At 33.8% G+C, this 72,089-nt stretch overlaps 5 protein-coding genes across 6 annotated transcripts; 1 reads left to right on the forward strand and 4 right to left on the reverse strand.

Moving 5' to 3' along the window:
• Positions 1-17,055: 17,055 nt before the first annotated feature.
• LOC109813853 (Eukaryotic aspartyl protease family protein) lies at positions 17,056-18,739 on the reverse strand. The gene has a single exon (XM_083066837.1). It carries the CDS (start codon positions 18,606-18,608, stop codon positions 17,313-17,315), a length of 1,296 nt encoding a protein of 431 aa, XP_082922963.1. The 5' UTR covers positions 18,609-18,739; the 3' UTR covers positions 17,056-17,312.
• A 4,659-nt stretch (positions 18,740-23,398) lies between these two features.
• Positions 23,399-26,310, reverse strand: LOC109813862 (uncharacterized). Of its 2 annotated transcripts, XM_020378127.3 has the most exons (3): positions 26,056-26,186; positions 25,349-25,798; positions 23,399-24,323 (listed from the first exon to the last, which is right to left on the reverse strand). In XM_020378127.3, the coding sequence occupies exon 2, from the start codon at positions 25,784-25,786 to the stop codon at positions 25,352-25,354; it is 435 nt and encodes a 144-aa protein (XP_020233716.1). In that variant the 5' UTR covers positions 25,787-25,798; positions 26,056-26,186; the 3' UTR covers positions 23,399-24,323; positions 25,349-25,351. The 2 variants fall into 2 exon arrangements, with proteins under 2 accessions (XP_020233716.1, XP_020233715.1); XM_020378126.3 differs by lacking the exon at positions 23,399-24,323 and having other exon boundaries at positions 25,139-25,798; positions 26,162-26,310.
• Positions 26,311-28,658: 2,348 nt separating this feature from the next.
• On the reverse strand, positions 28,659-32,893 carry LOC109813861 (uncharacterized). Its single transcript, XM_020378125.3, has 7 exons — positions 32,692-32,893; positions 32,037-32,099; positions 31,873-31,952; positions 30,299-30,407; positions 29,752-29,911; positions 29,298-29,461; positions 28,659-29,149 (listed from the first exon to the last, which is right to left on the reverse strand). Exons 1-7 carry the CDS (start codon positions 32,692-32,694, stop codon positions 28,787-28,789), a joined length of 942 nt encoding a protein of 313 aa, XP_020233714.1. The 5' UTR covers positions 32,695-32,893; the 3' UTR covers positions 28,659-28,786.
• A 15,744-nt stretch (positions 32,894-48,637) lies between these two features.
• Positions 48,638-52,030, forward strand: LOC109813843 (ATPase GET3D, chloroplastic). The gene is made up of 7 exons (XM_020378107.3): positions 48,638-48,892; positions 49,824-49,967; positions 50,069-50,143; positions 50,268-50,458; positions 50,540-50,711; positions 50,818-51,237; positions 51,691-52,030. Exons 1-7 carry the CDS (start codon positions 48,707-48,709, stop codon positions 51,820-51,822), a joined length of 1,320 nt encoding a protein of 439 aa, XP_020233696.2. The 5' UTR covers positions 48,638-48,706; the 3' UTR covers positions 51,823-52,030.
• A 176-nt stretch (positions 52,031-52,206) lies between these two features.
• Positions 52,207-58,361, reverse strand: CHUP1 (Hydroxyproline-rich glycoprotein family protein). Its single transcript, XM_020378106.3, has 10 exons — positions 58,221-58,361; positions 57,700-57,902; positions 57,309-57,373; positions 56,466-57,194; positions 54,633-56,000; positions 54,402-54,533; positions 53,983-54,164; positions 53,597-53,708; positions 53,132-53,275; positions 52,207-52,509 (listed from the first exon to the last, which is right to left on the reverse strand). Exons 2-10 carry the CDS (start codon positions 57,782-57,784, stop codon positions 52,408-52,410), a joined length of 2,919 nt encoding a protein of 972 aa, XP_020233695.2. The 5' UTR covers positions 57,785-57,902; positions 58,221-58,361; the 3' UTR covers positions 52,207-52,407.
• Between the last annotated feature and the right edge of the window lie 13,728 nt (positions 58,362-72,089).

Raw genomic sequence — 72,089 nt, forward strand, 5'->3', positions numbered from 1 at the left:
ACTATATTTATTTCTTTTTTAATATCAATTAAATTATATAGTTTTCATGCAAGTAAATCTAATGAGGTAAGTTTTACTTCTTAAATTAGTCAAGTAAATATTCAAAATCATATCATAAAATTAAAAATTATCACTATTTTAAAAGGATTAAATCAACTCAAATTTAAAAAATAAAAAACCAAATAAATCATAAAAATAAGATAAAAGACTTAAAAGTGTAATTTAAATGATGGATAAACTTTTAATTTTGAGCCTTAAATTATACGTATCAGTCATTTTAATTTTATGCAATGTCGTCTTTCACTTTTATTCTTTTTGACACAATAAAGAGAGAAAAAAAAACTAAAATGAATAAGATTTTAAAAATATGAAATTAACGAAAAAAATTTGAGAAGTCACATAACATTTACTATCTCAGAAATTAGAATGAGAAATCAGAAACTAAAAAAATGATTATCTTCCAAAATAGTTGAACACGCTAAAAGTAAAATCATCTCATTGTGATAATGATTCCCTCAATTGGAATACATCAATTCCTCGAAACAAGATAGATACCTATAAAATTTCTACAAGTTGTTAATTAGAACTTTAAAAGAAAAGGAGTAAACCCAATTACTTGTGGTAATTTTGCACTATAAATATTTGTAGTATATAGTGAAAAGTATAAAGTTTCTTAAAGCATGATTGATAATTTCCTCACGAAACACATTTGGTGGAGCTAGCAATGTAGCCCCGCTATTAGCATTGATGTGACAATGGAATGTTGCTCCAAGTGCATAATGCCTATCATCTTCACATAAAAAGATTGAAAACGATCGATGTTATTTCTGAACTTTAAGTCATTATCATCACTATCCAAAGTCATCTTAAATCCTAACTCAAACATGAAAATGTGATGTTTTTTTCTTATTTATTATTTATCAAAATCCAATTTGATATAAATATTTATAACTATTCATGCTAGATTAAGTTAGACCTCCTTGATTGTTGTATTTTTTTTAAATCAAAATATCTTCAATAAAAAATTAAAGATTAATCTCTTATATTTTAATTAGAAAAGGGAAAGAAATCAAAGAGAATGAGAAAATAGATGGAAAATTATTTGATAGAAAATATGCAAAAATATAACAAAAATTATAGTTAGTTGGTTGAAATTAAATTAAAAATAAATAAAAATTGATATCTTGAAATTATATTTTATATAATTAAAATTTTATGTTAAAATACATAATTTACTTGATTACCATTTTATCTTTTACCCTTTTTTAATGTATAGAGTTTGATTTATATTTTCTTTAATATAATTTACTAGCATAAATCAATTATGTTAGTTAGCATAACCGACCATGTTACATTGTATTTAGGACACCTTTGTACTGTAGTTGCGTAATTAACTATGTTAAATCCATAATGAACTATGTGATTTTGGTTCAATTCTAGCTAGTATTATATAGAATAGATTATTCATTGATCATGATTATAATAGTGAACTCTTCTACACAAATAACATGACACATAATTATTAGAATCATATATAATTAAATATAGTGAGAGAAAGAGAGTCATGAGTAAAATGGTTACTTTGTCACAATAGGATTATTTTAGTTAGACCTAAGTACGGGGTGGGTTCGGATAGGTTCGAGTTGAAAATATTTAGCCTAGCACGAACCGACAAAAAAAATCAGTCCATTTTTTATAGTTACAGTGATTCGGGTTTGTCGAGTTCAGATTGGTTGGGTCTCGAATCAGGCAGGTCGGTTTAATTGGGTTGGGCCATATTAGGGCCAACATTTTTTTTTGTTATTTTTTCAAAATCTAAATAACTATTTAATTAACTTGTGTTGGACCTACAATTTTTTTCTACAAGTAAGAACGAATGCGGAAAGACCACGACACTTGATTTACATTCCTATAAAAGATGATCTCTTTAAAGTGCTATCAGAAAAGAAATTGACAAAATGATAACTATGTTGACAAGTAGAGACCCAAGAAAAAAAAATGACTGACCAGAAAATTTTCAAGAGGATACGAAGAAGAAGACGAACGAACCAAATTGTCTTTATGGTAGTAGATGGAGAAGAGAGAACGATTACGGAATGGTACAAGAAAGAATTGAACTAATAATTTTATACATGTCTTTTAATTCTTATACAAATTCTTATACCTCAGTTGGATTCGAGTATCGACAAGTACAAATATTTTAACTTGAATCCGATCGAAAAAATCCATTCCAAACTGAAACAACAAACTCAAAGCCCCAAAAATTCGAGATTGACTCTCCAAAGAAAAAAAAATGCACGCGGTTTCGATCTGTTAGGCCTACTCGAAGGCCAGGTTGAGTTGAAATTTATATAGATGGAACTACTCGAAAAGAATATAAAGATAACACCTACCAGTAACAGAGGAAATCTTATGTGTCCATGCTCGAGATCGAAAAGAATTGATTTCAAGTATTAAGGATAATAATGACGTTCTTGGAGAAATCGAGAAGCTATCGAAGATTACATATGGTTGCACCGAGGTAGTTATTAAAGCGCGAATCAAGGAAATAAAACACATAGGAGGAACGGTTAAAGGAAGTTACTTTCTAAGCCACGTATTTTACGAAGTGGATAGTAGTTACGTGCCCACGACACATGCATACGAAAGATAACTGCTCTCGAGAGTCTCTATAAATAGGGGAAGCATAGCCTTTCACAAAGGTCGAAAATTTCATACTCACACTTCTGTAAGCACTTTCTGGCTGCGCATATGGCTTCCGTGCACGCGTTTGCTGGGTACTAATTTCTTGACCACATTGCTTTTCTCTTTTTAAGATTAGGATTAGTGTAGTCTTCTTTGTTTCTTTTAATTACGTAGTTGTGAACTGTTGGTACTGTAATGCCTGAATGTTAAGCACAGTGAACCATGATTTGTATTGCTAATATATCTATTGTTCATTCTGTTTATTTGAGAATTTATGCGCATGAATATCATTACCTGTTAATCATTGACGAATACTTGGAAACAATCAATCATTGAAACCTTCTACTCCGTCTCTCGTTCTGTATTTCATTTCACAAAAACAAGTCAAATACCTAAATTGAAACACTTCTCGTGTGCTAGTTCGAATAAAAAGAATCCGTAAATTCCACCGTAAACAAATTGGCACGCCCGATGGGACACGTTTAAATCACAAACATAATTGGACTAGTCTAAGGTATGCATTTTGTATGAGACTTAGGAGTGGAAGAACCATGTCTACGTCTAATAATAGGAGAGAAATGAACAGTGATAATCAAGTAGATGTAGAACAAGCAAACCCCAATCCTGATAATGTGACTAACGTGACAAGGGGGCAACATCTTCCCCTGTTGTGCTTGAAAATGTGGCTAGACAAACTAATGCGACTCAGGAACTAGCAAATGTCACTAGGGAATATCCATGGGGTATGCCACCAAATTGGCGAAGTACCCAATCCGTACATGTCGAAATGCCAGTACCTTACTTAGGACCAAATCCACAAATGCACATATTCCCACGGGGATATAATCCTGGACCAAATGGTTTGGGTTTTGTTATGCAAGACCCATATCAACATGTAGGGACAAGTCAGGAAGGTTCCTTGATTCGACAGGGTAGTTATGTACCTACTGGTATTAGTAATCAAGCCATGATGGCTCTTCGGCAACAGATGGACCATAGTAATCATGACATGGTCAATTTGTTGTCAACCCAAATGCATAATATAATGACTCCTTTGTATGAATTAATAAACAAAATAGGAGATAAATTGGGTGATGGACCATCTTCGAGAGCCATGAGTGCAAATCTGAACGAGATGAAAAATCTAGGAGGGAATGGAATTTTTCGTCAAAACGTAATTCGACCTAATAGGAATCCCAATGATAATTTAGATCAAATGGTAGAAAGAATACTAAACAGGTATGGTTTCAAGGTAGGTCGAAATGAACGTCCTTATTTTGTGTCAGCCTTCCCAGATCACGTAACTCAAGTAGAACTGCCTAGGGGAACAAAAGTCCCAAAATTTCCGAAATTCGCATGAGAATTAAATGAGTCTAAGGTCGAACATATAGCTAGGTATCTAGTCGAATGTGGGGATTTAGCGAACAATGAGTATTTAAAAATGAAGTATTTTTCGAGTTCGCTAACTAAGCACGCTTTTACATGGTTCACAACCTTACCTCCTAATTCGATAAATACTTGGGTTCAATTGGAAGGTAGTTTTCATGAACATTTCTTCAGAGAAGAAACGAAAGTTAGTATAGTCGATCTAATGAACGTTAAGAGACAAAGCCATGAAACGTTAGATGACTAATTAAATAGGTTGAGACAATTAAAATCTCGATATTATACTAATATACCTGAGCATGAATTAGTTAAGATTGCAGCAACAGGGTTAAATTTTTCAATACGTAAAAAATTGGTAAATGAACAGTTGAGAGATATGTGAGGATGCTAACTATGAGATTTCAAGTAAAGATTTTGAGGTTAATTTAGCAGAGTTGCGTCCTGGTCCTACTTATCAATGTCAAATGTTAAAATCAGGGGACAATATAGAAGGGAACTCGACTAAGAGATACAATTTCGATGTGACTAAGGCAAATAAGATATTTGATATCTTATTAAAAGACAAACAAATTATACTCCCAGAAAACCATAAAATGCCGCCATTCGAACAAAGAAAAGGAAAGAAGTTTTGCAAATATCATAATATGTATGGCCATTGGACTAATAACTGTGTGCGTTTCAGGGATATGATCGAGAAAGCGATCATTGATGGTCGCCTTGCTTTCGAGGAAAAGGACATGAAAGTGGACACTGATCCATTTGTCGTTCACACTGGATATGTGGAACCCGTCTCGATGGGAATCAATATGGTTGAAGTCAGCATCGAGGATGATGAAAATATTGAGCCTATTTCTGATGAGAAACTCAAAGAATTGATGGATGATTTCACTAAGGAGGAAGAACCTATCTATCCAAAAGAGGGAGATAGTTTGGTTGAGTTTCTGTCGAAGAAAAAGGAGGCTGATAGGGAGGTTATGTTGTGTACTCGATGCAGTGTTGTCTTCCATAGAGCTGCTGCTAAGGCTTTCGAGGAGTCAGAAATCATGAAGAGCTACAAAGCCGAGAAACTTCGAGAGAAGCCTAAGCTTAATACTAGATCGAGTGCTGGGTTAACCATGAGGCAGGTCCATATGCCTCAGTATAATGCTCCTATGGGTAAGATGGAAATGTATAATTCATCGAAATTCGGCAACACTTTTGTGCCGAACGCAAACGTTCCAGTGGGAAAATGGAATGCCCCACCAAGGCCAATGGTTGGCGAAATGGGTCGAGGAAAGCAAGTGATGAATTATGCTGGGCATCCAGTCCAAGGAATTCCCGGGAAATTCTCGAATGTATCTGCAGGTCCTGGTAGATTCTCGACTGGAAGTTATGGGCGTGGTTTTCGACAACCCTTTAATAACTTAACCAAAACTCAGTGGAAGAGGCAACAAAGAATGTGGAAGGCTACCTTTGAAGGTTTTAGAGGGAACCGTTTTTCGATTCCTGTACCCCAAAAGGGGGAATCATCTCAAAAATTCATCAAAGATGATGAGGATCTAATAACTGACTGTTTCGAGAGCGGTTTCGATGATTCCCTGGAGGATATCTGTGGGATAGTATCAATTCTGCCTTCCGAGTATGCTGGAGCCATGGAATCTGTCAACGAACAAGAAGATATCCATCGAGAAGATTTCTTTGATGATCCTAATTATGAGTCCAAGATTGTGTGGGTTAATCAAATTTCAAGGGTTATCCCCAAATTTAATTCAGCTGTATTTGATTCCCCCACTGAAGAGATGAAAGGTCACCTTAAGCCTTTACTGCTAACTTTGATGATCGAAGGGCACGAGGTGAATAAGGTTTTGGTTGACGGAGGTGCAGCTGTGAATATATTGCCAAGGACCATGTTGAAGAGGTTTGGGAAGTCCACGGCTGACTTGAAGCCCCATAACATATTGATCTCAGACTATGCAGGAAAGTCATCACACCCTGAAGGCATGATTTTGCTTGATGTTCAGATCGGAAGCGTGAAGAGAACTACTATGTTTATAGTAACTCCATCAAAGGCAAATTTTAATGTCTTGTTAGGACGTGAATGGATTCATGGTGTAGGAGTTGTCCCTTCAACTATTCATCAAAAGATTTTCTTTTGGAATGATGATGAAGGCTTGGAAGTGCTCGATGCGGACCAAAAGGCATATGAGGTAGGTATGTACTTCGCAGATCAACAATTAACTGCATTTGCGAAGACCAAGCCTTTCGATGCCTACAATGCTGGAGTTATGGACGAAGAAGAGGGGGTTAAGAAAATTTTCTGCTGGGATGTGAATAAAGGTTTTGTGATTCGAGCCGAGAAAGATTCGGCTCTAATTGAAGAATGAAGGATCAAGATCCTTATTCGAGCTTTTTAGCTCGAATGTCAGCCTATATGGCCGATCGAACGGCCAACATGGCCGAGGGTTGTCAAGATAAGGTGGTAAGGTCGAATGAATCTGAAGTTAACGAAAGTGGCACGACCACTTTGGCCGAGGAAAAACAAAAAACAAAGAAAGAGCAAGTGGACCTCAAGGTCGAAAAGAACAAAGAAAAAGAAAACAAAGAAAAATCGAAAGGACCAAGGGGTCGCAAAGAAAAAAGAAAATCAAAAAACAAAAAAGGACAGAATGGACCAAGAGATCGAAACTTCGAAAGAAGATAAAAAACAAGAGTCAGAGTTCAAATTAGATTGTATTTTCGACGATTCGCCATTGGGATTCGAAAGAGCAACCAATGAAGAACATAAGCTAGAATCTCAAGACCCTCTCGAAGAAATTAATTTGGGATCTGTCGAAAATAGGAAAGTTACTTATGATAGCAAGCTCTCGCAAGGGGAACTGAAGGAGGAATTAATTCGAGTTTTGCATGAATATAAAGACTGCTTTGCATGGGATTACGATGAAATGCCGAGATTGGGACGAGGATTGGTAGAGCATAGGCTACCCATGATCCCTGGAAAGAAACCTGTCAAGCAAAGCCCTCGAAGGTTCGCTCCTGAAATAATCGAAAAGATCAAGGAAGAAATCGAGAGATTACTGAAAGCAAAGTTCATCAGGACTTCAAGATATGCTGAGTGGATATCGAATGTCGTGCCTGTTATAAAGAAAAATGGAAAACTCAGGGTATGCATTGATTTTCGAGATCTCAACACAGCAACCCCCAAGGATGAGTATCCTATGCCTATTGCTGAAACTATGATAGATGTTGCTGCAGGTAATGAAATTATGAGTTTACTTGATGGATATTCTGGATATAACCAAATTTATATTGCAGCTAATGACGTATTGAAAACTGCTTTTCGATGTCCAGGTGCTTTAGGCGTCTATGAATGGGTGATGATGCCATTTGGATTGAAAAATGCAGGTGCCACTTATCAGAGGGAAATGAATTTAATATTCCATGATTTAATTGGTAAGTTTGTACAAGTGTATATTGACGATATAATTGTTGGGTCGAAACAAAAGGAGGATCACTTATGCCATTTAAAATTATCTTTCGAGAGAATGAGAAAACATGGTTTAAAAATGAATCCACTAAAATGTGCTTTTGGTATTACAGCGGAAGAGTTTCTAGGATTTGTCATACACCAGAAACTAAAGTGTTTTCTCCTATGTAAGAACTTCAATCTCTCCTATGTAAAGTAAACTTTCTGAGAAGATTTATATTGAACCTGTCTGGCAAAACTAAAGTGTTTTCTCCACTTTTACGTCTGAAAAAGGAGCAAGAATTTCGATGGAATGAAGAGCACCAGAAGGCGTTCGATGAAATCAAAGCTTATTTGGCTCATCTTCCAGTGCTTGCACCACTCTCTAAAGGAAAGCAACTGAAGTTGTACATTTCAGCTAGCGATTCGACTATTGCGGGCATGCTAGCGCAAGATGATGATAATGGCATCGAGAGTCATTTATTATTTAAGTCGAATTTTAGTAGGAGTCGAAACTAGATATACTCCTTTAGAGAAATTATGTTTAAGTCTTTATGTTGCTTGTACAAAGTTGAATATTATCTTAGACCTTGTGATTTTGTAATATTTTCTTGAAGTAATGTGATTAAGTATATGTTGTGTAAACCTGTTTTACATTCTCGAATTGGCAAATGGGCACTTGCGTTAACTGAATATTCATTAACTTTCGAGCCATTAAAAGCAACTAAGGGACAAGTAATTGCAGATTTTCTTGCAGACCACTCGAAAGAAACTGAGGAAGTTGATTACTTGACCACTAAGCCTTGGGAATTATTTTTCGATGGCTCGAAACATGAATTAGGCACTGGGATAGGTTTGTTAATCATTTCTCCTGAAGGAATTCCAACTAAGTTATCATTCAAAACAAATAGAGGATACTCGAATAATGAAACTGAATATCAAGCGCTCATTACTGGACTCGAGATCCTTAAAGAGTTAGGTGCTAAGAATGTGGTGATCCGAGAAGATTCACAACTCGTTATTAAACAACTAACTCAGGAATATAAGTGTTTGAATGAAAAACTAATCGAATTCAAAACTCGAGCTGTACAATTACTAAACGCATTCGATGCAGTCGAATTACAATATGTTTCTCGACATGCGAATACCATCGCAAATGAATTGGCTCAGGTGACATCGGGGTATAAAGTATGTAAGGAATGTCTCGAGTCTCTGATTCATGCAGAAAATGAATTGATATGCCATCTAGAGAGTCTAAGTGTGAGTTCATCGAGTCAACAAGATTGGAGAAAAGAATTGGTCGAATATTTACAAAATCCAAATTTGAAAGTTGAAAGAAGGATCAAACTCCAAGCTCTCAATTATGTTATGCTAAACAACGAGTTATACAAAAAGGGTTTCGATGGGATTTTGTTCAAATGCCTTGGGAATCATGAGAGTTACATAGCTATGGTAGAAGTACATGAAGGTATCTGTGGTGCACATCAAGCAGGTGAAAAAATGAAGTGGACCTTGTCGAGAAAAGGGTTCTATTGGCCAACCATGATTAAAAATTGCATCGAATTTGCAAAAAGTTGTGAGGAATGTCAAAGACATGGGCCAATACAAAGGGTACCTACAAGTGAATTGCATTCAATCATTAAACCCTGGCCATTTCGAGGTTGGGCAATCGACGTAATAGGGCAAATTCATCTACGGAATTCCTCAAACAATTACCACTAATCAAGGCACAGTATTTACTGGTCGAAAGGTTGCTCAATATGTTGAATCTCGAGGAATTAAATTGATAACTTCGACACCATACTATACACAAGCAAATGGACAAGTAGAGGCCACGAACAAAATTATTATCAGTTTGATTAAGAAGCATAGTTCGAGCAAGCCTTGAAATTGGCATGAAACACTTGTTCAAATCTTATGGGCTTATAGAAATTCTCCTAAGAATGCCACAAAGACTACTCCATATAAACTGGTGTATGGGCATGAGGCTATTCTTCCTATAGATATTAATTTACAATCAATTCATATACAGAAACAGAATGATTTGCCCATTGAGGATTATTGGAATTTAATGTATGACGAGTTAATATCTTTGGAGGAAGAAAGGTTGTTGACATTACAAAATATGGCTCAACAAAAAGAAAGAATCGAGAAAACATATAATAAGAAAGTCAAAGCATGTCATTTTCGAGTTGGGGACTTAGTGTTGAAAGTCATTCTTCCCATGGATCAAAAATCTCGACATTTAGGCAAGTGGTCTTTTAATTGGGAAGGACCCTTTATAATCGAACAAGTATATACGAAGAATGCATACGTGATTAAAAAAATGAATTCGAATGTGAGTAAAGTAATTAATGGCAAATATTTAAAACATTTCCACCAAAGATCACAGTTTTGAAACAAATAGCCACAAATATCCAGGATAATATGAAATCTAAACGAGTGTTCAAGAATTTAATTATTACAAAATTTGGATTTAAAAGTCCTATAAGCCTGATAAGCTTCATCTAAGTCCTGCCTTCAAGAAGTACACTGAGTCTCCAGGTGCTTCTTCTGCTCCAAGGTCTTCGCAAGCTTAGAAGATATCACCTTGCCTTCCTCTTTGAGACCTTTCTGACGTTGCATGACTTCATGGCTTTGAGCCTTTAAAACATATTTCTTCGAGCGAATATTATTCAATTCATGTTGCAAAGCCTCGATAGACTTTTCCATATCTCCCTCTTCTTGTTGCAAATTTTTCAAAGCACGAATCATCTCTTCTGTGGCTTTCCTGATAGAGAGCAACTCTTGGCGAAGGTTCTCGAGCTTAGCATGGTCTCCCTCGCTTTCGACCTCAACCTGGGCCACTTCTTGAAATGCAGTGGACCACTTAGCTCGAAGGTCCCAAGCCAGGCTGAAGGGTTTGATAAACTCTTGAAGCTCCAGGTGAATCTCAGGAGGAAGTTCCAAATAAGTTAGCAAATCCTCCACCATCTACTCCACTTCAGTCTTAAATTATGGAATGAGGAAAGCTTGATCAAGGTCTTCCATATACGCCTTCGATCGAAAGGATTCGAGCAAAGGTTGATAAGACGAAGTTGTCTCAAAAACTTGTTCAATAATTTTTTCTTTTTCCTTCTCCGACCCAGAAGGACCACTTGTCCAGTTGTCAAGAACGTCGAAAATACTGTTGATATCCTCGTCCTCTTCATTAAAAAATCTCATCAAGTCCAAATCAGTTGAAGGGATTGAGGAAAGTGTCTGGACAGAAGATTCGACACCACCCTGGGTTGAAGGGGAAGTAGTGAAAGGCCTGGGAGACTCAGTCGAATCTGTAAAAATATAAGACAAACAATATATGTAAGATAGTTTGTAAAGCCGCGAGGGTCATGACAAGAATGCAAAGTTAAAGAGATATACCCTTATTTGGACTGAAAGGAGATTTTAGCTCGAAAGGAAGAGCTTCACCTTGGGAGGATTGGTGAGGAGGTTCCGTGTTCACTGGAGGCTCTGTCGAAGGAATCTTTCCCTCATCAATCTGAGGAGGAATTTCTATCGAAGCCATCACCGAGGCCATCTCGGCGGAAGTCAATGTAGGAGTAGCGAACTGCATGAAATGGTGAATCAGAATGAAAGACAAGGTAAAAGATAAAAAAAAAAGGTAAAGATTGAAGACAATTAAACCTGCTGAGATACCCCAATAACAACAGGAGTATCCTTCGACATTTCTCGAGAGGAGTCGAGTTGAATTATCTCGACATCCTACAATTAAGGAAGAAGCTTTCACTAACCGAAACAGTATGCAAATGGAAGTAAGAGGAAAACCAGGCATAAAAGCTAAAATACATTTGGGACAGATTTCATTGCATCTTTGAGCAGTTTTTCAACAGGGGGCTTCTGAGTTTTCTTGGAAAGAGGAATTACTAATTTCGCCTTCCCTTTATCCTGCTTTTTTGTGGTCGAAACCTACAAATAAAAGAACAATCCTTATGGAGAAGACTCGAAATAGACAAGACTCAAAATAGACAAGAAAATATCAAGGCAACAGGTTACTCACGGTCTTGGTGCTTCCCGAGTCCACTTTTTGTTTTTTTGAGGTTTCAATACTCTAAAAATACAAGAACCAGAAAAAGTAAAATAAACAAATCCAGAAATTTGACCGAAGGGTAGCTCGAAAAGAATTGTACCTTGGAGCGTAAAGAAACCTTGTCAGAAGCGGTCTTTCTTTTTCGACCTTTCAATGATGACCCTTTGGCATCATCATCATCGTCAATCTCCCAGTTGGGAGTTTGTTCAACGTGTTGTGGAACACGTTGAGGAATAGCAGCTTTATAATGCATAAACATAGAATGAGGATGAGATAAGTACGAAGTGGAATTCGACAAAGTTTCTTAGTTAAGAGTCATTTACCAAGGGGAGGATTGGTGTTATCGACCCAACACAATGGCCACCATCTTCTTCGAGGAAAATCGTACAGGGAACATCTCGTATAGGTAACTCGATTCTTTACAGGGACCTCTTTACGCTCAAAGTAAAGTGGGTCAAGAGTCTTCACCCAAGAAGGGCGAGATAAATGTTTAACTAGACCAAAAAAAGCATTTGGAAGAGGGGGTATATGTTTAGGACAAAATTTTTCAAAATCAGTTTTCCCTCGAGGATTAATCACCTTTTTCGAGCGGATGTTCCTTTGTACCATTTTCGATAAAGAGACAGAAGCGTCAAAGATGGTTCGACCAATGTTGTCAGGCCGATAACAAACTTTAAAAAACTGCTCGAATTGATAAATAATAGTTTGGTTCTTGAAAGTACCTGATTGTTTCGGTCCTTGCGAAGAAAGAGGAGAGTTGATCAGCTTCTTCAAAAAAGCATCAAAATCGACAAGTTTATCTACATAATATTCACACCACCATCGAAGATAACATCTTGAGACTAAGAAGGAGGGAGAGAAAGTAGATGGTGTGAGCTTAAGTTCTTTGTCAGGACGGAGAACAAAATCTAGAACTTCTTGGTAATTCCCTTCTTCAACACAAATATCAGCATCGATGCTCTCTTTACGTCGAAGAGGAAGAGGTTTCATTTGACAAAGTCCAAATTGTCAAGCAAAGAGCTGAGGCTGATAAGGGTAAATTCTAACATCCTTTTGTTGCATTCCCGAGATTATGACATCCCAAGAAAGAAAACCAAACCACATCTCGAGAGAATCGTGGGATATTTGCCCTACTTGACTGTTCTATCGAAGCCAAGAAGGGCCCGTTAACGTAGTGCGTATAAAAGGAGCCAGATCTTCACTGAACATTGTAAAACTCAAGATAGCGTCAATATACTTTGCGAAGTTATTGATGGAGCGTTTTCGAGGAGTGAGAGTGGTCAAACGAGCTCCTTCTAGTGCACATGTTGAAGTAAATGATGAAATCAATGAAAGCTTTCTCTCGAAAATAGCGTTGAGCCACAATTGAAGCAACCATAAGGGTCCCGAGAGATTTCGAGGGCCAGATTCTCAAAAAAGGCTTTCTGAGGCTTCATCAAGACAGGTGTATAAGGAAGCTAATAAGATTTTGCTCAAGCAGATTCTCTTCTTTAAATGTAAAGCTTGAGCCAGAGCATAATAATATTTCGGGACTTGAAGAGAGGGAGTACAGAATACACACACAAATAACCAATACATTAAGAACGCAATATGCTCATAAGTCGAAACGGGGGTACCCGGTTTTCCTACGTGAGCATTGATAAAAGCCAGGTAAGTCTTCTTGTCCCAAGAAATGGAAGTTTCCTTGATCGAAATCTCTTCCTCAAAAGCATCAGGGTGAAACCTGTCTCCTATAGGAGCCAAACCAGTGATTGCTGCAATATCCAATAAAGTAGGACATACAAAACCGCAAGGGAACTCAAAAGCTCGAGTCTCTCGATTCCAGAAGAAAATGGCAAAGAGAAGCATTTGGGGGTTGAAGAGGTGTAATTCAAATTTCGCAAGTTGGACAAATTCGAAAATACCAGTTTCTATCCACGAAGAGCTCATTGCACTTTCTATACGGGTTAACCATTGCAAGTGCCTGCCTTTGATGGGAGGAAAGTCTCTAAAGATCTTAGTGGTATCTCCAAACAGAGATAGGTCTATCTCAACAGAATGAATGAAGGGGAGAGTAGAAGTATCTTCAGGTAATAAAGTGTTGCCAAATTTTTTCTTATTTTGACCTATAAATGGTCCTAAGAAAGCATGCATATTACCATTCTCAAGAGAGAAGGGAAGTAGTACCTGAGATTGGAAGATTTTTAGGTTTTCCTCTTCCATGCCTGGAATAGGGACGAAAGTATCGTCCCCTTCTTTGACCTTGTAGACTTGGGCATTAGCCATCAGTAAAGGACCCATCTGAGTAGAGGTTGCAGTGGCCATGGTCGTTGTAGTGGCCATGGTCGTTGCAGTGACTATGGTAGGGGACGTTGCAGTGGCCAGGACAGGAGATGATGCAGAGGCAGTGATAGGAGAAACCATGGAGGTTACGGCGGCAAAAGTAGACGCGGTAGAAGAAGCCATGATAGTATTAAGAAGCAAAGAAAGGTGCCAAATCAAGAAGAACAAGAATGGTGAGCAACGAACCAGAAAGCACAAGAAGGAGATGAAAGGAAGCTTGTATGTAAAGAAAGTGATGAAGTGATTTTACCCTAAGGTAAAAAAGGAGTTTTAAACGGATTGATGGGCCTGAGGTAAAACGGGTTTTCCGAAAATTAATTCAAATTTTAATTTGAATATTCATAACAGCCGCCAAAGACGTTTTTTAAAAAAACCAATTTATGGAGTGACGTGAGCACGTGCCGTCAAGGTAATCAATGTCACATCAAACGGTCATTTGCATTAAATAGGTAATCAGAGTAGGTTTTAATCGAAGAAATATAAAGTCACTCACTGGTTAAGCAAGTCGACGGAAGATCGAAAAATGGTTCTCGTTAGGAATTCAAATCTCTCATCGCAGTGCTCACCAGATTGAATTCCTAGGAGGGCATTTGTTAAGCCTACTTGAAGGCCACATTGAGTCAAAATTTATATACATGGAACTACTCGAAAAGAATATAAAGATAACACCTACCAGTAACAGAGGAAATCTTATGTGTCCATGCTCGAGATCGAAAAGAATTGATTTCAAGTATTAAGGATAATAATGACGTTCTTGGAGAAATCGATAAGCTATCGAAGATTACATATGGTTGCACCGAGGTAGTTATTAAAGCGCGGATCAAGGAAATAAAACACATAGGAGGAACGGTTAAATGAAGTTACTTTCTAAGCCACGTATTTTACGTAGTGGATAGCAGTTACGTGCCCACGACACATGCATACGAAAGATAACTGCTCTCGAGAGTCTCTATAAATAGGGGAAGCATAGCCTTTCACAAAGGTCGAAAATTTCATACTCACACTTCTGTAAGCACTTTCTGCCTGCACATATGGCTTCCGTGCACGCGTTTGCTGGGTACTAATTTCTTGACCACATTGCTTTTCTCTTTTTAAGATTAGGATTAGTGTAGTCTTCTTTGTTTCTTTTAATTACGTAGTTGTGAACTGTTGGTACTGTAATGCCTGAATGTTAAGCACAGTGAACCATGATTTGTATTGCTAATATATCTATTGTTCATTCTGTTTATCTGAGAATTTAGGCGCATGAATATCATTACCTGTTAATCATTGATGAATACTTGGAAACAATCAATCATTGAAACCTTCTACTCCGTCTCTCGTTTTGTATTTCATTTGACAAAAACAAGTCAAATACCTAAATTGAAACACTTCTCGTGTGCTAGTTCGAATAAAAAGAATCCGTAAATTCCACTATAAACACGGTCAAGCCAAATTTTTTTTTATCACGTCTAATTCTGGTCATCCAAATTTGAAACACGTTATTTCCGTACAAATCCTTGTTGTTTAAAGGGTAAGAACTAAGAAATACAGCATGGAACCCACTTCCAAATCCTCTTACACTAGCTCAAAAATTGGATTTAACGTTAGGGATATAAAAGACATTTAGATAACTTTATAGATTGTGACTAAAATAAATATATTTTAACTTGAATATAATGTTTAGTCTTCATAAAATAATAAGTTTTGATTATAATATTCATAAAAAAATATTTATTTTTCTTCATTCTAAAATTTATAATCATTATATTCGATCCTTATGATGTTATGTAATATTTTTAGCTATTTATACATTTGTTATTAGTAGATTAAATGATATCTACACTAATACTTACAATTATCTCTGATATCATATTAGTGTATGAAACATGTAAATTTTAAAATTAAATATTACTTATTTATGTTAAACTAATCATTAGGTATCATAAATTTATTCATTTTATGTCGGTCAAAAAAATGCTTACAAAATTTTAAAAGATGAAAAAAAATTATAAAGATCAAAATCAAAATTAATTTATCTTACAAAAATAAAAGTATATTTTAAGTCAATAAATTATTTCAAATTTTTTAGAATAAAAATATTTTTAAATTGTTTTTTAATAAATACATGTGCCAAAATTACTAAATTTTTTGAAAATTACCTAAATTAAAAATAATAATTATAAATTTAGTTAAATTTATGAGGGTGAAAACATGTTTGATCGAATCACTTTTCATCCGATGAAAGATCTTTTGAATGGCAATGATGGGTGAGCAGAGAAAGAGGAGCCTCTTCTTAGTTGTATTCTGAATTTGAGCATCTTTATGTCTGTAAACAGTTTCGAATTGTATACCTCTTCTTCACTTTAGATTTCTGTATACACGTGTGAGTCTGACATAGAATATATACTTGTTTATTCAATTTCAAGCATCTCTCTTTCTTTCTATGTGCTATTTCGTCGCCTAACACAACCAGCACAATGTTATTACATTGAGACAATAAATGTAGAAAAAAATAATAATAACATGATTAATCACATTGTGTCTTTAAATTAGTTATTATTAAAGTATAGAATTTAAGATAGTCTTATTAAGATTATAAGAGTGAGGTTATAAGTAAAAATCTAATTGTTTTTTTTTTCTTCTAATTTTATCTTTATATAATAATTTCATATTATCTTTTATTTTTATTAGTTCGAATTGATTTTTATCTCTTAGTTTGTTCATCCTTTATATCATAATGTGCATTATTGTTAGTTATATCTTTACCTTCAGATTAATAGTTCAGTTATAAGTGAATTGGTATAGGATTAATCAACACTTTATGATTCAACCTAATTATGGTCAGTTTAGACTTGAGAGGATTCACAACCCTTCAACTATGTTTTGTTAATGAACACAATGCACCAGCATTAAAAATTGCCTAAAAAAAATTGCTATAAGCATTAAAAAATCATTAAACAATATCTAATCTTGTTTTTTATTTATTTATTAAAAGCATATATCATACGCAATCTTTTTTTCTTTTCAGAATAAATCATACGTAAACTTAAGAAACTTCATTAATGAAAAGTACGCTTAATTTAAAAAATTAATTTGACAACACACTAAAATAGTAGCTTACTTAAATTTAAATAACCATGTAAACTTAAATAGTAATCCAAAAATTAATAGATTTCCAATAATAATGTTGAAAATTAATTAAATTGAGAGAAAGTGAATGACTTGATTCTTGACGTACAAACAATTCATGTTCTTGATTATCGTACAACACTCACGCGAGCGAGCGAACGAATTCGTGTCAACATCCTCGAAAATCAAACACCTTCACTTATTTACATCCCAACTCGCACATTATCTCAAACCCAAAAAATACACGTGCCAATAATAACCAAAAACCCGGTTCGGTTCTCGGTTTTTAGTTTTTCAGTTTCAGCGAACCGCACATCCGTGACGCGAGAACCCGATCCGCGACCGGTCCAAATCAAACGCAAACAAGTACCCTTGCTGCATCAAGTTCCCAATAACAGAAAACCCCGAACCCGGTCGAACCGGCTGAACCGCCAGACACATCACTCCCTCCGCCGCCTCGATAAAATAATTCCCCGCCGGCGGCGCCAGAACCGCCTTCCCGGCGAGGCGGAATCTCAGCTTCGGCAGGCGCGGCCTGGCCGCGCCGGAGACATTCACGCAGAGGTCGAACCCCGGCGCGGGAGCCTCCGCCGCGGGAAGGCTGACGCGGCGGCGGAACGCGGCGAGGACGTGGCGGTAAGCGGGCTCGGCGAGGAAGGTGAGCGTGGTGCCGGAGTCGACGACGGTGCCGCCGTTACCGTCGGCGTCGATCGCCCAGACGGAGCGAGGAATCGGTAGCTTAACGGCGTCAACGGAAACGCTCTCGACGGAGACGTAGTAGAAGGAGGGAGAGATAGGGTTGGTGAGCAACGGCGTGTAGGTGAGAACGTTCCGTGAAACGACGTCGTTGCCGATGGTGAGGTAACTAACGGGAGGCGGGGATAGGGTGTAGTCGAGCAGACAGTAAGAGAAGGTGTTCCCGAATTCGCGGGCGAGTTGGGAGGTGAAGGAGATTGGGCCGCGGCCCAGGCCCATTACGCCCTGCGCGCCGTTGAAGGTGGAGCCCGTGACGCTGGGGCCCGATATTTTAAAGGCGCAGCCGAAGGAGAGGTTTTTGAGCGTGCTTTGTTTTTTGGAAGAAGTGTTGAACGTCGTCGTTTCGGTGGAGAAGAAGCCCGTTGTGGTGGAGGCGTCCGCGTAGGAATATTTGTAGCGGCACGGGGTGTGGATTTTGGTTCGGTTGTTGCAACGACGCGGGTGGGGAACGAGTTGACACGGCGAGTCGTAGCAGTGGTGGGAGGAGAAGCTGGAGGAGTGGCGGGGGAGGAAGGCGGACCCCGGCGGGTGGGCGGAGCAGTTGCGGCAGGCCGAGCACTTCACCCAGAGGAGGTCGCTGCCCGTGTCCGCCACCAGGAGGAGCCGCTGGGGCGGGGACCCCAGCCGGAGCTCAGCGAAGTACTGCCCGGAGCCTGTGGCGGCGCCGGAGTTGATGGGGGAGGTGAGACGGCGGAGGTCGGCGGCGAGGAGGTTGGAGGCGGAGGGGAGGGTGGTCGGAGGGAGGAGGGGTAGCTTGAGGTATTGGGTGGCGGTGGAGAAATGTGTGAGAGTGAGAGTGATGAACATGAAAAGGAGAGAAGGGTGTGAAGGCATTGCCATTGTGAATGCAGTGTGAGAGAAGTGAATAGTGAATTTGCGTGGTTCTTATTTCACCATTTTTCAGTGCACGTTCATTGTCTCTGTGCCCATTTTGGTCCAATAGCTGTACGCCACGTGGCTTTTCCAGCTGTTTTAACTTTTATCCTTCTTATGAATATCATGTTGGTTTTTGTTTCAATGCACAGATGCTAGATGCTGCATGTGTGTGTATGTGGTGTAGTAGTGCATCTCGATTGACTCTGACAATGTTGTCTTTTGCTTTGTATTGTTTATTTTAATGATACTGTCTTATGTTTGATTAACACTAGTATGTAATATCCTAGACATACGTTTTTGTCTTCATTCAAAATTGGGTTACGGGGAGAAACCAGCACGTTCAAAAGTATCATCATTAATCACCTTTTGATTTTTTAGGTTTATAATAAATATCAAAAGTATCATCGTAACACACAGTTTTATACCAATTTCATTTCTTCACTGAAAAATGAATGACTTTATCACTATCTTTCTTTTTCTATTTTTCTCTATATACACATGCATGTTTCTATCCTGATCTTAATCTTAATATGTAAATAGAAATGAATGCTGAAGAAGAGAAATTTGACTCTCTTTTTTTTTTTTTTTTTACCTTTTTTTTTTCAAACTCCTTTTCAAAATAACGAAACACTGAAAAATAGAAATAGCTTCCAAGGTCTTGTCATGTTCAATTTTATCAACTAAATCTAACTATAGGCATTCATTTATGCTCAGGCTTTTAATGAATAAGGTTTGAATACTGATTACCAACTTTACCGTATCAAAGTAGTTCAAATGCTTAGCTTGTTGGTGTACCCTATTATAAAGCTTATTAAAGTAAAAACATGAATCAATAATTCAATATTAATAACTGCACATTCCGACAAGAGTGATAAAATAATTGATTAGACAGTACTAAATAATTAATTGCATTTATGTGTTATTCTATCTGAGTTTAATGAAAAAAGAAAAATAGCGACATTGAAATGTCAATAAAAAATATGCTAACTAGTATGTGCTCTCGTGATTGTAAGCAACTCGAGATTAAAGTAAATAAGAGAGCGTGGAGATTAATATATAAAGTGAAAGACGGTGCCACAAGCACCATAAAAAAGTATAAATATTTTTCATTAAAGGTTTAGTTGTCTATAGAAAACTAAACTTTTATTTTCTCAAAAATGATGAACTCAATATCTTTAATTTGCCATTGGATGCTCAAGTTCACATGGCCCAAGGTTGTTAAGATTCTACAGTTCTTAATTTTTATTAATTTTTTATTTTTGTCTTTAGGGATTGAAAGGATTTGTCTGTGGTGGTATTTGTCTAAGCTTATGCAAATTTAACTAGATCCGCATGGCGGAATCTTTGCATTTGTATATGTTTCAGCATAATCATAACTATAGAACCCAACTGACATGTTTGGTTGTTAATCTTGGGAAATTTTGTATGTTGTAACTGTGTTTACTGAGTCCATTTGATTTGACGAGTGTTAGAAAATGGAAGTAAAAAAAAACTGTAATATATTATTGATCAATGAATTACATCAAAATAGAGATCAATAAATGATTAAAAAAAATTTCTCTATTTTTCTTATTAGTTAGAACGCGATGCATCATTAGTGAACAAAATATATATACCTAATATTCAAACATAAAATAGAGGACACCAATCAAGAAAGACAAGAAGCTAGGTAGGCACCTCAACAATTTTTAAACTTTGGCTTTCATAGGGTTCATATGCCTCACTACTCATCTTAAACCAAGTATTTTGATGCATAATTTAAGCTCCAACTCATCACTTTCGGTTTGCCTCGTCTGGGAATTCTTGTACCCCTGTATAGATTTTGTTTCAGTATAATGTTTAAGGATCAAAAGGGATTTTGGTCAATCAAATCATAGAAACATTAACCTTTTACATTTTATACATACAGAAACATTAACTAAGTCCATATTGTCTTTAAAAAAAAAATACTAATTATACAGTCAGCTATATGCATTCTGCACAGTTATGCAGAACTTGTATCTTAAACTTTTTTCTTTTGGTTGTTGTTTAGAGCATTAGATTAACCTTTGACGTTTATTGTCTTTAAAAAAAATACTAATTATATGCATTCTGCACAGTTATACTGTCATCCATCCCTGGTCTTCACTGTCGTTAGTGTTGACGACCTTGTCGTCCAAGCTGGGTGAGTGCAGGGTCTCTTGGATGATGGTTCGATGTTGTCTAGAGCGTTTGGTGCTTGCGAGCTTTGACAGGAGGTCGGCTCTGGTGTTCTGTTCTCGCGGTACATGTTGTATAGTGAACTCGTCGAATGACGAGACCTGTTGTGATGCCATGTGGAAATACCGCTGTAGGAGAACGTCCTTGGCCTGGTATGTTCCACTGAGTTGCTCGACCATCAGTTTCGAGTCACTGTTGCACCTCACTCTTCGGGTCCCGAGGTCACGAGCCAGCCTCAGTCCTGCGAGAAGCGCCTCATATTCTGCCTGGTTGTTGGTCACCTTGAAGCTGAATTTGAGGGATTGCTCCAAAGTGACTTGGTTCGGTCCTTCCAATATGATACCTGCACCACCACCCTTAGAGCTAGATGCCGAACTCGGATAACTTGACCGACCATGCAATCATTCGCCCGGCGAGCTCCAGCTTCCTCAAGATCTGCTTGATTGGGTAATCAGTCTTGACGAATACTTGGTGACTCTAGAAGTAGGGTCGGAGACGTCGAGCAGCGGTGACGAGTTCCAGTGCTAGCTTCTCGATCATTTGGTACCGTCTCTCCGTGTCTTGGAGGACTCGGTTGATGAAGTAGATTGGCGTTTGTACTTTCTGGTGTTCTTGTACTATGATTGCGATGATGGCGTTTTCTGCCACGGCCAAGTAGAGGAGGAGGTTGGTTTTGTGATCCGGCCTCTGTAGGATTGGCGGGGTCGTCAGAAAAGCTTTGAAGCTCTTGAAAGCTTCTTCGCATTGGTCCGTCCACTCGAAGTTTTTTGGCTTGCGCAGCAGGGTGAAGATAGGCCCTGCCTTGTCCGCCAACCTAGGGATAAATCGGGAAAGGGAGACCAACCTGCCTGCCAGACGCTGGACATCTTTCACGGTCTGGGGACTCTGCATCTGAATGATAGCTTTACATTTTTCCGGGTTGGCCTCGATCCCCCTGCTAGTGATCATGAAGCCCAGGAACTTGCCTCCCTGGACACCGAAGACGCACTTTTCTGGGTTGAGGCGCATGTTGTGCCTCCTGATCTGGCCAAATACTTCGGCGAGGTCAGCAGCATGAGCTTCTGCTGAGGTGGTCTTGACCACCTTGTCGTCGACGTAGACCTCCATGTTTCTTTCGATCTGCTGGTGGAAAACCTTGTCCATCAGCCGCTGGTAGGTGGCCCTTGCGTTTTTGAGGCCGAAGGGCATTACTCTGTAACAGTAATTGGCGCGGTCGGTGATGAACGACGTATGCACCTCGTCTGTTGGGTACATCATGATCTGGTTGTACCCGGAGTAGGCGTCGAGGAAACTGAGGAGGGCGTGTCCGGATGCCCCGTCAACCAGCCTGTCGATACTCGGCAATGGGTACGAGTCCTTGGGGCATGCCTTGTTCAGGTCGGTGTAGTCGACGCACATGCGCCATTTGCCCGAGCTCTTTTTCACCAAAACCACGTTTGCCAGCCACGTGGTGTATCTGACCTCACGGATGAAGTCAGCATTCAATAACTTCTAGGTTTCGGTGATAATGGCTTCTCGCCTAAACCGTGTTTACTGAGTCCATTTGATTTGACGAGTGTTAGAAAATGGAAGTAAAAAAAAACTGTAATATATTATTGATCAATGAATTACATCAAGATAGAGATCAATAAATGATTAAAAAAAACTTCTCTATTTTTCTTATTAGTTAGAACGCGATGCATCATTAGTGAACAAAATATATATACCTGATATTCAAACATAAAATAGAGGACGCCAATCAAGAAAGACAAGAAGCTAGGTAGGCACCTCAGCAATTTTTAAACTTTGGCTTTCATAGGGTTCATATGCCTCACTACTGATCTTAAACCAAGTATTTTGATGCATAATTTAAGCTCCAACTCATCACTTTTGGTTTGCCTCGTCTGGGAATTCTTGTACCCCTGTATAGATTTTGTTTCAGTATAATATTTAAGGACCAAAAGGGATTTTGGTCAATCAAATCATAGAAACATTAACCTTTTACATTTTATACATACAGAAACATTAACTAAGTCCATATTGTCTTTAAAAAAAAATACTAATTATGCAGTCAGCTATATGCATTCTGCACAGTTATGCAGAACTTGTATCTTGAACTTTTTTCTTTTGGTTGTTGTTTAGAGCATTAGATTAACCTTTGAACTTTAAACTTACGACTAGTGTAAACACTATTTTATCTCTTTTTAACCTTAACCAAAGAATGCCCGCCTATAAACTTGAGGTATGAAACTTCACAATCAAGCCTCAATTATACAGAACCAAAGCATTTATTCTACATAATTTCCTAACACAACTGGGATACAATTCCTTAAATTAAGATTGATCCATTTTGGCCCACAAACTTTGGCAACCCATTTTTTTTCTTTAAGCCTTGTCCGAGACTATATTATTGACTTCTTAAATATTGAATATCTTCACTTGTCTGATAACTACATTGATTTGGTGAAAGGATAATTTAATACCATTATCAGTGATAGTTTAAATAGTCAAGAATTAATGTAAAATCTAGTTACCGAAACAAAAAAGCAAAATAAGAAGCTAGCATAAAATTGCAAGCAATTGCAAAAAGATGACTTAAAACAGAACAAGAGATGCTTCCAATTTTTTAAAACGTATATGATCACAATTGTAAAATGTAGACAGCTATAAGGATTAAAATAACAATTAAACCAATTTAATATTATATTATTAAATAAAACATTAGGCAATGTTGGGGTTGTAACCAATTCCTTTCCAATAGTATTGTGTAAGATGACTTTGCATCAAGAACAAAGAAAACAGAAGTGCTGATCTTGGGCCCTTCGATTAAAATCACTCCTGGATTTTGCCCAGTGACTTCATTGTGTAGTAAGACATCATGATCATAAAGGCTCTATTGTCCATGTAAACAACATTTGCTTTACATATTTATAATAGAAACGAGTGTTCAGAGAGCATCAAGCTCATCACTGTTTCAGAAAATATAAATTTAACTAATAAACTGTATCAACATTTATATCGGCTAAAAGGGTTGGACGATATATCTTTCTAAACCAAAAATGTAAGAATAACATAGGTTTATAGAATTATTCATAAGAATGATTTGATGAGATATTCGTGTATAATTCGAATGAAAGAGTACACAGTTTTGGTATTTATCAACATTAAGAATTGTGATAGTCATCACATCACATCACGTGCTGATTGGAAGGGCAGTGCAGAATTGCTATAATTAGTTAAGTAATGAGGAGTTGAGGACTACACTCAATCTCGTGGAGATGCTTTGTTGCAAACTACAATTGTTTATTGTAGCATTTTGAACCCGAAATTTGTTCATGATGCAAGCACGTGAACACTTCTGAAATGAGAGAATGTATCAGATAGCACCTTGACTAAATTAGTGGCAACATTTGACATAGCTCTTAGGAATCTTGTTGCATATATCAGAAATGTTCACTTTATTAGCAGGAAGTCAAATTCTGTGTCAATCTTGTTGCAGTCCTAACAAATATTGGAAAGCAAGTCACAATCAGATCAGTTAAGATAGTATTCAGACATTCTATGAGTTAAAAGATGACTACTAAGCAAGCCATATTGCAGTCTAAGGAAGTCATAAGTAAACTCTCATGGCCAGTTAGTTGAAAAGTCAGGAGTGAAGTTATCTAGTTTTTGTCCTTGTCATTTCTATCCTAATGCCTTAGTTGAAAGGCCAGGAGGGTGATGGTGTGGTGAACTATAGAGTTACATTCTACATAATCATAAACTTGTTATCTCTATGTACGCGTGTTCTATGGTGTGGTGAACCATTGAATTTGGTTCTGTAACATCATCATAAACTTCTCAAACTGCTCTAAAGAATTTTATATTAAGCATTGTTAATGTCCAACAAAACCTTCTAAAGCCTAGCCTCTGCACCAAAGGTGCAATATTCCATGAGGATTTGTTAGCTGATTTCTTGCAATCTTCTAATGGGAATGGGAGCATGTCACTAACAACCTTGGTGCATTTTTTTTTTTGGCTAAACTGCTTGCATCTTCTCTAGTTAATGTTGCTATCACCTTGTTTTCTTCATCTTAAATACTTTTATGGTCAAATTTAAAAGATAACATACAATAGTTTAGAACAGAAATGAGAGGGACAAGCAAACAAGAGTAGCAGCAATCCAAATGGCCTTAGGCAGGTTACTTAATAATGTCAACTATATGCACCCAAAAATATCAATGAATAAAAATTTCGACAATAAAACTGAATGATTGACAACAGAATACAGTAGCCTGTGTTAAAAGTTACAAATTATCTCTAGGTACATAACAAGGTATCAAATAAGGCATCAGAACAATGAAACCAAAGTGGTGTGACAAGGTGTACCATTATGTACTTACATGGATCGATAAATAGTTTATTGCACATGAACTTAACCCCAATTTCCATCACAACAAGGACAAAACAGAAAAAACAAGATGGTCCTTCTTTTGGGACAGTGAAAAAAAAAATGCTTAAACATGGGTTCATATTCTTGAACAAACCTTTTACATATCAGAAGGAAGAGGAGGAAAAATGCGTGACACAGGAGATATTACATATTCTTGGACATATTTCTTAGAATTGTTTGGGTCAGGAATCCAATGAATCTCACTCATATGTGGTGTCTCAACATAGGCCATAGTAAACTCCCCCACCTTCACTAGCTTCCCTCTCTTCCCTGCCCGTAGTACAAGGTTCCTGTGCTGGTATGAAAATATGCCATTGGTAAGACAAATTATGTCACCTGAATCAAACGCATCACACTCGTCTCCCCAAAACTGAAAATGAACAGCTGCAGTTTCATCAGCCACAAGGGCCAAGCACATCTTCTTATGCCCTTCTACTGTGGTTTTCCCTTTGTCCAAAAGGATGAATTTAGTGTCTATGTTGTTCTGAGCTGCAGGCACAATGTTTTTGAGATGAATCATGTTTTCACTCATTCCTTCAATAACCTGCAATGCATTTCATTATATAAGTAAACACAGAATCATGTTGTATGAAAATAGCTTGTACAAGTTTTCCTTTTACCATATTTTAGGAATTAAGAAGCTTCTTAGAACCAAAATAAAAATGTAACAGATACATATTTGTATTTGTATAACATAAAACAAGATAGGATATAAAGTTAATTATCCACTGCCATGCCACATTAGTTACAATGATACAAGTGAAAGAGATTATAAGAAAACAAATTGCAATCAAAACTTACTTGTTAATAGAAGAATGGAAAAATGAATGGAGACAGTAGACACAAAAAAAGATCAGGAGTGTAGAAACTAGAAAATCAATAGAAAACCCTAAACCCCAAATCTTACCCGCTGAAAATTTCCTCTTTTGTTTTGTTCAATTAGATTAGCTAATTGAAGGGTTACATCCCTTGCTACGTCACTTTGTGTATTAATTTTATGAATTTTGAGAATTAGATTTATTGATAACTTATTTAGATTTTAAGTTAGCATGACTTGTAAAAAAAAAAATTTAATGTGACTTTTTGGATCATTTGAAAGGTTTTATTTTGAAATTTGATTCTGCAATATTTTTTCTTCAGTCTCTCTCTAATAACATTAATAATCATTGAATATATCTAATAGTTCAAATTTAATCTTATAAAAATTATTTAAGAAGTTGCATTAATTATAAGATTAAATTTGAGTCATTAGATATATCTAATAGTTATTAATGTTACTGAAAAAAGGCTAGAGAGAGAATATTTCATGAGAGGATCCATATTTTTTATTTTATCTTTCTAGACATGGTTAATATTAATTTTATTAAATTAAAATTTATTATAAAAAGTATTTTTATTTTAATATATCAAAACATCTCATGTTATTTAAAAATCAAGATTAAAAATAATTTATAAACATCTTTTTACCGTAGTTGATAAAAATGATTTTTTTAGATAATAATTATATATAAAGTAGGGATGAGAGAAAAAAAATATCCACATATACTTCCATATAAAATAACACTATAAATAGTAAATCACTTGAAATTCTTACGATTGTTCAAACATGTGAGAAACAAAACTCTTGTTTTAGATCTTTTAAAAAATTACGATAATATTTATATAACTTTTTTAGGGTATATAACTCAAAAAAAATAATTTTTTATTCTTTAAAACACATTTTAGAAAATATATCTCTTAAAAATATATAAATATAATTAATTTTTTAAAGTTTATCTCTAAAATATTTTTATTTTCTTACTAATGAGACTAGGATATTTCGTGTTTCTATATTTTTATCTAATAAAGATATTTAAAAATTATAAAATATTTATTAGATCAATTAAGATTATGTTTGATCCTCAAATTTTAAAGTCTCAAGTATGAGTTTTATTTGTAAAAATAATTATTTTTTAAAATTATTTTTTATTATTAAAAATTAAAGAATAAATTTGTCTAAAAATATATGCACCAAATCAAACTATCATCTTTATATATGTTATAGATTTAAAAAATATTATTATTAATTTATTAAAAAAAACTCATTTTAAGATTTGTTTACTATGTTGTATATGAGCCTTGCATACAACAAAATACCAATATCCATATATAGGCTGCTGAAAATCGAATTAATGCAAACAAAAATTCCTAAACTGAAAATTGATGGAGAATCATAAATTAGTGATTCGGTTCGATTTTTAAATTTTCAAAATCACATGACTTAGTTCAATTTTTGGATTAGAATGTAAAACTCCTCTAAATTAAATAAAACCACACTTTTTTATAAATATATATATATATTTTTTAAATGCATAAAATATACAAAATTGACACATAACATAAAAGGTATTTTTATAAAATTGTAAGCCAAAGGTGTTTTTCTCTTCAACTATATGTTATAGTATTTAAAGGGTATTTTATAAAATTGTCAGTTATTAAACTAAATGCTAGAATGAAAAATTATTAATTATTTACAATGTTTGAAAATATTTTTTTTAAGTGACAAATTATATATATGAAAAAAATATCTAATATGATAATTAAAATTGTATTAAAGAAATAATATTATATATTTTTAAATAATTTCTAAATAAAAAAATTCTAAAAATCACAAAAAATCAAACCAAATCACATTGCCAATATCCCTATCCGTATGTATTTATATTTTAAAATCATTAAAAATATTATTGATTATATATAAAATAAATTGATCTAATATATTTTATAATCAATAGAGTTAAATCTACTTTTATCTTTATAGTTTCACAAATATTTCAATCTTTTAAATTTTTGTTGCAAATTTGGTTCCTATATCTCTTAAAATTAAACAATGTTAGTCTACTCATTAACATAACATCCAAAATTTAAATATATATATATATATATATATATATATATATATATATATATATATATATATATGAACATGCCTATAAAGAATTTTGTTTGACAATTAGCTAGTCCCATAGAAAAATTTAAAAAAAATTTAAATTGTTTTGATAGATTATAAAATTTAATTGAAATAAAAAAAAAAACTTAACACATTTGTAATAAATAAAAAAACAATGTTGTTAAGTTGAAGTTAATACAACTAACAAGCTGTTAAGTATTATTATTTATGAACATGTCAATATTTCTGTTTAATTTTAGATGACATGTTAATAAGTGAACTAATTAACATTGCTTAACTTTGAAAACTGAGAAAACCAAATTTGCAATAAAAATTTTATAGGAATTAAAATTACACATTTGCAACTCAATTCCTAACGCAACATGAAATGAAACACTCAAAACCAAGGCTACCTGGACGCCATATAAAATTTACAGCTAAAAACAAATTACCGATAATAAATGAAGATGAAGGGTGAAGAACAAACAAGCTTTTATTTAATTTCATTTCGTGGGGAGGGAAGAGAAGATGAAAATATAAATACAAATTTATCACAAAAGCAATTGCCAATGCTAGGCAGTGTCACAGACATGTTTCAGCTTTCTAACGCCTTACAGTCACTGAAACTCCACCCTTTTGCCTGCTTGACAAAACAGCACCCTTTGACAACGATGATGGCTTAAATCCACCAGCTAGAAGGCTTGACGCTGAAGATGCAGAAATTTTTCTTCGTTTAGACTCTAGGTCTTGTCTTCTCTTATCGGGCATTGAATAGCTAGACACTCCAGCGAAGATGGATCCAGCACTGATCAATGCCCTCTTGTCCTTCCTATTCTTGTCAAACTTGGTTGGAAACTTCACTTGTTTTGCTGTGGCAGCATCTTGTTCTGTAGCTGGAAGTAATCTTATGCCAAGGCCTCTTTTCCTGGAAGCATTCTCTTCTTCAGCAACTCTTTTCTTTTGACCCTGAGAAAATGGAAAAGCATTAACAAATGTTTATTTTCTTTAAAGCAGGATGACAATCATGAACAAAAGAAACAATATATTCCAGGGTGAAAATGAAAAAACAAACGGAAAGTGAACTAGGACAAATAACAATAGCCAAGGAACATACTCTAAGCTGGGCCCGAAGAGTCTTATTGAGAGAATAGTCATCTGAATGCCTGGTATCAGACATCCGCTGGAGACGTACAAGCACTGGCTCAGCTTCCTTCTTTTTCTTCATATCCTCTTCCTGGTGTTCAAGGCGATAAAATGGATCTGCAAGCTTACCCCTCTCTAAAATAAAGTACAATAAAATTGAAGATGAAAATAGTTAGCTAACATTAACCACAACATTTCAGTTGCTAGATATGATCAAAGGCAAATGAAAAGGAAAAATATACCACTACTGCTACATTTAGAAGGAAAATAAATTCAATCCATGGAAAACAGCCATTGGACCCTATGGATCTGATGGTATGCTCTTCATGCTTCTATAACAGTTCCCGGGTGCAATAATATATTCCAAGCCAGTGGAAAGGAAACACAAACTGCAAAAAATTTTTTACCAACACTACAATACACACCTTCATCAGCAGGTAATTCAAAAGTTTCAGCATCCTCAACATCAAAATCTTCATTTTTTTTCTGGGCCCCACTAATAATGACATATTCACAATTCTTAGGATCGGTCTGAATTACAATCTCATGTTTACAGCAGGCAGACTTCATAGTAAAGCTCCATATCTGAATGAACAATAAACATTTGTTAGAAAATAGTCAACAAAAAAGTTAGTTTGAACAGCATTATTAGAGGACGCACCAAGATATAAGGGGCATTCTACACCCATGTAACAGTGGCAAACTAAACAAAATATAACTATTTGTATGCATTTGCCTAGGCTTCTAAAACTTAAATCAGGTCCCCCCATTAAATATATCAAAATAATACAATTAGAGCTTGTTTAGATCCAAACTAGAATTTCTTTTGAGAGCTTCTCTATCGAAAATAAAGTTATTTCTGACAGAGAAACTCTCAAAAACATTTCTAAGGTTGTATCCAAACATGCTCTTAATCACTTCCACCGAAAAATAGTTTAAATTCAGATGCATTTGCAGTCAACCTCAGCATACCTTCGTTGAGTAATAATTTCCAACTTGTTTTTTCTCTGCATTGAACCGAACACCTTTTGCAATCATTGAATTGCATCCTCCACACCATATATGAAAAGGCATCTCAAACCTGAAAGTAGTTTAATTAGGTAATATGAAACTAACAATTAAATTAAAAATAATATCAACATCGTATACTACGCAAACCAATTTAAAGTTGGAGCTTAGAAAAATGAGACATCTCAAAAAAAAAAAAATTCCCTAGGTTCCATATACATCAGTTTAGGCATTTTGGGACAGTCATGCAAACAACATAACCCTTTTCCCACTAGGCTGGTTGACCTCATATATCAGATGATGTCATTGTACTGCCAAACCCAAATCTCTAGTGTTGGTCAGATGAGAGAAAAAGCCCAATAAATGGAGGTAAAGAAAAACTATAGTGAAACTATTAACAAAAGATTTGTGTAAATGGATTTTGAAGAATTGGTTTTCATTTTTCAGCAGAACACAAAGACGTCCTTTGACCTATTTAGTTATCCCAAATAATGGGGAAAAATATATATTTATGCCGGTTGTTGTTAAGATTCTCCAAATCATGATTCCCAAGGATGCTTACAATCTTGATCATACGGAAAACTGAGAACTGGTGGAATCCTTGTGAGATCACCAGGCAAGATTATGAAATCAGGGGAATCAAGTCAATCAACAATCTTCCTGAGCTGAGTGACCTGTGATACTGACAAGTTGACAAAACTAGTGTGCAACCTACAATTGAAGCTCCAGCAAAAACCTAATTGTCGTCAACCTCCTTCCATTACTTGGCTTGACCTCTCTAATTCCCTCATTGATCTCTATTTCTCCTTTCATTGATCTGTGCTCATTGATCTCTATTTCCCCTTTCACTGATCCATGCCAGTCAACAATCTCTCCCATTTGTTTTAACGTGTGTTTGATTAGCTTAATTTTAAGAAATAGTCCCTTATTTTTGTCAACTTTCTGAGAGCTTTTGAAAAATAAGCGATTTTTTGTCCTAAGAAAAGCTTTACCAAACATGCTCAGTTCCTTGTCAATGTTTAGCTTTGACCTATGTTGGGTGAGTGGTCACAATTCCTGTTCCCCCCTCCCCCTGCCCCAAAGAAAAAATAACAAAACACAAAGATATCCTTTATCCTGTGTATCATTATCTTAACCATCCATTTGAATTATATGGTTAACATTTGTTCCTCTCACACTCTCATCTTCCACCTTTTAAATCTGCTAGCACTGGTTCAAGCATGTAAAATTTTACATGGATTCAATTCAATCATAAGTGATCATCAGAATATAGTTATAATTCATAACATCTAACAAAATAGTTCCAATTTTGAAATTTATACTCCTGATAATCTGTAGTTTGTGCATGAACTTGATAGTTGATACAGAATAGATTTCAATTACTAAATAGGCTCACCATACACATTCATTAATCATGGTATTTTCCAAACTAGAACTTCAAGTAAGATAATGTAGTAGTACACAACATTAGGATCACTTATTCAAAAAAAGGTAATGGCGGACATGACTTAATGGTTACTGTAGCAACTGTTGATTACCTTATAATCAGGATACCCTGATCCAATTTTCTTGCCCTCTCCCTCAAGGCATGTTGACCATGAAACTTGTTCAGTGAACCCTGAAAATGAAGAAAATGAGTCTACTGATACTAAACAATTGTTGGGCTATAAAAAGGTGTTTAATGCCTGTTATACAAACATACCTGACTCGGTTCCCATTCTGGAGGATAGTAAAAGTTGTCCGCTCTAGCAGCCGCAAGTGAAGACTAAAAATCCAATCAGAGCAATCTCAGTATATCAGGAAATTAACAAACAGACCAATACATCACAAGCACAAAGAATATCTCTTAGCCAATACACAAAATTAAAACTGAAAACCATTAAACCACTACCAATCAATTGCCTAACAAGAACAGAATGCCATAGTTTTTCTCAAGGAAAACATTTGTATCAAAATTTAATACATAGCATAATCAAAATTTAATACATAGTACATATACATAATATGCACAAACATGGCCTACCAAACCTTCGTACATAGCTTATCACAATGAATATACCTATTATTTTCCAAATTTACAAAATGCCACCATGAAAACGAAGAGTTTTCTATATACGGTTTGAATTTGCTGCTACTAAAGGATCTCAACCCAACAAAACATGAACAACACACGATATCCACGAGTACATAACATCATCGAACAATTCAAAACTACAATAATGAAAATGAAATAGCCCTAATCAAAACAGAAAAGACAGAATTGAATCCGAAATTTAAGAAGCATGGAATTGAAAAAACCCTAATCGTGAACGCGCAATCATCAAACGTGAAAAACAAAAGTAAAAAAAAATTCGCACCATTGTTGCTTATCTCCTTGAAAGACTGAGAAGCTTTTCCCACAGAATCAGATATTCTTCAGTGGTTCAGAAATGTTCGATCGTATTGAAATTTATGGCTCAAAGGTTCTTCTATCGATTAACACGCAAACGGAAAGGGAAGGCGCTATATATATAAGAAGGTGGCGTCCGTTTCAGAGTTGGCGGAATGAAAGACGAAACGTTATGACGGCGTTAGGGAAGAGATTGTTGGACGGAAATTGTGTCTCTGACTGTGACTCACTGCATCCCCTTGTTTGTATCTTTGAAGCGTTTTAATTAAAAGTTAATCACCTATACCGATATAAAATTATTTTATATTAACAATTAATTATAATTTTTTAATTTTGTTATGTCACTCTAAACACATTTATTTTTAACAGTAACATGACAGAATTAAAAGATATAATTGGTTGTCAGTGTAAAAAAATTTTACATTGAAAGTACATAGATAATTAACTCTTTAATTAAATCGAAAATAAAATTTGCAGTACCGGGTTGAATATTATTATAGATTATTATTACTTATTTTTATTATTTATAACTAACGAAAAAAAAGAACATTTTGTTTATTTTTCAAATATAAAATAAAAGTGAATCATTAACTATCTAAAATATAAAATGAAAGTAATTTGTTAAAGATATCAATAATTTTTAAGTAGTTTTTTTAAGTAGTTGTAATTATAGTTATAAGAGTAGTTTTAAGCGATTTTGTAGAGTAAAATAATGAAAAGTTAAATAAATAATGGTGGGGAAAAAAAGTAGTTTAAGATGTAGTTACAAGATAGCAAAATAAGATAATCCCTTTTTATTATTGATGTGGATAGGTAATTTTATTATTGATTAGTGAAGTCAAGTTACTTGGTGTCTTCATATTTAATTTAATGAATGTTTTTATAATTATTTGTTAATTTAAATTAATAAAACGAAATATTAAATAATTTTTAAATTTTTTTAAAATTTTGTATGTTTGATCTACGCATTCAGAATTTCTAATTTAATGATGATTGGATCGTTGAAATTTAATATATACTATGAGTTATTGAATGAAATAACTTTATCAAGAGTTACTCTTAAAATCATTTGATTTCCCCTCATATAATATACATATATATAATAAAAATATTCTTATTTATTAATAATATATTTGAAAATATAAATATTTAATTTACAAATAATAAATTTAAATAATAATAGTAACGTACACTAATACTAATATATAAAGGATACCTTTTTTAAGTAACCATCTTTAGTCTTCACATTTGATAGACCATTATACCATTCTATTATAAAAATAATTTTTTAATAACTACTATTCTCATTTAATAATTACTCATTCTGCTATTTTTATTACTTAATTACCTTTACTACCTAATAATCTCAATTTCAGCAGTTTTTTTTGTCAAATTTTGGTCATTACCAATATTATCTATACTAATATATAAAAAGAATATCTCTTTTAGTAATCACATTTGGTAGATTATAATATCTTTTTATTATTAAATTTTTTTTAAAAAAACAATACTTTTTTAATAACTACGCATTCTCTTTTAATAATATGATTCTATTATTTTTATTATTTAATTATCTTTATTACTTAATAATCTCAATTTTTATTTTATTTTTTAATTTTTTAAATATCTATACTATCTATAAAGAAAATACCTTTTTAATAATTATTTTTGGTTTTTACTTTTGGTAGATTATTATACTCTTCTATTATTAAAAAATTAAAAATTAATAATTTTTTTAATAACTACCATTCTATTTTAATAATTAGTTATTGTACTATTCTCTTAACTACCTTCATTACTTATTTCTCAATTTTTATTTTATTATTTTATTGTTAATTTGTTAAATAAAATATAAAAATATAATGTCTCAATTTCACTTATAATAAGTTGAGGTACTTTATACCTCTATATTTATTTTAAAATATTTAAAAATTATCAATATTTATGAATTAATCAATATTGTGTTTAATCCTTAAATTTTAAGATCTCAAGTTCAAGTTTTTTATTTACAAAAATAATTAGTTTTTAATATTATTTAAAAATTTAAGGGTAAAATAATCGAAAAATTATGTACACAAAAATAAATAATCTATAAATTAGTGGGGTCAAGGAAGCACTTCATACCTCTATATGCTATTTAATAAAAATGTTTAATAATCAATTGTTATTATATTTAATAGATCAAAATTTGAATCTTATCTATTTAAGAATGATTAATTATTAATATTTTTTTATTATTTAAAATTTTAAAAATAAAATAGTTAAAAAATTCTTTACAACAAATGTAACAATATATTTATGCTATCCTTCTATTCATGGAGATCTCGTTGAACTTGGTGTGTCAAGAATGCATGTCTAACTTTGTAGTTAACCTTGAGAAAGAAATATCTGACAAAACAAAATCCTAATCCCCCAACACACACCCTTTCTTTCATGATCTTGCAAAACAACATTAAAATCCCCCAACACACACCAAGGAGCATTCATCGTATAGCTACCAGACGTTCCAGATTTCTCCACAATCCAACCCTTTGATGAGGTTGAGGGGCTAGCATACACCACCGTTAGAAAACTAGATCCAGATTCATTTGTCACTAAGAAATGAACAAATTGAAAACATTGTTCGATGATCGTAAGGCTCCACTTAGAAGAATCGCAAAGACACCATATTCCACGTGCACGCCCATGACCTTCAACAAGAAAAGACTTATCCAGGTTAATACGACGACTGATTTGGTGTGCCCGTTGGACAGTAACCTGTGTCTCCAGCAAACAACACACCAATATCATGTTCACGGATTAAATCATTTATTAGAGGGATAAAACTCTTACAACCAGTACCCCTACAACTCCAACTTAAGACATTCATCATCAATAGTTGGTTTGTTTGGTTTGAGAAACCCTTGAGACTACTCCTGTAACAGACCCAGAAGGTCCATCATCTTTGAACGTGGAGGACATATCTCCCTCAGACTTGAAATAGTGTTGCAATGCAGTAGCCATGGCCAAAGTATCATTATCAAGCTCTTGCACATGAGTTACCCAGTCTTGTACTCCCTTGTAGAGCCTGCTAGTGATTTTGCTACATTTTTTAGTCCTTCCATAACCAAAGACGTGTTTGTTTGTTCACGTTCTGCATGGGTCGCATTTGTCCATGCAACTTGTGACGTAGATTTTGCAACATCTATCTTTGACCCATTACGGTTAGCTTTCAAGATCGAAACACGTGGTTCGCTGCTCTTTTGCTTGGGAAGCGAGGTGATGGTAGAATTCTTCCCCCGATTTGCTTGTGGATTTTTTCCACCAATATAATTACAAATTTTCATGACTGTTTGAGGGATTGATTCAGTCTGGGTCCCACTATGGGTGGGCTGCACATGTGTTGAAACATTTTCCAACTCCGCATCATGAATACCAAGAGCATGTGTCGTGTCCAACTTATCATTTATGGTTTCAAATCTATTTGTAACCACCTATGATGATACGGCGATACGTCAAATTTTGAAAATATAGGATACGATACGTTTAGGATACGTATTAAAAATAAATAAATTAATACATATAAAATAGTAATTACAAATAAATATCATTCAAAAATCAAAATTAAGTATACATTTCTTGCTTTTTAATTTTTAAACATTACTAAAAAAATTATAAATCATTTTTTTATTATCGAGAAATAGGAATAGTATCAATTTCATCCTCTCCTTGACCATCATCTGTAAATAAGACAGCTTCCATTTCTGGTTCATCAAGAGATAATGACGCCACTTCAAGATTTTCAACACCATCAAAGCTACCCCATGCATCTCCACCAATGTCCCACATTCTAGTACTCCCTTGCATATATTCTTCACTTTTCCTAGACAAGAGTCGCAAATTAGTATGTACATAAACCAAGTCTTCTGCTCTTTTAGGATTCAACTTATTTCTTTTTAGGGAGTGAATGAAGGAATAAGTACTCCAATTCCTTTCGCAACAAGATGAAGAACTAGGTTGTACAAGAAACTTTAAAGAAAGCTTTTAAAGGAGAGGGACAGAAGAACCATGCATTACCCACCAGGATTTAGCATCTAATGTCCATCTATCTTCAATTGAGTCAAAAGAAGCAAAATTATGAGCTTTTGATGAAAAATCAGCATATTCAAGAGAAATCTTTCTTCTTTCTTCAGCTGTTGTGAAAAGCTTTTTTAAACATTTATTTCTTTCCATAGAAATTTCTTCATCCTCATGTGGGAAAATTCTATTTTGAGCCTCTTGAAGCCATTCATCACTGTAGTACCTGTGAATAAATAAAAAAATTAATAAATAAAAAAAATAGTAACTATCAAATTATTTATAAATAAATACTAAAAACAAATAAATGTTTAATAGGCTAATTTTACCTAGGATTCAAAGAGTGAGCCATGCAGTGGAGAGGGGTGCAACTCTTAGTCCACCTATCAATTAGTATAGAATAAACAACTTCATAAAATGTTGATGTATCATTTAACTCTTTTCCTTCATATCTATATATAGACGTCTTTACTTTTTCTATCATACTATCCCACATCTCATAGACCAAATGAAGCGTGGGACTATCTGTGTCACAAGCTCTAAGCATACTATAAATAGGCTCGGTGAAATTAAGAATATATGTAATTTTGTCCCACCACACATCATTCAAAATAAATTCTTTTGCAGCTTGGGCCTTACCCACATCATCTTCTCTATAAGAATTCCATTCTTCACTAATAACCATCGATTGCAAAGCACCTTTCAAAAGTTTAAATCTCTTTAACATCACTAGAATAGATGCAAAGCGTGTTTCAGCTATAGCAAGCAATTTTAGAGGTGAAAAGTGATTAAAAATTGCCAATCTCATTGAGTGATTCATGATAAAGTTCCTAACACAAGAAACATCATCAATAACTTGAGTAATCCAATTACATTCAGCATAAGCTACCTCATTCCTTTCAGTGTTTTTGGAAGCACATATATTCTTCAACGCAAGGTTCAATGTGTGAACAACATAAGGAGTCCAAAAAATTTTAGGAAAAGAAATTTCAACAATCATTCCAGCACCTTTGCATACAGGAGCATTATCTGTTATAATTTGAACAACATTTTGTTCTCTTACTTCTTTTATAACTTCTATCATCTTATCAGCCATATAATGTTTGTTTTTAATCTCATCAGAAGCATTAATAGCTTTTAAAAATATTGGACCCCCTTCACTTGTAGCCATAAAATTAATTAAAGGTCTTCTTTGGACATCTGTCCATCCATCAGATACTATGCTAACACCTTTTGCATTCTAAGTCGATTTAATAGGTTTAAGCAACCTCTCAACATGTGCCTTCTCTTGTTGTAAGAGAGTTGTCCTTAAGGCATTGTATCCAGGAAGGAGAAAACCATTAAGCATGTGATTTGCAGCAAATGAATAAGAATTCACATAATAGGGATTTCTGGCAAGGTTGAAGGGCAATCCAGAAGAATAAAACATTCTAGCAATAAGAGCTTTGAGATTATCTCTATTTTCTAAATTAAATGCTTTCTCCAAAGGACCAACTTTTCTCTTTTTTCAATAAAGAACTCTGATGCATTTTCTCTGTAGGCAATGGGACATGCTTAGGTTTCACTTTATTTTCAGCCAATTCAACAATTGATTTCAATTCAACCAAATATTGATCATTTACACTTGCACACACAGAAATTCCAGTTCCATAAATCCTCAACAAATGAGCTTTAACTCTTGAATAAGAACTTCTAAAAACCTTTTGACAAAAATTACAAGACCAACTCTTATTTCCTCCCCCTTCTGAATTTTTATCTAATATGCTAACATAACACCAAAGAGGAGCATGATCATCTTGTACAACATCATCAGAAATGAACTTACTTGGAATTTTAGAATTGATATTAGAATCAGAATCAGAAGCATTTGCTGTTGACATTATCAATAAATAATTTTTATGCTTCTGCAAAAAAAAGTATATCTATGTTAAATTGCTAATTGTTAAATAAATTATACAACTTAAAAATTTTAATCACTTTAAATCATAAAAGTATAAACTATAAAAAAGTATATCTATGTTAAATTGCTAATTGTTACAATTTTTTTATACATTTTACTATTTTAGAGATGCTAAAAAAGAATTAAAAAAATTATAATTATTATTAATTTACAATTTACATAAAGTTAAAAACTTTTTAAATAAATCATAAAATTAAATATAAAAAAACAGTAAGTGATTATTCTAAATGTGTAAAGCTACAAGAATAATTATATTTTTAATAATTATAAAATCATCATAAAATTATAATTTTATATTAATCCCTTTTACAATTTAAATAAAAAGAAAATAAAAAACTTATCATTTAAAAAAGAAATAGGTGTCACTGTCCTGTCCCCGCAAAAAAACGCTGTAGAAGAGTTTAAAAAGAAAATAAAAAACTTATCATTTAAAAAAGAAACAGGTGCCACTGCCCTGTCCCTGCAAAAGAACGCTGTAGAAGAGTTTAAAAAGAAAATAAAAAACTTATCATTTAAAAAAGAAAAAGGTGCCACTGCCTGTCCCCGCAAAAGAACGTTGCAGAAGAGACTCACTCATTGCGCACGAAGTCACTCACTGCGGAAACCCTAGGGGAAGAACAATGAAGAAACGGAGTGATAATTTTTACCTGGATGAGTGGGTCTGCTGCTCGCTGCTCGGAAACTCTGGTGTTTGAGTGGGTCTGGTGCTCGCTCGGAAACTCTAGTGTTTGGCAGCGCAACACATCAACACATCTCTGTATTCTTCGTCTCAAATTTCTTTATCTTCTTGCTTATTTATGTTTGATTTTTGATCAATGGAATCGTATAATAATAAATCTGCAAAAATATTTTTTCTTTTTTTCTTTTTTTAACAAAATCATTCTAGATACGTTTGAGATACGTATCCTAGGCGTATCAAAACGTATCCGTATCAGATACACGTATTCGATACGGATACGGGATAGAAATATGCGTATCCGTGCTTCCGAGGTAACCACCCCATTCATTTTTGAATCGGAAATATTCGCAATAGCATGCATGCGATTTCCATTAGATGATAGACCACGTTTCGTGGGCGGTTTTCTTTGTTTTTTAACAATCATCCAGGGCCTGTATCTTTCCTTCGCAACCGAAGAATCCAGCATTTTAACAGGCTTTGGAGGATCTTCCATTGCATGGTAGTCCTTGGCAGCCAATGGTGTAGTTGCATTGTCATCCACTTCCATAGCAAGACCTTCTTTGTTTGCACCAGGATTATGCATTGGATGCACACCTTGGTTAGAGCAATGTTGTTGCTTATGGCCATACTTACCACATGTAAAATAGATGGAGTGCAGGCCTTCGTATTCCAAATGTAGAATGTGACCTAGAACGTTGATCTGAGACACCAATTTCTTTTGCAAATCAACCTCTATGCAAATCCTAGCGAACCTTCCACGGGTCTGAATTGACGTTGTTTTATCAATATTTAACATCGTTCCTATTGGGATGCAAGCAAAGTCCCACATCGTTCAAATAAGAGGATGGTCATGAGTTTATATCCACACACTTATCTCCATTGGTAGAGAGGCCATTTGGGTGATGTCCAAAAGCAAAACCATGAGGGCTTGAGCCCAAAGCGGACAATATCTCACCAATGTGGAGACATGTGTATGTGTGGTAACCCCCTTGGTGCCCAACAAGTGGTATCAGAGCCGATGGTCTGATCAAGTGTTCCTATAGCTTACTTCCTACCCTCCACACGAAACGATCGTTGAACAGTTCTCAATAGGGAGGTCAGATATTCGAATCCATGCAGCAATCTTGCGCATTTGTGAAGCAGTAAATGAAAAGAAAGGGCGCCACCATTGAACCATTATTATATAGTGATCTACAATCATCAAGGTCCCTCAAACAAGTCATGCTTATAATCTTCTTTAGATGTAAATTGAACAAGAAGATATTCTTGTGATAGATTCACTAAACGGATTGCTACTACCTTTGCCCATTCCCGTTGCACCTTATTGTCCAGCATTCGATATGAAACTCGTGTGCCAAGGACATTGAGAATTAAAGAATTATGCCAGGGGGAACACTATGTCTCAAACTCCTCCCGAGTCACTGTAATAGTAGGACAAGGATCCAAATCCTTATTAGAGGTTTCAAAGTTGTCACTATCCTTATAGAACGCATCCTCCGAAATCTCCATCTCCTTTAGGACACTATTAAAGTTAGAGAGGACTTTTCCACCATCAAGATTCAGTAGACTATCCCAATACGATTTCAATGGAGTTTTCTCGACCACAAAACCAAGGCCAACTTCCTCCATGCAAGCATCATTGACAACAGAATCTTCCATTCCAACAAAATTCTTCGTTTTGACCTTTTTCATGCTTCGTACAAGGAGATTATCACTCGAATGATCCTCTCTCTCTAAAACCCTGTAGAGCCTCTGACCATCACCAACAAAATTCTTCTATTTTGTGTTCTTTTAATAATTTTTCGCTTTACTATTTTTATTACTTAATTACATTTACTACTTAATAATCTCAATTTTTTATTTTATTTTAAATTTTTTAAATAAAATAAAGGAGTACAAAGTGTCTCAACATCACTCCTTATATATAAAAGGGATATCTCACTTTGATTTTTAGACATTTATACACTTTTATTGTAATTCCATCATCATAAGGTAAAATAGAAGGAAAAATATGTATAAAAAAATAATTATTCACTATATTAATAATAACTATCCTCTTATTTTTTAATTGCCTTTGGTCTTCAATTTTATTTAAGATTATTTTACTCTTTTCTAATTATATGTTATATCACTCAATTTATATTCTATAAATTCTATTATTTTATGTTTTACTAATAGCAAAAGACACTCTATGCCTTTATTTATAATAATGTTATAAAGATTTTAATAAAAAATTGAGATTAATATATTGTTATAAATTTTATATTTTATAAAATTTTAAATAAAATAAATAGAGATACAAAATGTGACAATCTTAAAATAATATAAATTAAGTAAATTTTTTTATCAAATTTTGGTCAATACCAATATTATATATTAATATATTAAAGAAATATCTCACATTTGCTTTCATATTTTGATAGACTATTATATATTTTTATCATTAAAAATTTATTATTATTTTTTTAATAAATATTGATTCTATGATTTTTATTATTATTTAATTATCTTTATTACTTAATAATCTCACATTTTATTTTATTTTTAATTTTTTAAATATTTATACTAATATATAAAGAAAATATATTTTTAGTAATCACTTTTTTCCTTCACATTTGGTAGGTTATTATATTCTTTTATTATTAAAAAATAAAAATGAAATAATTTTTTAGTAACTACCATTTTCTTTTAATAATTACCCAATTTTCTATTCTCTTAACCACCTTTATTACTTAATGCTCAAATTTTATTTTATTGTTAATTTTTTAAATAAAATACAGAAGTACAAAATCTTTCAATCTCACTTATAATAACTAGTGAAGTTGAGACATGTCGTTTCTCTATATTTATTTTAAAATGTTTAAGAATTATCAACATTTATTGAATCAACTAATATTATGCTTAATTATTAAATTTTATTGAAGTTAGCGGAAATACACATAGAAATGAGGGGTTGAATATGTGTGTGTGAATAAAGGCATTTTAAAATCGTTTTCGCAATAGACTCATTCTTCGTATAGTAAACTATTATTTTGAACGATTAGTTGTAACTGTGCAGGATTGGTTCAAAAGATTTTTGCGTCTGAAGATTTATCGTATGCACACAAGAAATGTTTCTTAAATGAAAACCTATTTCTTAAGAGAAAAATTGTTTCTTCAGATAATAATTTAAACAGATGTGTTTTTCGTCTAAGGGTAGTTGTAACGCCATGGAAATACCGAGCTATTTGGTAGATATAATCTATATATATATATATATGTATGTATGCATGTATGTATATATTGTTTATATGGATTTGGATTGGATTATGGATATGTGGATTTGAAATGTACTTAACCTCCGTACATGTTGTATGTTGATGTGGTTTTGATTAGTTGTTTAAGCATAGTAGTGATTTTGTAGTATGAGATGAAAGGTTGATGTTTTGAGAGGTTTATATAGGCATGTGTGTGCATGAATTTGGTGAATGATGCATTGTACACCATTATACTGAATTGGTACTAAGAGGGAAGAAGACTGATCACCTTCCTTCTCATCTTGGTTAAGTGAAGTATTATGGCATGCAACTCAGTATTCCAAGCATATGTATCTGAAAGTGATGTTTGTTTGTGTGTTGATACATGTTGCATTTCATATGGTGGTGAGTTGTGAGTATTGCATGGAAAGGAATAGGATGGGTAAGAGATTGAAAGATAGGAACATAAGATAAATCCGGTCTTTCTGAGTGAATTTGAGGTTGTTTTAGAGCTTAGGGAGTTGAAATACTTCAAGGAATAGGATATTTGAGGTGAATAGGTGCTAAGGGTAAAATTTGGAAATTTTGGAAAATGGCTATATATAGGGACTTAGGACCGGAGGGTCTCATTTGTCAGACAGGGACAGTTCTAGAGAGAGAAAGTAGAGAGAGGGACTCTGGTCCGGAGGGAAGCTGAGGACACATTTGGGAATCTTATCAAGCTAAGATCAATCTTCACAACTAGAGTTTCAAGAGATTCAACCTTTAAAGCCTTGAAAAGTGAGATTGAAGTTTGAATTGAGAATTTGAGGGTTTTGTTCAAATCTTGCATTTCTGAAGTTTCTGAGGTAAGGGTAGTACTCATAAGACTTAATCTAGTATGTATGGAGTTGAAATATCACATTGATTCCATGTTTTACGCATGATTGAGGTTGGATTGAGCTGGAGAGGGTTTGGTTAGGGTTCTTCATGAATTCCTATGATTTTCATGGATTAATGGTTAATACTTGTTTTTATCACTTAATATGTTATTTTTGGATGGTGTTTATACTCTATAATAGTTCATAATTGTATAAATTTGGTTTGGGATTCATTTGGGATGGATTTTGGGGGTGAAAATCAAAATTTTCGAACTTCTGACGCGCTGTCTGATGCATGCGCGCTGAGCGCACGCGACGACGCGCTGAGCGCACTAAAGAATAGAACTTTCTGTCAGGATGCGTGCTGAGCGCACGCGACAACGCGCTGAGCGCATTGAAGAACAAAGCTTTCTATCTAGAGCGCGCTGAGCGCATTTATCCATGGGTTGAGCGCATTTCGAAATGGGCTGAGCGCATGAGTCTACGTGCTGAGCGGGCTATTTCCAGTGGCTCTCTGTCTCAAGCGCGCTGAGAGCACGGGTCTACACGCTGAGCGCATATAGTCATGGGCTGAGTGCACGTGGTGACGCGCTGAGCCGGCAAAGCCTGATAGGCTCCCAATTTTCGTTGCGCTGGGCGCAAATACCACTGCGCTGGGCGCATGGTTTCTTTGAGGAAAACCTTTTATAATTGAGATTTTATGAAACTTTTAAATGTTGAATCATATCATCTTTGATGTTATATATTTGGTATGGAATGTGACATGGTTTTGGAAAAGATTGCATGTAATTATGGAATGTGCTTATGTGTGTTTGGTTTGGAAAGCTAATAGGACTTAGAGGAGTAAGGTTATGGTATGGATTGGAATATCTCTTAGTGAGATTTGGATATAATCTTTGGAAAAATATGAAATTTGGGAGTCCCATGGTGAGGATTCCAATATGGAACTTTTCCAAAGATTATATAATAAACCACTTCAGATGTTAGGTGGATTCTGAAGTACTCCTCTAAGTATTCTATTTGTTACCGGTATGGGGGCAAGGCCGAGTCATACCGATGGATGAAGTGGCCGCGATCACCAGGGTTACGTGATGACGTAACCCAACTGTATATTTTCCATGAGAGGTTAGGTGTGTGACATGGGCAGGTGACGTGTTCATGAATTCAACACTTGGTTTGGATGTGTTGAGGTCAACATTTGGTTTGGATGTGTTAGCTACTTCATGGGATTATACAGTGGTGTGACTTTGGTTTGGATGTGGAATATGTATGCATTTGGTATGGATTGTATACATTGGTTATGGATTCTTTATTATCATAGAATATGTATGCATTGGCATGAATGTGTATACATTGGATTTTGGATTGGTTTATATTTGGCATGGAAATGACTTGTTATAATGTTGTCATTCCCTTGGTATGGATACATACTGTTGATGAATATCTAGTTTAATGATATTTCATTATGTTGTACTATGGTTGGTTTTATACGTGTTAACCCTTATATTTTCATGATGTGGACTGTGATGATCTCACTATGTGGGGGAGCATATCAGGTGTGAGGCTTTGGGATAGCAAGGAGTCTTTTGGTAGCTGCTTTGAGAAGTGGCTAGGCTTAGAGCTTGACCAGCACCTAGGGTGTCTTATTTTGATGTCTTCATGACGTTGTATATTCATTATCTTTTTGGATGACTGTATAACCTTGCTGAGGATAACTCTTTTATAAAATTATGTTTTATATGATGAAAACAATTTATACGTTATTATATATTTACACTCTAGTGTAGCTGGCCTTTGCTCTATTTTCTTTATTATATATTATTTTATTTTAGTTGTCATATTGGTTATTGATGTGACAGCCTACGGCGAGTCGTTACAGTAGTTTCATTGAAGAATAAGTAATGGACGAAGTTTTCAATATGATTTAGCAGGTAGGTAAAATTGCATCTGAAATGTAAATAGATAGTGCAAAGATTTTTATACTGGTTCGCTCAGACTAAACTACGTTCAGTCTCCTTCAAATGAAGGGTTCCACTAGATATTCAATTATGTACATGTATTATTTGTTTAGCCTCTTTAGACTCGCAGTGAGTATTATAAACCACCCAAGTCACGACCACTCCTAGTCGGCCAACTTCACTCATTGGCTTTAGTATTCTTTAATCAGCTTCTTCAAGCTAGCAGTGAGTATTATAGACTACCCAGGTCACAACCACTCCTGGTCGGCCAACTTCACTCATTGACTCTAGTATTCTTTAATCAATCTCTTCAGGCTAGCATGAGTATTATAGACCACCCAGGTCACGACCACTCCTGGTCGGCCAACTTCACTCATTAGCTCTAGTATTTTTTGTTTAGCCATTTCTAGCTCTCAGTGAGTATTGTTGACCAACTCCTGGCCTGCTAACTTCACCATTAGCGCTAGTATTCTTTAATCGGTCACTTCTGCCTCGCAGTGAGTATTCTTTGACAAGCCTCTTCAGGCTTTTACAAGTATTCTTTCCCTAACCTCTTCAAGCTTTACAAATGATGAATATACGGTTTGGTTTGAGTGTTTGGTTTACTCTCACAGAGAGGATATATATGTTTGTACACTCACTAAGATATGCAACCTTAGTTTTACAAGGATTGAGTGTGTGGTTTACTCGCACAGAAAGGATACATATATTTCTAAACTAACTAAGGTTCATGTTCCTAAGTTGCACTTGGAACTCCTTAGTCTACAGAGATAAATATATCATTGTAGATTTGGCTCTATAGGCTCTACATCTGGTTTCTTTGCTTCATGGGCTGAATATCACTCTTTGCTCATCTTCGCCAAAAGCCAACCTTTCAAGGTTTGATGTAGTGATATATATAGTCTTGTAAAATATGCCCGTTGCAAGTGTCCGATGAAGCAAAATATAGTCGTTCATGACTAGTTCGATCTTCTCATTTAATGCTTAAGATCTTGCATTAAATGTTGCTTCCCGTTTATAAACCTTGCGTGAAGTCTTTTTCGTTTGTTAGCAGCAGTGTCTGACTTTAGCTAAGACCTAGGAACCTTTTTTTCTTTTTCTAGTCATATAGCTGTAAAGCATTGTCCTTATCTGAAAAAGTAATGTACTTTTTCTGACACATGCATGCTTTTACTTTTGCGTGCTTTTCTTCTTCTTCTTCTCTTCCTTTAATCACGCGATCATGTTGAGAACATTTAAATGATTGTAGACGATGCCTTAATTTGTCCTTTGAGACTTGATTCTTCATAGGCTTGCATGGTAGTCTTCGTCTGCGTCTGGTTTGTGTCTCAAGATCTGATCTTCATCTGAACATTTGACATTAATGCTTTGACTCTCTTTTGATCTAGTCAACATTATATATGGACAAACTTTGCTTTTGTTTGGAATATCTTTCAGTCTGTGTTGTCCTTTGTCTGATGCGTAGTTGACTTTCTTTTGATCCTTGACTGATGGAATCATGCTTTGGAGTGCAAGAGGTGACATACTCAAAGAACCAAGAGGAGTTGGCTAGACATGAAGGTTTGGGCCAGTCAGGGCCCAATGGGCCTGATGGGCCTAGGAAGGCCCAAGTTGAACTTTTCATGGGCCATATTTTGTTATAGCTATTTTCATATGTTTTGTATACATCATGTTAGTATAGGTATCATATATTTTGGTCTTGTATTTTGGACCACATAGAGTAGCATTTTAGGTTTTAGGCTAGTTGGGCCTAGTTTTGGGCTTCATGGGCCTTTGGGCTTTTGGTACCCAATATTGGGCTCATTTTCATTCTTGTAATTTTTCCTTTCCATTGTAATTGTTTGACCAATGTAATTAGGTCATTAGAATAGGAAAATACAAAGAATACTAAAGTATGCTAATTAGGTTAAATTAGGTTTAATTTGGAAGTCATTTAAGTTACATTTGAGTCACATGTTTAGCACCATGGGTGGCTGAACATGTGCCACTCAAATTAACCCTAAATGACTCTCAAATCACACCTAAATGCACCTTGGTACCTAAATTTTCGGACTTACACATGTGCACCAAAGTTTGAATTCAAAATTCAAATTTGAATTCAAACTTTAGGTGCCATTTTGTGAGGCTTTAGTTTAGGCACCTATGGGTCACAATTCCGTGCATACTTAAGCCATTCTTTCACCTTTTGTATTCACTTTGAACCTTATATGAAATTTGAGAGCCAAGAGCCGAATTTCCTTTTCAAAGTCTTCTTGAGAATTCACCTCAAAAACCTAGGGAGTTCATCTTCTTCCTTCTCTTTGAAGTGAGTCTTCCATTGATCTTTGAGCTTGGATGTTTCCATCCAAGGCTTGAGCCTTCATCCATCCGTGTTGCTTCATCAATTAAGTTCCATTTCATTCGGTAATATCTCCTTGAAGAGGATCCGTGGCTAGGAGGAGCTAAGGAGAAGAACATTCATCACTTCTCACTAACCTCTTCCATCATTGACCAATACCTCGTTTGAGTCTTCATGTTGCGCTTTAAGTTGTGCTTGACATACCTACGTTTGATATTTGATTTATCATCGTCTGGCGCACATATCATATTTTATCTATTCAGTTGACTTGGTTTGTTTGATTCTCATGATGTGCCTTGCCTTGACTTTTCTTCATCTGAGTTGACCATTGGGCTTCATTTGATGTTTGAAGCTTTCGTCTATGGTCTTGTTTTGCCCTTTCAGTCTGATGCCTTCTTTTGCAATGTATGAAGTGGCTCTTGTTCCATTTTTTCACAACTTGCCTGTACTTATATTTTATTGAAACACTACACACTTGTTAGAAATAACAACATGTATTATATTTGTCTCATTTATAACCTTACTGAGAATTATTTTGTCCTCGTATGACTTAACATTTATGATCTGAGGTTCAAATTTTTTGTAAGAATAATTAATTTTTAATATTATTTTTATTATTTAAAATTTTTAAAATAAAATAGTCCTATGTAATCGAAAATAAATAATTACTTTTATATGAAAACTAGTGATTATCTTTATAAGAAAAAAGAAATTTTAATATTATTTTTTATTATTTAAAATTTTAAAAATAATTTTTTCTAAAAATTATGTATAGCAAATGTAAGAATTTCTGTATCTATGTATGTATCCGCGTAGATATAGTGTGTCAAGAATGCATGTCTAACTCTATAGTTAACTTTGAGAGAGAAATATCTGAGAAAACAAAATCGTAATCCATGGGCAGGGCTTCATTTTTCTCGTTACCGCTTCACATTGGAAGCCTCGTTTCTCAATCTCCGCAACCGCGTCTGGTTGTGGCAGCTTCTTCCGATGGCGCTGCCGCTTCCTCATCAACCAAGTTGCTCACTTTTCTTGGCAAAGGTGGCTCCGGCAAAACCACCGCCGCTATTCTCGCCGCTCAGGTCCCTTTTTCATCTTTACAATTTCTAATTCCCCTCGCATTTCCAACTTTTTTCTTAACCTCAATGTACTTGAAAAAAATATATATATGTATACATTGTGAATGAGTAAAGTGTTTATTACCAATCTGTTATAAAATTTCTTAGTTCTAGGAATTCGGATATAATTCGAAGAACAGAGATGAAACAGGGAACCTTATAAGAGAAAAGGTTCCGAAGAGTTTATTGTGTATTTGAGAGTTTACAAGAAAGGAGATCTAGATACAACAAAAAGTGTCTCTCTAATTGTTTACTGGCTCTTTATATATAACTCTCAAAACTGAATCTAACAATTTCCTTAAAAATGGGACACACGTAACTAACTCATATCCAACAACTAGCAATATTATTCCTCAGCCTTATTTCATATCACAATCAAGAGAGGAAGAATTGGTTTTCTATGGTTTATCTAAAGATTAGCATCTTTGAGATTGAAGAATGCAATTGGATTGATTCCTACGTGAAAGTGCTTTTGTACATTTACTTATGCGACTTTTCTGAGCCTCAAAGTTGAAAAGGAACAAAAAAAGGTCACTAGTGTAGTGAAGTTCTTTTTGGAATCGACAACAAGGGAACCTTTCTATGTAACTTTTTCATCTCTTCCTTACATGTTCCTATTACAGCCACACAACTCAGGATCTGTTTAGTTTGGGTGTTTCATGTTGAAAGTAGGAAACAAAGTGAAAATTATGTAACATTATTGTAATTATTTGTTAAACTGGGAACAAAAACATAAAATGTTTTCTCAAACTAAGCAGATCCTTAATTCTTTTTTATTGTATTAAATTTTGCTGCAAATATTTACTTGATATAAGTCATAATCATCTGAGTTCAACAGTGGAAAAGTATTTAGTCTCCCTCTTTTTATTTTTATTTCATGTGCCTTTTATTTCAGCACTATGCGATGGCTGGATTGAATACATGTTTAGTGATACACAGCCAAGACACCACTGCTGACTATCTCCTCAATTGTAAGATTGGAACTTCCCATGTCGTGTGCGGCAAGAACCTTTCTGCTGTTAGGTTGGAAACAACTCAAGTGAGTGTGATGCTTTCTCCTTTTCCTTCCCCTATATAAATCACTTTGTGTGTACTCTTGGTTGGTGTCTAAGGAATATGTATATTGCTCTGTAAGTGCAGATGCTTCTTGAACCTCTAAAACTTCTGAAGCAAGCAGATGCCCAACTTAATATGACTCAAGGCACACTTGGAGGGGTGGGTACGTAATATGTTTTCAATATCTTATTTTATCTGTATTTATGGTGGACATGTATTCCCTATTTCCCTTGATCTAGTTTTTATAGCGGGCCTCTGTCCTCTTTTCTTTGTCATATAATAGATTGTTGGAGAAGAGCTTGGCATTCTGCCTGGGATGGACCCTTTTTTTTTGGTACTTGCACTTGAGAGGCTTGTAGGATTTCTGGGGATTGCAGCTTCAAAGAGTCAGCAAAATAATTTTGACCTAATAATATATGATGGTATCAGCAGTGAGGAAACCCTGCGAATCATTGGTGGAAGCAGTAAAGCAAGGTTGGTTTTGGAACTTTCACTCTCTTACACTCATATGCACACCCTTACCATTATCTTTGGCTTGTTATTGTGATTTTGTAGATTGTACTTGAAACATCTCCGCTCCTTGGCTGAGAAAACTGAACTTGGGAGATTGGCTGCTCCTTCACTACTGAGACTTGTGGATGAAGCCATGAAAATCAGTAGCAGAAAATCTTATTTCAATGGGAAAATGAGTTCAGAAATATGGGACAGTTTGGATCATATGCTGGAGGTAAGAGTAACTTTCTTTGTTGATTGTGTGTTAACCATTTTAACATAATCATATTCATACCTTAACACAAGACTATAATTTTCTTTGTTGATTGTGTGTTGACCAGAGAGGATCTTCTGCCTTCTCAAACCCGCAGAAATTTGGTTGCCTCCTTGTGATGGATCCAAACAATCCAACCTCGGTCAATTCTGCATTACGATATTGGGGGTGTACAATTCAGGCCGGTGCTCAGATTTCTGGTGCTTTTGGAATCACCTCTCTGCAAGAAAATTTAGAATCATTGGAAAGAGCAAAGAAAGAGTTTTCTCCTTTGCCTTCTGCTTTCATATCAAGTTTGTCAATGAATAGCCCTGTAGATTGGAGCAGAGTTCTACTGGACACAGTCAATGAAGATGCTAGGCATCTTCTTAATTCACTGTCAGGACAATGCAATGAAATACCATTGCCAGTTAGATTTGATAATAAAAAAAAATTGGTTACTCTCTTCATGCAAGGTTTTGACAAATCAGAGATCAAGCTATACCAAGTATGATATGCTTCTGTTCATATATTATATGAAATTTTTTTAACTGATATTGATGGTGCTCATTTTGAAATATTTAACAGAAATGAGATGAATATTATACTCTTGGGCATAGAAGTTAAAAATTGAAATATATTTTTGGTCCCTATAATAAATTTTTTTAATTTGGTTCTTGTAATTTTTTTTTTATATTAGTCCTTGTAATATTTAATTTTCATTTTAATCCTTATACTATTTTGTTCATTTTGGTTGAACTGGATAGCTTGAATTCTATGGTTGTATTGGATGTTTATGTTTGACACTTGTCATATTGTATTATGGTGCTTCTCTTTCTATCACAGATTATGCTCGCTACATGGTGCAAGTTTGTGCATTTTTCTATGTGCATATCTCATAATTGAGATGCTGATTGCTTTTTCTGTTTGTCTGTTTCTCTTAAAAATATACCAAATGCAGTACAGAGGAGGATCTGAGCTTTTGGTTGAGGCAGGAGACCAAAGACGTGTCATTACTTTGCCTCCAGAAATTCAAGGAAAGGTTGGCGGAGCCAAATTTGAGGACCGAAATCTTGTTATTACGTTGCTATGACCCTATTATTATTATTATTATTATTATTATTATTTTTACCTTCTATGCTAGCTGATAACTATTGATGTTTCAGCAGAGGTCATTCTTCTTACACCTCATTTTTTGCATGACTTGCTTTCATAAATGATTATGGAAAGGAATAAGAATAGCATATTACTGCTAGATTAACAGCAGCATCATATATATTTGGAGAATGCCTGTTCTGGTTTATGCTGGTGTAGTAAATATGTCTCTTGTTCTTTCTCTCCTTTGAAATTTACACATGAAATTATTGGCCCCCAGCTGTTCGATCAAAATAATCTGAGAGTTCGTTGAGTTGCTATTAGACCTAAGCATTTGATGAGAGTATTGAATATTGTTCAGTTGAATTTCTTATCATAGGGATAAACATGAAAATAGGCAGGTAGGATCATGTTGGAGTTCAAAGTAACAATTACAATATGACTCTCTTATCATCATTGTATAACATCCAATATGTATAGGCTATGCAAAATAAAGCAAGATGAAATTTACAGCTGAAAAGGCAACATATATTTATATGAGAGACGCAGCTACAAAAGAAGGGTAAAAATTCTGATGGATATCCTATATTTCTGATTTGATATCTTCACTAGCTCGAGAGGTTTGGATGCGACTCCTTAGGTCTTCAAAAGCCTTCATGCTCTCTGCATCAAAGCCTCCTGCAAACTGAAAAGAGTTCAACACCATCATTAGTATGTATTATTCTGTGTTTAACAAATTTTCACATTACACTTTCCGACAAGAAATGCTAAAGCATTCTTTTTCAACACTCTTATTAGGTGAAATTTATGTGAACCCCATTAAATACTGATTTCCCGTTTGATGGGTCTCGTAGCTAAACTAGTGAGGCCAATATTCATTTCAATTAATAGGAGTAATATGTTCTTAATACTCTTCTCTCGGCAAACAACTATATTTAAAAAACTAGAAAAGTACGAATTAATATTGCTTTGGCATGCCAAAATTTCTGTTTATAAGTGAATTCCTGAAGTTATTACGTGTTAATAAATTCATCTCTTTGGAAACTAATTTGTATAAATCACAATTTTTGGAGATCAACGCAATACAAATCACACATTTTAATAACATCTTGTAATGGCTTATAAAGGTGTAATGTGTTTTCAATCATAAACAATGAGTTGGAAACTTCGCAGTAATTATTTTTCTACTCCAGCTAGCTAAGTATACCTAAGCAAAATCAGTGCTAATGAGTTATGACCTCAAAGGTACTCGGAAGAATGATACATGTATTCAGCTCAAGCAAATGAAAAAAGTGACCTAGAATTACCTGATGGACACGGAAAGCGAAACGCACTCCTTGCAGAATCAAAAACTCTCTAGCTGGTTCTTTTTCAGGGCCAGATAATGCATCAAGTTCAGATGCAACGCGTTTCATATACTTCTTTGCTAGTTGTACAGAAGAAAGCTTGATCTGCAATGTGAGGGTTATAACAAAGTAACCATGTTATCTACATCATCCATGCAACGTTATAATAACAGATACTCCAAGGCATACACTAGTGACTATAAATTGTAAATCTATTCATGACATTATCAACCATAATACAATCTTACCCTGATGAACCCATTATGCACTATTTGTCGCATTTTTTTTTCTTTTTCCTTTTCTTCAAATATAGCATACTGGTAATATTTCCATGATATTTAAAATTGTATGCTCAATAGTTAAAGAAAGAGTCCAACCTCTTGTGTGAACACAATATAAACCATTCGTATTAGTTTAGAAGCATACCTTGCCAACAACTCCTGAATCCAATAGCCAGTTTACTGGGATTCCAAATTCCCTGTACCGTGAAATAGCCATATCTCTTGTCCTCAAGAGTGCATATACGCTTTGCTCCACTCTGGAAACAAAAACATAACACAAATGAAGATATGAGTTGATAAAAGAAGTAATAAGTGTGTAGCTTTAGAGAACTGTAAGAAACATGACATACTAAACGTGTATATTTCATGTTAAGCATTTTTGTGACTTGAAATTAAGAATCAAGTATACATGAGAAAATGATTTAAACAGCTTTATCTGTAAGGATTATGTTATTAAGCTCTCAACTAGGTATCTACCAATGGTATTCATGAATCATGATAAATAAATCTATAGAAGGAAAGGATGCATACTTTTCAAGCAGTGAATACATTTTCTTCAGAGCAGCTTCACATGGGAGTTGGGGATCATCTATGAAGGTGGAGACTTTGTTCTCCAATTTCATCAAATCTTGATATTCAAAAGCTGCCTCCCTTAGTGCATCTGCTTTCCCTTCAGGCCAATCAAAGTGCTTGAGGACAGCTCGTTCATCAACCTTGCATAAGGAATAAAATGAGGTGGAAAATAGATTTATTTTTTCTGTTTCTGACGTGGGAAAATGAGATTACAAGTGAACCATTAAGTCAAAAAATTCGAATGCATTTCCTAAATAAAGGAAAATGAAGAGGTTTCCTTGGAAGGAATGTTTTAAATTTTAAGGAGAGCACAAAGGAGTTGACTGGTTTATCATAAAATTTCACTGATGAATATGCAATGACAGCTAAAGGCATACCAGGAAGGAAAGCTCTTCATCTAGCCAGTTCACAAAGGCCACCAGATCATTAATATCCGAGAAGGAGGCTGCTCGAACTTCAGCTGCCAATGAATTGACAAAATCACCTTGTGTTTCTACATCAGCTTTCACCTAATTGTTTCACGAAGGAGAAATATTTTTCAAAAAATGTGTTATGACTTCAGTGTAAAAATGAGAAAAATAACAAAATAGATGGAACCTTCAACATACAGCTAAGAGGAATGATGATCTATTCTCAATTTCGCCAATCATGTTGCTCCTAGCATCAGATGCATTACTTGTTGAAGAAACTAAAAGTGATGAAGTATCCTTCTTTGCCTCCCTTTTCATCAATGTTTGATAAAATTCAACTAGCTCCGGAGCTCGGTGAACTTTGTCACCATCCATTGCCCCTCTTGATAGGCTTCCTGGGGGAGGAGGTGGTGGAGGTGGACCACCTGGCGGCAACGGTGGCAGTGGAGCACCTGGAGGAGGAGGAGGAATTGGTGGAGCAGATGGTACTCCATTGGGAGGATTTGCATTTGTGCTGACAGCCGCACCACCAGATGGTTTAGGAGGAGGCCTAGGCACCCTAGTAGGCCTTTTCTCAATGTGAGCAAGCTTCATCTTGCTAATGGTTTGATTATCAGCATTCTTTCCATCCTCAGATTGATCATTTGGAGTGCCAGATACAACTGGTTTCTCCTTTATTTGAGTAAGCTTTGGTGGCAAAGATATAGGACTCCCTCTATCAGCCTTGGTCATGCTCAAACCTGAATTGTCACCAAACTTCAACACTCTTGCTTTCTCAGCCTTTTCTTTAAGTTGTTTTTCCCTTGCCAAGGCCAACTTGTGGCGATCTTTATACGCAGGGTACTTCTCATCCAGAGATCCATCAACTGACTTAGACATCAAGTGGAATGAAGTAGCAACAGAATTTAAGGAGTCACTAGATGGAACTCTTTTCATGTCAGTTGGTGTTTCAGGAGAATCGGTAGGTTCTTGGTCCCTTAGCCCAAAGCTGGTGATGGCTACACTATCACCGGCATTTCTTAGCATTAAGCTTTCTAGGGGACCTCTAGGTTTAACACTCATACTCATTCTCCTTGGAGAACCTCCTGAAAAGGATCTTGATGGTGATGAAAGAGCACTAGAATCATCTTTGCTTTTACCCCATTTCTTAAATTTTTGGATTAGGCTAGTTTTCTTGCTGAGACTACTATATTTGCTAGTAGAGCTATCAATGGAAGCATTGTCAAAGTCTTCACTTCCTGGTGAAGAAGGATGAGAGAAGTTGCTATCAAGATCTGTGTCCCCTTGTCCACGTTCTGATCCAGCATATTCTAACATCAGCTGCTTAGCCTTCTCTTGTGATTTTGGGCTGAGACTCTTGCTGAGATCACGTGCTGATAATTTTCCTTGGGGTGTCTGGTAATTCCTTAGCTCATACCTCAAACATGCATTAACCCAACGAAGGTATACAAGCTCCTCAACTTCACTGAACCTATTCATCTGTAGCCCTTCCACTTGCTTTAGCAGGTCTTCATTTGCATGCCTCAGGTTGCTAACCTCCTCTTTTGCCTTGGCAACCATGTCACTCTGCAGTTAAAGATAAAGCTTTTTGAAATGAATCACACTCATTGCATGTACAAATACACTTGTAAAACATTAATTATCACTAACATGAGAGAAGTATAAGTACTTCATGACATTCTAACAGGATTCCATCTAATTTATGTAGCTCCACAAAAGAAAGTTTCTAAATTGTTATTAGGTTAATGTTTAGTTTGGTAGTTTATATTTGATATTCACTGATTGTGTTCAGTGCTTTCAATTCAACTATCATTTCACTCACTGATTACTTAAATATTCAGTTGATTGGTAAACAAAGATGACTAAGAAGTGACACCAAATCATTGAATTTAAATTTTATGCTTCTAGGTGTTTGAAAACTTCAAAAATCTGCTAGTTCGCCTATAAGAAATTACTAAAATTTGATTTCATGAATCTGTTCAACTCAATGATGAAGAACACTAGAAAAGAAGTCAACTCAAGGATTCCGACCTCTGTCATATTGGAGAGCTCAGCTGCTCTAGATTCAGCAGCATTGAGTTTAACCATTAGCTCTCGCTTCTCATGTTGAAGTTCTTTGTTTTGTCTCTTAAGCTCAACTACCGCAACCTCTAAGTCATTCACAGCTTTCAATTTCTTTTCAAGTTGAGCATCTTTTCTGGCAGCCTCTTCTTCTTTCACTTGTAGACCAGAAACTTGTTGTTTAAGCAACAACAACTGGCCTTTTGTTTGGCTAGCCTCAAGCTGTATCTGCCTTTGTAGCTCCTTGATCTTGTTTCTAGCCACCTCAAGTTCTCTCTTGGATGAACCTCCTTGTGTGAGTTCTTCTAGAAGTTTCTTCCTTTCTGCCTGCAAGGAATTGATTGTAATATTAAGCATGTCTATTTCTACAGTCTTAATTTTCAGTTGCCTTTGTAACTCCACAATGTCTGATTCCTGCTCCTTCAAACCATAGTACTCAAGCAATTCTCCTTCAAGTTTCACTTCCCTCTCCTCCAACTCCTGCACTAGCCGCCGCAATCTTTCTAGCTCACTTGCATTGTTTGCCATCTCAATTTCATAAACTTTGTCTTTCTCAGCCTTATCAGGTGGCAATGGAAACTCAATCACCCCAGACAGAAGATCTTCAAACTCTGGTAGAATATCTTCTTCAAAGTCATTCGCTCGATTAATTATGCTGCTAATTAACTTAACCTCCTCTTTCTCCTCTTCCTCTTCCCTCTGCAACACAGCAAACAACTTTCCTTTACATAACACATATGAAGATTCACCAAAGAAATACTCTTAACCCTGAACAAGATTAAAATTTGATAAAATTCAGCTTGATGAACTCACTTCTTGGTCTTGGAGAGCATTAGTAACTCTTGTGACATGATCCTCTTCTGTGCCCTCTTCATTTTCTGAGCCAAAATGAGGATAAAGTTGGATTAGCCATCGATACAACATGTTTCATTTCTTGACGTATTAAAATTACAAATAAGGGTTTGGTTGTATAAACTTCTCCAGAAACCTTCTAGAAGGAAAAAAAATTGGAAGAAAAATCTAAATAAGTTTTTTTATAAGCTAAAACTATCTTATACAAGTTAAACATAAGATTTTGGGGAAAGTAAAGGATAAATATTTTACAAATTAGCTTATGAATAAGCTAATTGAACTTATTGAAAAAAATTTATTTTCTTTGGTATTTTTCTGGAGAAGTTTATAAACAGACCTTAAGTACATGTACCTGGTTTTGAGCTTCTGACATTCAGCTGCTTAACTGTAAAGGCTGCAAGAGAAGCAGCAACTATGAGTCCTAACCTGACTATCATGAAGCTTTAGCTGATATCAATCTCCTAATTTTGCATTTCTTCAAAGCCAACAATTTCCAGAACCACCCTCCACCCATTTCCCAAAACCTCCATAACAGATTGCTCAAACCATTAGAGCCTTCAACAGGGGCAGAAGTTAGAAAATTGTAGAGAGAAAGACAGACACAACAGCTAAGCATAACCCATGTTAGGAAACTTCATTTATATGCAAATTCAGTGGTATTTTCCACACAATTGACTTTATCATCTTATCGGGTTTATGGAACTTTCTGTGAGAAACAACAGCAGCCACCAATAACTAGAGGCCAACCATTGTCCAAAGAGATTGATAAATTCACATTTTGTAATATAGTATTAATTTGACACCAAGTTTTGCTCAAGCGGATAACATTAACAGTTAAAACTGGCAAAAGAGAGGAACAAGATTGATAAGTACCAGTGACAGTAGTAAAATTGGAACCGAGACATGTTTCCCCAACTGTCTTTGTTCCTTCTTTACTCTTGATTATTCTGGTCCTTGAAAAAATAGATTGTCTCTTCTCTCGGTCATTTAAGGTTGTTAGTTACACGTTGGTGCCGTTTATATCCAACCGAAATCTTCCTATATGTTTGAGCCACATTTTTAGTGTCCATGTTATTTTGGAAAGTGTTTTGTGAAAGAATAAAATGGGAAAATAAAAACTTATCTCTTGATTTTGTAATGTATTTTTAAGTGGTGTGTATATGAAAAACAAAAAAAAATAAAAAAAAATTAAAAAGTGAGGGATAAAGATAATTACATATATATATTTTTAATGTAAAATTGGTTTTAGGATAACCCATGATAGTTTTAATAGATGTAGGTTATTATGTGATTGATCACAGATAAGGCTCAGCACTGTTCAATATGTCGAGAAAATTAAGTTCGATTTTCTCTATGGAAAAACTTGAGAAAAGATGCATTTTTTAAATTTTTATTTTTTTTATCATACATTTTTAATGTGTTTGTTTAATTTATTTATTAAACTAACATTTTTATATTTTTTTTTCTCTAAGAAACAATTCCGATGTTTTTAAATTTTAAAAACATTTTTTTAATAATTTTTTAATATAAAAACTTTCTGACCCAAAATTATTCAGATATCATATTCATTACTCAATATTAAACTTAACATGATGTTAGTGTCATTTTTATTGTTTGTTATATTCCTTTCATCTTTTTATTTGATAATCGGTATATTTTTCTATGTCAAGTAGTTATCACGCCTATCAAGCTGTACCACCCAGAAATTGCTGACCAAATTACAATATGAGCTCACCTTCTCATATTCAAGAGTCTCTCCTTAGCAATTCCCGAATTGTAAATATATTACTCACATTTTTCTAAGTCTATTCTTAGGCACCCAATGATTTTCTTTTCAAAAGAATAGGGGGGAAATAATTTAAAAGATGCTTTTGCAAAAGAAAATGCTAATTCTAAATAAAGACCTTTTATGATTCTTATTCTTGGCAAAGGACCCACCAAAGAAATCGCTTGATCAAGGGAGGGTTTCAATTTGTCTGATTAATAATAGGGGTATAAGTTTTCTGGACAAATGGGTCCATGTCAATTTTGGTTTTCGCAAAAATTAAGATGGGAAAGTTAATGTAGATGCTACATTTGATTAAGTAAAGTTAAGATGAAATTTACTTGGTGGACTGAAGCATATGGAAGGTATATGATATGTGTAAGTAAAGGGGAAACAATGACCTACATCACTTGTTAGCATTTTTGGAATTTCTCAAGAACTTGTGCTATCTGCTAAGGTTACATTGCATGACACATGATTTGGATTCGTTACTTTGAACCAATTTTTCTGCAACAGGATTCCTTGCATGGCTCTTTCTTGTTTTTTTTTTTTGGTTCGTCCCTGGAGTATCCACCGCCGACAGCAGTGACTAATCTCCTCGCTACGTTGGAGGCACCTCAAAGGGTAGGATAGCTGGCTCCAAGATTTAACGCGGCTGCATACATAAGGCAGGATTCGAACCTCTAACCTTGCTTAAGCGTGGATCAACCCCTACCGCTGAACCACACGCTTGGGGTTGCTCTTTCTTGTTTACTCATCAAGGAAAAATAAAAAAATATTGGCACGAAAATTCTTCAAACAACAACTAACAATAACTATATCTCTAATCTTATACATAAGGTCCTTTTAACCATTGCATAAGAAAGAAAAACAAGTAGTTTAATTAATTAGTAATATTAAATTCATCAACAATTTGTATTACTCTTTAGCATTAATTAAATTATTAAAATTCTACATTTTTAAATTAATTAATATATATCTACTTAAAAATATTTTATAAAATCATAATTAATATATAATAAATCATTTAAAACAAGTCTTGTGAAAAAGAACAGATACGAACTTATAAATTATTTTTTTAAAAAATTTACTATGAGTTATAATAATAATAATAATAATAACAAGAAAATGAAATTTGGGACAGCCAATAAATATGATGACAAGTAGAACCATAAACGAAAAGACAAGTGGGCATATATCACAATTAGACCTAAACATTAGTTAGTGTGGACCCCTCTCCTGGGGCAATATTTGTTAATACTTAATATATATCCACTGTTTATTTTATTTTATAAGAATATACATTATCAAATTGTAAATTTAATTTTCTTTTAAATACATCAAAGGTGTATTTTATTATATTTTTCCAAAAAAAATTAAGGTAGTAGAGAAAACAAAATAAATGAGAAATAGAGTGAAAAGAAATAGACAATAGAAAAAGAGGTGAGTAAAAACAAGGAAAAAGAGTGAAAATTTGGTCATTTTTTTTTAAGAAAAATAAGAAAAATAGGAAAGAAATAGAGGAGAAATAATTCTATGTATGTTTAGTTGGATGAAAAGAAATAGGTGAAAAATAAAAAATAAAAGAGTAAGAAAAATAAGACAAAAAAAATATTTTATTATTTTATTATTTTATTTTAATGTTTAAATTAAAAATTCAATCGATGGTTGTTTCATTTTGAGTTTATTTATTTATTTATTGTTTTAATAATTTAAACCAAAAGCTCAAATTTACCGTTTCAAAGGTTTTTTTAAAATAACTTTTAATTTATTATTTTATTTAATAATTTAAATACAATTTATAATCAATTAAATATACTGTTTTAAAGACTGTGATTATATTTTACGTATACAAGAAAAATTTCAATTAATTAAATAATGATTTAATCAATTAAAATTTTTAGACCAAAATTCTTTGTCATTTCTACTCGGTGGAGCATGAAAATAAAAAGTGAGTGGAGCTCACAATTTTTATTTTTCACTTCTTATTTCTTATATACCAAACTACTATATTCATTTTCACTTTTTTATTTTCATCTCTCCCTCTTATTTCTTATCTATTTCACTTTTATTAAACACATTGTTGACATATATCTATTTATATTTTAGAAAAAAGCATATTAATAAATACGGTTTTAATTATCTTTAAATAATTAAAATTTAGATGTTTTAACTTAGAATTTTATTTTTCTTAGATCAAGATATCCTAGATCCCAAACTAAAGCATAATCTACTAAACTTAAAATTTTAAAATTTATGGGACTGAAATATCTTAAGATAAAGATACAAATTTTAATCGAAGCATTAAGAACAAAATTACTTACCAACCATATCATTTTATATTGGTATATTAACTCCTTATTTGATATAATAGAAATAACAAAGTAATTTGACAGAGAAAAAAAATGGATAAAAAATAAAATAAGAGAAGTAGTTGTTGAGATGCACAAAAATGTTGCAGAGAAGTTGTTGGCAATGCATTCTGTGGTTGCATTGTTACTTGCGGTTTTAAACAGCTATAAAATGTACATTAATTATTTTTTGTTTTTGATTCTAGCAGTGAGAAATTGCTACAATTAATTTCTTTAATTTTTAAAACACATATTAACAGTTTAGGAACCGTCAGAAAATGTTAATCGATTACAATTTTTTTAATTGATTGAAACATATTTATAAATTTTTGATATAGTAAAAAATTGAATAAATTTTTTATTTCTCTTAAACTAAATAATTAAAATTTCACTTTATTTTATTTTATCTATTTTTATTCACCTATTTTTTTTCACTCAATTTCTCACTTTTTTTCCTTTTTTTATCAAACAACTCTAAAAGTTATTACCTTCGTCCTTATATATAAGAAATTTTCAATTAAGTTATATTAGAGAATTAGTTAATAATGTTGAATTTGTTAATAATTTTAACTACTTATGTAAAATTACCTTAACATTTTTTAAATTAACCTCCTTTACCACTCTACTTTATTATACTCACCTAATTAATTAACTAGTTGATTAATTAATATTTAGAAATAGAATAATGTGAATGTAAATGAGAGAGTTATGATGTATTTATTCATGTTCTTCAATCCTATTAAGAGTGTTTCTTTTATCTAATTAGTTTCAAGTTAATCTCTTGTCTAAAATATTGTTAATTAAATAAGATACTTTAGGACAAATAATTAATATAACAGAATTAGATGAGAGTGTTATAAAAGGGACAATTAGGATAGTATAACTTATTAAATATGTGTATGAATTGATAGCGAGTTGAATTCAACGTAATTTTTGAAAGTAACATATTATAATTATTTATTTATCATAGAGTGTTCACTCTAAATTGATCCAATTACTTTGGTTTAGATTTTTTGAGCTTTTAGATCAAATCTAACTTAGCCCATTCAAACTTATTCACATACAAATTAGATAATCAATTTGATTTCTAAACCTTACCTAATATGCACACAAGACATATAATTAAATAAAATATTATAAATTAAAATAATTAAAAGAGTCTAGCCTCATATTAGGTAGTCAAAGTTTCAATCCCTAATGTTTGAAAAAACATTTGTTAAGAGATATTAATTCCATTAATAGATGTCAGATTCTGAATACTTTGAATTATTAGTCCATAATAACATTTGAGTAGTAGATACTTTAGTTTATCAAAAAACATATTATATATATTGGTTAATATGTTTGATGAAAATATCTTATTTTGATCAATAGAAATAGATGTTGTATATAAGAATTAGTTTACTTTTTGGAGAAAAATCTACTTTTCAAATAATTTAAAACAATTTTTTAAATGGTCAAATTTAATTGATCCAACTCATTCATATCGAATTTAGGGTTCAAGTCTCACAACAACAAAAAAGAATTACACAAATTGATCATAATCCAACTTGTATAATTTTGATTGAGTTGAATAACAAATTTAATCATACTTAATTAAAACAGACTAAAGTATGAGCAACTTTAATACGTGGATTCCAAAAATCAAAATAAGTTCAATTCATCGCCAATTCAAACACACTCCAACATTTTTTTTTTATAAAAAATAAATAAAAAGTTTCCATAGATTGTCTTATACAAGAAAAGATTTATGAACATGCAAAAGTATAATAGATAATAGAAGAAGCATATAGAGAATGGAGGAAATAGGTCATACTCGAGTACATTAATGTTGAGGGCTCCACGTCCACTTGTGGCCAAAATATCATCCAAAATCCGTGTGGTTCGCAAACATAGGCCACAAGGTTGTATTTTGTATTAACATTCCTTTAACATAAAGGTTCTTACGTACACGATACATCCAGTATAAAAATTTAAATTTCACTTTAAGAATGTATTATCTACTTGTCGTCTTTATGTCTGGTCGACAAGCCTTGATGCTCAAAGCCAAAAATAATTTGATTAAAAAGTATTATTTATATTTTATAATTTTACAATTAAAAGAGAAAAAGAGAGAGGAAAAAAATAAGTATGAGATGGAATAAATTATGTAACGATGAGAGATAGACATCGAGAATAAAACTTGAAATTTCAGTTTAGTTGACAACCCTTGATGCACCAAAGAGAGGAAAAAGAATTTGATTAAAAAAGAAAATATTATGTGTATAACAAATTTTATAATTGAGTGAAAAACAAAAGACAGAGAGAGAACATGAAATATATATATATATAATAAATAATGTAATAGGAAAAAAAATATAAAGTGTTGTTGTGTATATTGCTCTAAGAAGTTGTATGAAAAGTACGTATTATATTGGAATCTATTAAAAATTAATTAAATCATATTATCATGATAAATTCACAATAAATCTATTTGACGGTACATGCTATTTCGGGTTAATATTTCGTATTTCGTAGTCGTGGTTTTTTTTTTTTTTTTTTTTTTTTTTTTTTTTTTTTAAATTTTTATTATTAATAATTCATTTTCATGTATCACATATTCGTATATCTATTTTTATATATTAAATATAAATAATTATCTAATACGAAAAGTGTTTTTAATATAATTTTTTTTATGAAAAGATTTTTAGGCAACTCTTATATTATATATTAAATAAAAATAACTATTTTATGTGATAATATTTTTAAAAAAATTTATTCTATAATTTTTTTAAAAAAAATTCTTTTCATCTCTTATCTAATTCGATTTTCATTTATCATAATTATTTACGAATTAATTTTTTTAATATTTTAAAATAAATTATAAATAAATAAAAAATATAATATAAATTATTTATCATAAATTTAAAATATAATTTATATGTTTAAAAATATATATTTATATAAATTTTAAATATAATTTATATATTTAAATATACTATTTATTTATACATATAATTTATTATAATTTTTAGTTAAATATAATAAATATTAAAATATTTGTTATTTTTATAAATGAAATTTTTTTAAGAGTAATTATTTTTCTAGCTAAGTTTTTTTTAAAAGCTTTTTATTTTTATGGTTAAATTACACAACTTCTCTTGCATTAAATATTTTATTTAGACTACATTGCACAATTTTAGTCATTTAATTCTATAAAATCTACAATTTTGATCTAAGTGTTGAATATTCATCTATTGATCAATAAAATTGTAACATTAGTCATGATATAACATTAAGTAGATGCTATGACAATTAAAATTTAATAATATTCAAGCTAGATTTTATTTTTAATTCTCATTTTTATCTCATGAAAATAATAAAATGAGGTGAAAGTGAGACAAAAACAAAATTTAAAAGCATAATTTAGCTTAAATATTATAAAATATTAATAATCATGTCATCTATTTAATATTAGATCATGATCAGTGTTACGATTTTAATGATTAATGAATGAACAATTAATGAGAAGAAAAAATTATGAATTTTATAAAATTAAGTGACTAAAATTGTAAAATTAAAAATAGAGGGATCAAAATTAAACCTACCTAGTCTAATATTGTTAATAAGGTTAGTTTGCCAACCAAGGAAAAGGATGAGCAAAGGGTTTCAATCCTTGACGACACTATGGAGATAGAAGCTTTATCTTCTCTTTCTAGATACTCAGGCCATGAACCCTAGATCCAACACCTAACATATTTATGGAACTAGTTAATGGTCATGCCTTGTTAAGTCAAAAGACGATCTTAGATCTCTCATTTTTTTATAAGTTTTAATAATAAAAAAACTACATCTTTAGGCAATAAAACGCTTTCAAAAAGTCATTGTTTCAGACTTTATAAGGTGAAGTAACATCTGTAAGATAAAGCTAATCAGACAAAACATACAATTGTTCTTAACGTCCATTATTTATTATGACTAACGTTTTTAAATTTTCAAATGAATGTTTTATACCTTAATAGATTGAAATTCATTATCTTAGAACTCACATTTTTTAAAGATGTATAAAAGCATGTAGAACATCAAAATAAAAGGACAAAGATCCCCGAATTTCATGGAAAAGGCGTAGGAAAAGGATTGCATCCTCGTTGCACACTAACTTTGCTTCTTGTTGTTCTCATTTTGCTACTCTACTCTGATAAGTAGCTTAATCTATTAAAGATAAGGAATATGTTTAGGTGAAAGACATTAATTAAAGCATTTAATGCACCAAAGGATACTTCCTCTCTATAGATCAAACAAAAGAGTAAGACGAAACAATTTTATAAATCAGACTCAAGAAAAAGTGATACATAGAGAAGATTTTGAGATACAGAGAACATATACAACTCATAGAAAATCTTCTTCAAGAGTTTTTTTGTACTTAAACGTTTGTTGTAATCACATCTAAAAGAGATGACAACTGCAACCTTGTAATACCTTCATAACCATTGTTATAGGGTAGAGTCTAGAGAGACTTGATTGTAAAAGAATATTTGGGGTTAAGCCTGAAGAAGCTTATTTGTAAAAAGAATACTTGGATAGTGGCTTGAAGAGGTTAGTCAAAGAATACTTTCTTGAGCCAGAAGTGGCTTGGTAAAAGAATATTTGTAACTTTGTTGAAAGTTAGTTGTAAGACCCGAGCCCTCTCTTTTCCTCTCTTTCACTCTCCTTATTCTCAATTCTCTCATTTTCTTCATTTTCTCAAGGCTGAAGTGGTAGGGCAAGGGTGTTGATTCCTTCTTCTTCCTCTTCTTCTTCTGAGTTTTTTTTCGGGGATTCATCTCAAGCTTCTTCTTCCTCTTCATAGCAACTCAGATTCTTTTCCCCTATGCTGCTCGTCAAACTCAGAACCTTGGTGTTTACAGATTCAAGGTTAGGGAAGCTCCTTTCTTGGTTTTTCCTTGAAATTGGTTGAGTCTTTGGGCTCTAATGGCTGCATGTTGAAGTGGGTATTGAATAAATGTAGAAAAATGATGATTTGAGATGCTTCTAGGGTTGCATGTTGATGTTTGCAGTTGTTTTGATCATAGTAGTCAATCCCGGATAGCAAAGCAGTCGACCCTAAAAGTGAGATAGCGGGATAACTGCTATTTTAATATTAATATATATATATATATATATATATATATATATATTAAATAACTAATCATATATATATAAGCTAAGAAAACAACAAAAAAATAACTCTAAATTCATGTATTAAATTTTTTTAATAATTAAAAGTTCATAGTACTTAAACAATACATAATATAAAATGTCTTCAAAATAAAGTGTTAAAGCTCTAAGTAACTAAAAAAGTAAACATTATAGTTTAATCTTCTTCCTCATCAAGATTAAAGCCTTCCTCTCCCTCAAATTCATCACCCCCACTAGCATTAGAATTATATTCTTCTTCTTCCTATACTTCATCATCATCCTTGTTTTCCATTACTTCCATCACTTTTTTTCCTTTATCTTTCTTGGATGTAGATGCAATTGTTGATGTCTTGTTCACTTGTGTTTGTCTCCTAGTGTATTTCAAAGATTCACTAGCACCACTTGCCCAGGCAACATCTCTCCAAGTCAAAACATCATCAAACACCAAGTCATCTTCAAAATCATCCTCATCATTCTCTTCTCCCAACATTCATTCATTGTTATCATCAACTTCATTTAAAGCAATTGGATCAATTGCATCTTGACACTCAAAGCATTCTTGAAGAGCTTGATTATATTTAATATAAACCAAGTCTTGAAGCTTTTGGTGCTCAAGCTTACTTCTCTTCTTTGAGTGAATCTATAATAATTTAAGAACATGAAGGTTAGCTAATTTTCTATTTTCAATTTAAAATCAAATTTAAATCCATTAATTCATTAACTTACATGCTCAAAGGTACTCCAATTACGCTCGCAACCAGATGAGCTACAAGTCAAGCTTAGTACCTTAATGGCAATAATTTGCAAATGTGGTGTATGTCCTCCATACATCTTTCACCAATCAACTATAAATGCAAATATTATTATATAAATAAATTATCAAATAACTATAAAATTTGTAAGTGAAGTTAAGGCTTAAGAAAAGTCTCATTTACCAAGAGCCATTTTAACCCTTGCTCTAACTACTGCAAGAATGCCAAATCTTCCTCCTGCCCTTTTATATATTGCCAACTGATTGTGAACATTGTCTACAATGTCATCATTTTCGCTAAGCCTATCAATACATTTGAAAAGGCCATCCACCATTTCATCATCAGCATCCATTCTTGTTGAATTTTTATAATAGAACTCATGATTTAGATAATATCCTATTACATGCAACGGATGATGGAGTTGGCAATCTCATCTTCTATCAACAATTGCAAATATATCCTTATATTTTTCTTCATTGTGATTAAAAGAAATTTGAATTGCCTCTTTATCCCTTTCCATTGCTTCATAAATGTAACCCATTGTCGATTTTTTTTTTCATTATCTACCAACCTCAACACTCGTTGCTTTCTTCCCCTTAACTTCTTTTTCTCCTTTTGATTGCAACCATTCGTTGGAAGTAAACATCCTTATAAGATTTGCCTTTAACTTATGCAATCGTTGTAAAGTAAGGAAGGTGGTAGCAAATCTTGTAACTCCATGCCTCACCAATTCGGCCTTATTTGTATACTTCCTCATGGTATTCAAGGTCGAGGTATGATTATAAATGTAACCCACGAGCTTGATGTCACTTTGTATTACCCTTTTAACTTTAGGGATCTTTCCAATATCTTCTAGCATCAAATCAAGGCAATGAGCAGCACATGGAGGTCAAAATAAATGCGATCTCACAGTTTGTAAATTTTTTCCTAAAAACACAATAACAAAATAATTAAAATTATAAGTTATAACTTATAATTCTATGAGTATAAAATTAGAATATAATTGATTCTTACCTACCATAACATAATTGCTTCCATTATCTATTACTACTTGAACAACATTTTTTTCTTCAATTTCCTCAACAAAACTATTCAAAAGTTCAAACACCTTCTCACCGGTCCTGGTATACTCAGAAGCATCCACACTCTTCACAAACATTTTTCCCATTGAACTATTTACCAAAAATTTAATCAAAGTTCCATTTTTCCTATCTGTCCAACCATCGGACATAATTGAGCACCCATATTTTACTCTCTCCTCTTCATGGCCCTTCAATGAGCCCTTGGCGTATTCTAATTTTTTTTTAAGGAGTGGCACTCTTAATTCATGGTAGCTTGGTGGCTTTAAATGGGGACCATAGGTGCCAATGGCTTCAACCATCAATTTGAAGCTCTTTGATCAAGCAACATTGAATGTAATTCCATTCCGATAAAATAAGCGAGCAATGTATTGAATTACCCTTACTCTTGCTTCCTTAATACAAGCATCATTTAAACTTGTTTGCCTCAAGCCCCTTATTCAATTTGATACTTTCTTCTGGCTTTTTAGTAAAGTGAAAATCAAGGGGACCTTTGACATTTATACCTCTCCTCTTGGTAACAGAAGTGGCTTCGCTTGATGTGGATGAAGGTCTTTTTAATTCTACCAATGGCTTGGATGCCATCCTCCACTTCATTTTCATCCACACACTCCATATATACTTCTGAGGCAATTTTTTTACTTTCATAGGTAGCCTTCATTTCTAATTTTAGATCCTCAGGAATTTTTCTACAAGCACCTACATCACCTTTTATTCCAAGTTGATGTTTTTTTGCTCTAGTAATTCCTCCGGTAGATGTTTTTAGACAAAAATCACACGTGACACTCTTCTTATTATTTTTGTCTTTTAAGCTGTTCCACTTCCAAAAGACATCAATATTGTCACCAATGGGCTTAAACATTTCTATTGTGGGAGTGGGACCAAAATTAGGATTAGTTTCAGTTCTAGCAACGGTTGGTTGGCTCATGATTACACTGATCATCAAAGAAAAAAATAACCCAATAAAAAGATAACAGAATCAGGAATTAAAAAAAAAGTTGTTGAATTAGAAATAGAGAAGCAGCTAAATTAATTAGAAATTTTAAAAAAAAGTTGTTAAATTAGAAATAGGAAAGTAGTTGAATTAGAAGCCACGAAACAAAAGAACAATGGAGAAGACATAATAAGAAGCACTAAATCAGATTAGCAGAATAAAAAAAATAGAATAAGAAAAGAAAAAGGAAGACAGAATAAAAATAGATAAAATAGAAGAAGAAGAAGAAGACAGTCAAGAAGACTGCAAAAGACGTCGGATCTGACGAACTAGAAGAGATGTTGGATCTAACGAACCGGAGGAGACATCGAATGACCTCATCAAGAGAGATTGAGAGAGACGCCTAAAGAAGAAAAACAGAGTGCGTCGTCCCCGAGAGAGAATCATGTCCGAGAGGGAGGAGAGGGAGTGTGAGCAGCTGAGAAAAGAAGGAGAAGAGTGGTTTCGCGAAATCGCATGAGAGGGTGAAAGGAAGAATTAGGGAAAAAAACCCTAATGAAATGCCAGACTTACCCTTAATGAAGGATTTGTCCAAGATGCATCGCGATTCTATGATTTTTGTCGTTCCACTCCGTGATCGACGCGACTGCTCTAATCGTGACACGAAACTGAGACGCGACATCATCACAATTGCGGCATTGGGCTGCTCTGCTCCAAAGCGTCATGATAGTGGCCACTCGAACTACGATCGACTACTATGGTTTTGGTGATTATATGTTGTTTGGAATGCTTGAGAATGGCTATATGTGTTGGGATTCTTCTAAGTTTTATGTTTTGAAGGAACAATCGAATTGGGATCTTTCTTTTAAAAGTTTTTTGGGTCAGTCATGGGTGTGACTAGTCAGTCATAGATGTGACTGGTGAGTCACGACCATGATCTCCTCAGGCTTTATAATATTTTTAAGACAGAGCGAGTCACGGGTGTGACCGTGAATCACAGGCATGACTAACTCTGTTTAATGATTTTCTTCAAGAATTCCTTATTTTTAAAGGCTAATATGTATATTAAAGTTGTTCAAGTTGTAAATTCAAGTTGATTATATGTTGTAAGTTGATTTTTAGTTGTTTTAAAGTTGTTTATAAGTTGTAAAGTTGTATTGTGATGTATGTGGAAAAGTTTCTATGTTGTTAAAGTTGTATAGTTGTAAAGAAGTTGCTAAGATGTGTGTTGTCTATTGTTGATGATGTTATAATAATGTTGTGTTATATAAGTTGTTTATGATATAAAGTTGAAAAGTTGCTTATTGTTGTACAATTGATATTGTGATGACTATAGTTGCTCAAGTTGTTTATTCAAGTTGTATAAAGATGCTTATAGTTGTAAAGTTGTATAAAGATGTCTATTGTCATAAAGTTGTAAAGAGAGAGATATATGGTGAAGATATATGTCCTATTTTGAGATACATAGTACTAAGGTGATAAGTTGAAAGTTGTTTTCTTAAAGTTGAATCCCTTAGTACTGTGTGGGCGACATGGAAGTAGTCGATTTATGTCATGGTTGAATGACCAATTTGAGTAAGGTATCTAGTTAGAGACGTAGTCTTTGACTAGGTAATGAATGGTGCGTGGTACTTGGAGGGTAGTGGGTGGGCTAACTCCATTTGTTGATTGGTGATGCAAGCCAAGATCGTGGTAGGCCCACACCCAAACCTTTCTGCCCTGACATTAGTATTGGGCCTCCGAGCCTGAGTGGCACACCTAAGCAATTGCCTATTATTGTCTATATATGGTTCTCATTGAAGTTCCTAATAATGCTCTATACCTGACTTGGTTGAGATAGGTTAAACATTGGATTTGGTAGGGTTTATGACACTTAGACTGCTCAACCTCAGTTGTTGGAGATCTCCTAGTTGCATATGCGTGATAACATATTTGTTGATGTTGCATGTGTTGTTGTTGTTGATGTATTTGTTGCATTTCAAGTTGAAGTTGAAAGTTGACATGTTGTACTCTATTGTTGCTTATTTTATGATGATGTTGTTTTATAATGATTATTGTTCTGAGCTTACCCTACATGTTTTCCCTTGTGGTTGAGACTGTGATGACCATACCTTGGTATGTGAGCAGATCAAGAGTAGGTGATGTTGTGGTGGGAAAGCAGACTTTTGATCGAGACACAGTTGAGGGTGGTCATTGTGTTTTTTTTGTTTTGTTGGTTTCCATATATTTTGTATAGTATATAATATTCCATTTTCAGTCATATATATGTATATGGGACTTTAGTTGTTATTTCTCATCATGTATATAACTGCTTAATGGAGATGTTTTATTTTTATGTGTTATGTATGGTATGGGATATGTATTATTATGTTTCCCTTAACGCTATAGACTATGTGAAACCTGGCGGGTGGTTACACTTTTATGGTATCAAAGTCGAGTCGAGCCTTTAGAGACACTCTGTAGGGGTGAACCTAATGTGCTTTTATTGTGAAGTTGTTTATTGTGTGGAGATGTATGTTGTGTATTGTTAATAGCTTTAATTGCTAAATTTGCAAGTTGTCGGAGTTGTAGTTGTTTGGGTTGTTTGTGGTGATATTCTAAATGAATGTTTGCTTTGTGTAGAATAGGTCATAGTATGACCAGATAGTCAGGGCCATGGAGATGATGGCCATGGAGATGTAGTAGTAGACTGACTGGGTAAGAC

This window comes from Cajanus cajan, chromosome 11 (assembly GCF_000230855.2).
Source record: "Cajanus cajan strain Asha chromosome 11, NIPB_CcT2T_4, whole genome shotgun sequence".
In the NCBI taxonomy this organism is placed as follows: domain Eukaryota; kingdom Viridiplantae; phylum Streptophyta; class Magnoliopsida; order Fabales; family Fabaceae; genus Cajanus; species Cajanus cajan.

Coding starts and splice junctions, on each gene's coding strand:
- CHUP1 (XM_020378106.3), bottom strand. CDS start 57,784: ATGATAGTCAGGTTAGGACTCATAGTTGCTGCTTCTCTTGCAGCCTTT. Junction 53,709..53,982: donor ATGTATTCACTGCTTGAAAA/GTATGCATCCTT, acceptor TTTTGTTTCCAG/AGTGGAGCAAAGCGTATATG. Junction 53,276..53,596: donor ATTCAGGAGTTGTTGGCAAG/GTATGCTTCTAA, acceptor CTCACATTGCAG/ATCAAGCTTTCTTCTGTACA.
- LOC109813861 (XM_020378125.3), bottom strand. Junction 31,953..32,036: donor CAGAATGGGAACCGAGTCAG/GTATGTTTGTAT, acceptor CTTCATTTTCAG/GGTTCACTGAACAAGTTTCA. Junction 29,462..29,751: donor TGAATTACCTGCTGATGAAG/GTGTGTATTGTA, acceptor ACTTTATTTTAG/AGAGGGGTAAGCTTGCAGAT.
- LOC109813862 (XM_020378127.3), bottom strand. CDS start 25,786: ATGAGTGAAAACATGATTCATCTCAAAAACATTGTGCCTGCAGCTCAG.
- LOC109813853 (XM_083066837.1), bottom strand. CDS start 18,608: ATGGCAATGCCTTCACACCCTTCTCTCCTTTTCATGTTCATCACTCTC.
- LOC109813843 (XM_020378107.3), top strand. CDS start 48,707: ATGGGCAGGGCTTCATTTTTCTCGTTACCGCTTCACATTGGAAGCCTC. Junction 48,893..49,823: donor CCGCTATTCTCGCCGCTCAG/GTCCCTTTTTCA, acceptor CTTTTATTTCAG/CACTATGCGATGGCTGGATT. Junction 50,144..50,267: donor CTCAAGGCACACTTGGAGGG/GTGGGTACGTAA, acceptor GTCATATAATAG/ATTGTTGGAGAAGAGCTTGG.